The sequence below is a fragment of the Hirundo rustica genome, chromosome 1 (assembly GCF_015227805.2).
Source record: "Hirundo rustica isolate bHirRus1 chromosome 1, bHirRus1.pri.v3, whole genome shotgun sequence".
Taxonomy (NCBI): domain Eukaryota; kingdom Metazoa; phylum Chordata; class Aves; order Passeriformes; family Hirundinidae; genus Hirundo; species Hirundo rustica.
The window spans coordinates 87,629,663-87,701,751 of NC_053450.1; the positions used below are offsets into that span (position 1 = coordinate 87,629,663).

Genomic DNA, 72,089 nt, shown 5'->3' on the forward strand with positions numbered 1-72,089 from the left:
TGTTAGGAAAAGCTCCAATGGCAGCAAGACACATCCAGAAAAAGTGTTAAGGGGAAACTTTCGATCTGCTTCCTTCACCCCTGGCGTGCGAGTCTCTTACGTCTTGTTATTTCCATTGCTGTCAGCTGTGTGTATCCTAGCTCTAACCACATGGTTTAATCGACTCCTTAACAGGCCTCCAGGCATCCAGAGCACCCGTCTGAGCATGGTACAAGGCTTAATTCCCTCCCTTAGCTTCTTCAATTTTTGAGGGCACTGGCAAATCGATGTTTTCACCTTGAAAACGATTCCTGGTGTACAACCCCCCTTTGGGGCACTGCTAGCATCCACCTCCCCCCACCTGAACAGGGAAGGAGGAGGATGCCTCCTTCAGCCTCAGGCAGGAGCCCTTTCACCAAAGACTGCCCTTAAGTAACTTGGCTCTTTCAGCCTATTTGCTGCCTTTTCCTGCTGCTCACGTATTTGGTCAGAGCAAAGTGGGAGCAGAAGCCGTTCCCACTAACTAACCAGAGCAGCTTCCATCCCCTGAGAGTCGCAGAGCAGATGTAACCCCAACACACATACAGACAACAGATTCAGCTTCTACAATCCAGACCTCGGCCATTTCACAAACTATGCTCTCAGACTCCTGCTTGTCACCTTTACCTATCCCCCGAAAGAAAGGAGAGCACTGGATAAGACAATCTGAAGGAAAGCAAAATGCTGTTGCGCCCTCAGTGCTGCCATGACTGCAGCCCTACCCACTCTATTTCCACGATTACCAGGGGAGGGACCTATGCCATCAGTCTCAGTTGCTTTTCTCATACCTGGATTTTAAAAGATTTTTCTTCAGGTTCTTCTCCACTTCAGTGAATAGTTAGATATTTCTAATTGTCTCCTAGCAGAACCAAGGTAATTTAAATATAAATGTATGTAAAGAATATGTTTAGTTGTCTGTATATTTATTTGCTTATACATACATGTCTTATATAAGCAAATATATGTATGCCTTACATTTATATAAGATACAGAAATCAGTAGGGACATACGCACATGCACAGTCACATTCACAAACCTAATGGAAAATTATTCAAGTGTGGTTACTCAGTTCCTCTAGGAAACACCTCAGTTCACAGTTTCAGCCTTGAGTGTCCACAGTTAGATCTTACAGCAACAGCTCTGAAAATCAGGACCTTCCATTGTTATGTTTGTGTTTATGCATACAGAAGGACTGATTTACATATCTAATTTCAGGCCTCTAATTTTCAAAAACTTGCAGCCTGAGGAGACAATCCAGTGTTTCCAGTTACACTGCCCCCAGGGACACTTCTGTACCAAGCACATCATCCAGTCACCTTGAAGGGATGTCAAAGCATTGCAAGTTGTTGACAGCCCATCTCAAAAACTTCTGCCTTCTGTAATAAAGAGACCTCCCAATTCCCAAATATGCTCAATGCAATAAAATTTTTGAACATCCCATATAAAGTTGATAATAGAGCACCTATCACAAAAGACAAAAAAAGAAGAGGGAATGAGATTATATTTCCCATCATGGCATCTGCATTAAGCTCAATAGCTGCTTATTTCTACTATAATTGTGCCAAAGTCATTTTGAATTTCATTTTCTTTATGCACCTTGCTCTGAAGCTGAGATATTTTGGGAAAAACAATGCACAAGACAGTACTTAAATGGAACAGCAACATCTCACCAGTTGCAACAAATGATGTCAGAGGAGGTCAGGTGGGCACAGAAGTATGAATTGTCCCTACATTTGTACACTTTTTGAGTGGCTAAATAGCACCCAGGAGAACTGAGGTCTTCCTAGGACAGTAGGAACATAAGGAACACTAAGACAAAGGGATGTCTTTTTTCCTGCCACCTTAATTCTCTTTGCTTTCAAGCTCTTCCTCAGCCCTTGCCTTTTCTTTTTCTGTAAAAGGAGAATGCAGTGCTAGGGAAAGCTTGCAGAAGCATTGGATCATGGGAGAGCCTGCACAAGCCACCTCCAGGCACTTCTATAAGTACCTCTTTTCTGCACTGGGCTGTCAGTTGTGCTGCTCTATTCTTGTAGAGCCATGGAGCAAGATACTTGGGGTGGATTTGTTGGCAGATCAGCAGGGAATCATAATATTCCTGCCAAATTCATTTTCTCATGTGACCTGAGCTTGACTTAGAACATGGATTTCCAACAGAGACAAGTTTGAGCAGTGCCAGGAATTTGAAAGCCAGGTGGTCTGCAAAGCTTCTCCCCAGGCTCTGAGATCCTATTTCCTCGCGTCATTCTTTCCAGACAGCATAGAGTGCGGGCTGGGGTGCTCACAGCAAACTGAGTCCTCAAAACCAATGCAATTGCTCCTTCCCACCACCATAATCCTCTGCAATGAGACTGTTACAGAAGTGGGAGGAAAGATGAGCACGTTTTCTGCTAGGAAACAGATTCAGACAGGCTTTGACCAAGAATGCTAATGAAACTTTTCTCTGCCAGAGGAAACTCTTAAAAAAAAATTAAAAAAAAAAAAAAAAAAAAAATCCCACTTTTTCATCTCAGCAGCATCCAAATCTGGTTTAGCTAGTCCAAACTGTCATGTCCTTGCTAACTTAGAACGCCTATATTTGCCTATTTGGAAAGGAAAGCTACCACACAAAGGCAGTAGACTTTTCTGAAGAAAGCTATCCATAGGCTCACTGATCTCTTGGGACAAGAAGGTCCATACATTAATTTTAGATGTCTGGCAATCTGCATACCATATGGCTCTGATCCATACTGACTTCTATTAAGGCAACAAAAGCTAGAATGAGCTGGAAACACTCCCAGATGATGATCTCTGGATATCCATTGAGAAAAAGCAGCCTGCCCTAATATATTACTTGCCCCATCCCTAAGGAACTCTCATTAAAGAAAATACATTTGGCTCCCCGAGGAGGCACAATAGCGGTGTTAACATTGTTGTGGGATATCAGACCAGGACCTGGTCCAAATCTCATAGTCACAGGATGGTTAAGGCTGGAAGGCACCACTGGAGGTCGTCTAGTCCAACCTGCCTGGTCAAGCACGACTCCCTACAGCACATTACTCAGGATTCCATCCAGATTCTGTCCAGATGGCTTTTGGGTGTCTGCAGAGAAAGAGACTCCTCAGCTTCTCTGTTCAAATACCCAATCACTCAAAAAGTAAAGAAGTTTTTACTCGTGCTCAGATGAAACTTCCTGTACATCAGTTTCTGCCCATTGCCTCTGTCCCACTGCTTGACACCGCTGAGAGAAGCTGCTTTTCCCACTGTTTTGTCTCAGCATGAACCAGGAGTAATGCACAGATTACAGCTATCTGCTTCTGGACCTCTTAATCTTCTTGTACAGCTACAGAAGGATCCCTGACACAGAGCAGGGAGTCGCAGCTTCATCCTAAAATGGTTCCTATCATTCTCTCCAGAAACATTACAGAAGTGGCAATGGTCCACCACACATGTAATCCCATATCTATAATTGCTGCCTTGTTGGCAAATTCCCGTCACAGATTGCACTCAGTTCTATCCCACCCTCACATCAGATGCAATCCACACCAATCTGTGCCTGCTGTAGTGCCTGGCTGAGGTGGCAGGATGGAGGATAGCTCGCTGCACTGGCACTCTTGGGAGACAGAGAGCTCAGACCTTGGCAAGTCTGAACCCTGCACCTCAGCTGAAGCCACCCGGGAACCACCTCTGTTTCCTGAGGACCCAAGGAAGGGATGTATGTGGCATGTCCTTCTCCTCCACTCACTCCCACTCCTTTCTGTCCGCCTTAGATGCAGTTGCAGCAGCCAAGCTCTCTGTGCACAATTACAAAAATGCTCAGCATGGAGTGTGTGGTGTCTTCCACTGAAGCAGCATTTGAAACAGCACAAGTCACTGAGAAAGCAATGTCCCTGTTATGCTGGTGGCTAGGGGACAGTCAGAAAACCTGTGTTTGTACAGTCAGAGAACAGCTGGATAAACTCAGGAATAGCTTTGCTGAGAGCAACTGCAAAATCCCTTAGTACACTTCAGGAAGAATATAGATGGGAGAGTGTCAACAGAAATGAAATTCATTTGCATCAGACTCACAACTTTCTGGCAGTAGCCTGACCAGTCTGAAATTCACTCCTTAAATCCATGAGAATCTAGTTTAAACTGAGTTTTTCCTCAGCTGCTGTTCCCCTGCCTCCATTTTTAGCATGCGTCCAAACAAATCCAACATTCCCCACCACCCATCAGTCAGAAAGGAGAGGAGAAACACAGGTTTGGGAACACTCAGGTACCAAAATGGAATGAATTGCATAGTAGGTTGATAAAATCCCAAATTATTGCCTAATTTAAGCCCTGCTTTCTTGCCTGGAAAAGGCTGAGCTGCTTGTTCACAATGTCTGTTGCTGGTAAGAGAATTCCACTTTCAATTGCTCTCCTTTTTACAGTTCTCTCTCTGAACTGATACTTCTTTACATATCTCCCAGCACATGATTATGAAACAATTTTTAAGGATTTCACATCAGGCCTCTGTGGAAATGAATTGGATCATTTTAGAGAAGGAAGACTATTAATGCCAGGTGATCCAGAAGCACAGGAGCAGCTATTTTGGACATTTATCCCTGCTTTCAGATAACTGTTCAATCCAAAACCCTGTTGAGTTGCCAGGTTCCCCAACATAATACTTGTGCAACTACGAAATTCCGTACCACTGCACTGTGTGCATTGGCTGTAGATACTTGCTACCCTTAGATATCGCTTCCTGCCCTGTTGAGTCACCTGCAAACAGAATTTGTCTGAAGAGCCAGGAACTCTGCTCCTTAGATCAAACATTAACTAGTCCTTGGCTGAGTCTGCTCTGTCACAAGATCCCAGGGCTTATTGTGAAAGGAGTGTCTGGACACTGATGAGCATTTCCTAGGCAGGAGACTGAGCTTATCCTACAGAGTCACTTCCCCATGAACACAGAGGAAACTGCATTAGCCAAGATGGAGAAGCACCTCCACCAGGAATGGAGAAACATTTCCACCAGAGTTGCAAAAATGGACTGATACCACATGACTCAATGCAACTGTCCTGATGTGCCGTTCCTTACTGCCTAACGTGCACTGATCTGCATTGATCCAGAATTACACTCCAGCACCTCAGTGTTGGCAAACAAATACGGTCTGTCCAGGAGGGCCACTGGGTTTTAGCAGAGGCCATTGATCCACTGTGATCCTGATTCAACTACAATTTAAACATATATTGCCTGGCTGAAGACCTGCTCACGAGCACGGTCATGAGGTAACACAGGAGACACTGACTTCTGACATAATGACACCTGCTGAGTTCATGCTAAACCAAAGGATGTTTCCATAACTAATTGAAGGTGCCTCACCAAAGCCATGCATTGAGAGGCAGCTCACAGAGGGGAGAATACAACAGTGTGAGACATCTTTTCTCACTCCTTTGGAGTTGAGGTTTCAAAGATTCTCCCATTCTGAGCTTCATCTGAACAGGATGCCACCTCCAAGGCAGGTCAGAGCTCTTAGCCCAGAAATCTCCACATTTTGAGCTCCATCTTCAAGAAGTAAAAAAGTCCCGTAACCTATACAGGCTGTTCTGGAAGTGGAGCTTTCTTCTAGTTGCAGTGCTTGGTCCTGGTGCTGAGAAAATTCCTCTTCTGATAAGGCACATTTCCACAGTATTGTACCAGCACTTTGATAAGAAGCTTTGAATTCAGTGAAGTGGTATTTTCTAAGGAGAATGGTATCCACTAGAAAATTCCCACCCACTTCAAAACCCAACCGCCGCAGCAGTAATTCTGTACGGCTTCTGAGACTGGTTGGTGGAACTGAGAAGATGAGAGGCAGAAAAAAGTGAATACTTTTTTCTTTGCAGCAAAGCTGTTTTTTGCCACTTTCATCCTGACTATGATTTCGGAGCCCACATGACTCCAAGGCCAGAATTCCTTTTTGGCCCTAGACCACGTACATTTGCATCATGAACATGAGATGTAAACCCCAAATAAATGTGTGCATGTGTCATGTCTCTGCTCTGTGTTACTAAGTCTGCTTTCCTCCCTCCTATTCCCTTATGCGAAGGTGCCCACTGAGGACAAGTTGACAAGCATGACAACACTAGTCCAAGAATAACATCCAAAGCTCTCAGTCAATCCCACTTTTCATGGACATATGTCACCTTAGGTGCATCACAAGCATGGCTGTCCTCTCCAGACAGCACCTGAACAAACTTATCCTACATTTTCTCCTTTCACACAAAAAAATGGCAGAGGGATACTGTATAAAACTTACCTTCCTGATCTAGGATCTCAGAATGGTTTGGGGAAAGCTTAAAGTCATCCAGGTACTGGATGTACCCCTTGCAATAAGCAGGTACATCTTCAACAGGTTGCTCAGAGCCAGATCTAACCTGGCCTTAAATGTTTCCAGGCTCTTTGGGCTACCTGCTCCAGTGTTTCACCAACCTCATCATAAAAAACTTCTTCCTTATACTTAATCTAAATTTACTCTTCCAGTTTCAAAGCAATAATTCTCATTCCTATAGACATAATTAAAAACCTTGCCCCCATATTTCTTGTAAGCCCTCTTTAACTGTTGATAAGATTCTGCAATAAAATGTTCCTGGAACTTTTTCCTCTCCAGGCTGAACAATCCCAACTCTGTCAGCCTTTCCTCACAGGAGGGGTGTTCTATCCCTTTGATCATTTCTGTAGCCCTCCTCTGAGCACGAGGAACATAGCTGCTTTATGACAGCAGCCTAATTTCACCCTTTTTTCCATGACTGACCACTAGTTTATTCCAGGAAAGACTAGTTTTTATTGAGAGGGAAAGGTTTTACACAGCACACATCTATCGCAGCTGCACAGCCTAAGGTGCGTATGTTGGTGCAAGCACACACCCTCTCCGTTTGGCAGCGGATGAGCCAGGAAACTTTACTCTCTCTCACAGGCTGTAGACTCCAGATGGAGTCCTGAAAAATTGTAACAACACACAAACTTAGTTTTCTGAGCGTTTAATGTAAATAATAAAGAGAAGAAAGTTCTTTCCTTTTCTCCACACTACTCACTACTCCTTTTTCCTTAAAGCTTTAATTTTAAAATGAGCTGTTAAAATTAAAAAGGTAGCTAACAGAGTAGTCTGCTACTATATAAGGCATCAAAGTGAAATTAAAACCTGACCTGTATAAAACCATGTAGACTTATGCTATATATTTGAAACAGAACCAGAGTTCCATGAAGAGCAGACAATTCTAAAACGCAGTTCAGCCCCAGGCAACCACCAAGGGCTTGTGCTGAGAGCATGCCAGGACTCAGCAAAGCTCAGCTTTACAGTGGTTACAAAAATCACAGAACATCACCCCCCTCTGAAAACCCTGCTTGCATCAAATTTTGTCACTCTGCAACACTCTCTGTCCAAGGTTTGGTCTTGGAGCACTTGAAAAGACAAGGGGGGATTGGAGCAGCTGGGTTCCCACCCCAGGTGCTGGGTTGGCAGCTAAGGGCTGGTGGATCCCAGAAACTTTCATGCCCTATGGAAGAAAGAAGCCTTCACGGCCTCAGGCTCCACTGGTCTCTGCTTCTGGCAGGGCTCAGAAGGTGCATGAGCCCCATCAAGCACGCTGCTGAGGGCATAGCACCTCAAACATCCCCAGCACCGGAAATCTCAGAAAACAAAACTCATCTTCTCTCAGGTACACCTGGAAAGGGGGTGACGCATTAGCTTGTATTGTATTTCTGGGTCCCAGATTTTTTCAACTTAAATATTAAATACACTATTACAGGCACAGTAGGAAAACTTTACTTTTACGGAGAGAAAAAGTATCACCTTTGGAAAGTCTTGTCTGTTTGCTGAGAAATTTTCACTCATTGTCTTTGACTAGAAGGAGATCCATGCTGAGAAATATGAGGCAGAAAGCTTCTGTTCAGAGCAAATTGCAAGAGGAAGGAAGATATATCAGTGAAGTTTTTAATATGAAGCTTTCCCTCTGGCAACATTTCATTGTATGATACAGGCATACACAGTTGTCAATGGCAAGAACAAAAGATTTTGGCTTGAAAGAACAAACTTAAACTTTGGTTAGGACCCACCTGATACTGCACTTGTTCAAAACAGAAAAAAAAAAAAAAAATCCTTAAATAAAACACACTCCTGAGAGGAAAACCCATGGCTGAGGTGAAGCACTATCCAGGTCTACATTTGAAAAAGTTTTGCAAAAACAAGTACTTGGGTGGGAGGATAGGAAAAACAACACACCTATAACTACCTTGGCAAAAGTCACAGAGTAGGTGCAGGTGTATGAGTGCAAGCAAGAGGCCCCCTATAGATCACCAAGCCCCATGACTAGCTAAGCCTCTGCAGGGAGCCCAGAGAGTAATTAAGCCATTCAAGGGCAAGGATGCTGTGTGAACACAAATCATCCATTTGAGGGTAGGGTTGGGGGGTGATTTGCTATATCAGCAGTCTTGTTTCAGACAACACAAGAAGTTAGAGACATCAATGTAACATTATCTGCTTACCAGTGTGCCTTGTATCTCTTTACTCTTCCCAATTACATTACAGATAAAATAATCTTCTTGATGGAACAAGAGATTTTTTCAGTCTTTAATATGTCAAAAAGATCTGATCGAGGTCAAGTGTCCTCTAGGTATTTGAAGCCACTGCCCCTCCAGGTAAATAACTTTCTTTGCAGACATTTTTGACCTGTTTATTTCTGTGGTCAAAACCTTCAGTCAGGAAGATAAAGAAATACACTTGTTGGCCAGATCAGCAATATGCCAAAACAGAATTCCCTCTGCCAGAACTGATACCACTTCATTTAGATGCAGTTTCTCATCACACAGGCTTCAGCTGTTTGAAGGGAAAGCAGTTCTCAGAACATATGGAGTTGGTAATAAAGCTCTTTCTAGGAGATATAAGGATTACACAGGGAACGAAACAGCGAAACAGTGTCTGCAGTACACACTGTAAAACTTGAACCACTCCAAGTAAAATTCCCTTCCCACTGAGAAAGAACAACATGGTGGGACAAAGTGGACGTGGCAGCATGGCTTTCCAAAACATTATGGCTGTCTCCCCTCAGAACACTGGCTACCCAAAACCTGCTTAAGACACACATTCCAACCTCGCACTCACAAAAAAATCTTGTGACTTGTCATTTTGAGTCAGTGTCAGGACTACTGCCAAAAAAAAAGGGATGAAAGAGCTGTCTTAAAAGAGCAAGAGAGAGTCTATGCACCAGACGGGGAAACAGTGCCTGTGTATATCAGAGCTCCCAAGCTCAGCTACAAAGTCGTACTTTGTTTCTGCTAGATCTACCCCTGGCATCCTACTTCCAGTGAAGCAGGAAGACTTGCAACCCACAAGTCCAGTGTTGTTCCATGTTCCCAGGCTGTCTACTTGTTCTTAGACTAAAATCTCTACAAGGCAAGGCAAAGACACTGAGATATCTGCAGAGAAGCTGCCTTCAGCCAAGAGGACTGCTTGGAGTCAGACTTCAAAAGCCACAACCAATGGCAGCACTGTTCCAATTGGATTAGGTCAGGCAGAGGCAAGGCTGGTAAAGAAAAGCCCATTGTTCAGGAAACCCATTCTAATCCAGATCAAAGTTCCATTTAACCCAGTAACTTGTTCCTAGAGGTGTGGACAAGCAGGCATGCAGAGAAGAGTAAAAGCAGGCCAAGAAAGTTTGTTTTCTTCTGTGTATTTTTGCAACTTCCAATGTTTTCGTCTCGTCCCAGGAAAAGTCCTGATCCTGATTTGGTTTGTTTATTGATTGATCCCCAGTGGTTCTCTCTTTGAAGCATTTATCCTATCTTTTCATTTGTTTTGTTCATTGCTATTGAGCATTAGCCTAACATTTTAAGAGAAAGACCATACTGATGTCTTTCCTGGAAAACAAACTGGAAGTTACGTTCCCAAGGTCCTGATCTGAAGTACTTTGTGTTTTGTAATATATTGCTATATACAATTTTCGCTATCTTTGTAGAGCTTTGTGGGAAGAGGCTTTTATTTTATGCGATTTTAGTTTAAACGTATTACGGTAATCATAGGCAATATCTCTCCCTACTCTTCCCTTTTCAATTGCTTTTGCTTTTGTCAATTGTCTGCAGGGTAGTCCAGTCAAACCAGATCAGTAATTGAGATCTCATTATGTGACTCATATATGTTCCAGGCGTAAGGATGGTTGCCTGGGTTTTCACTCTGGCCCTGCACATAAAATTTACCATTATGATATCATCCAAAAATATGAAGCAAGCCTGAGCCTCATTATTTAAAACAAGGTCTCTTGGATTGCACTGAACTGGCTTTTAAATTTAATACATCGTGGTTGAAATCCTGGCTGCCTCTTTAATCTGTGGGGTTACTTTTACTACCTTCATTGAGGCCAGGATTTTGCCTGAAGAATAGCTCTACCATTTACCATTATTATCTCTACCATTTATCACAATTATCTGGTTAGGTGCTTTCCTGTTTACTTCACAACATAAGTTTTCCCCTGTTCAGCTTTACTCAGTGGCAGAGCAAATGATACTTGCAGCCTTCAGAGCAAGGAAGACTGAGGTGGCCAAAGGGATCTTTTACCCAACTCTGTTATGGTACAGAGCCAATTTCTCCTTGTCTTGAGCTCAGAGAAGACTATTGCAGACATTTGCTTTAGGGTTGAATTCAGCTTGTAGCATTTTTCCAGTTGGTGCTCTGTCCAGAAAAAGGCCTTTCTGGCAACTGCAGCTTGAAATTCTATTCCAGCCCTGGATCTTAAACTGAATCAGAGAATTTTACTGGAGATGAAGGAACGCTCCCTCCTTCCCTTACTGATAAATCCCTGACATCTGCACCAGCCACTAATTTCTGCATAAAGCACAGCTTTAAAAGAGCTTGTGCAAATAACAAATGCACATTTTCACTAGAGGGCCATTAAGTAACCAGGAAGACAGGAGGAAAAAAATTAAGTCTAGGTTTACCCGACTGGGTATACTGCTAAATTGTATATTCCCAAAAACCACTGAACAAAATCAATGTAAATGAAGGATTTAGCATAGTCAAGCAGAAAGGATTCGTTCCCAAAAAGTTTCAAGACTTGCTTATGTGGTGTCAGCTTTATCAGACACACCTCCTTTCCCTCCAGACGACAGATTTGTTACTAGGAAAAACACAGAGACCAAACTGTTCATCTTCCAAAATTTGGGCTGACTTTGTGTGATTAAGATGGGGCAATTTGGATTGCAACTTTTTTTTCAGCCAGAAGGCTGCAAAATAAGCCTGCCTGAAGCCTTGTCCCAAATGCTTTGACTTCAAGAGAAGAAACTGGCAGCAAGAGGAGAAATAAACACATTGCTGCATTGTTCCAGCAGGCACCAAGGCAGGGCTACGCCTGAGTAGGTGTGATTAACTCACTTGTCGTTAGTTTAACACCAAGCAGAAAGCAGAAGTCTGAGTACACGGAAATAGCACCCTCCAATTCTGATTAGCCTCTTGTTTATACCACATTGTGGGAAGCTGAGGCTGCACTGGTTCACTGAACCCTTTTGCAGGCACGAATGTTCTAAGTCCGGTGTCCCTCGATAAAAGGAAGGAACACCTCCCTCCAGAGGGTTAGCAAGAGACAGAAGTGATCCTGCAAACTACCACCACCACCATGAAGACATCAAATGCTCTTCTTTTCATCTTAGTCCTGCTTTACATCAAAGCCAGCACAGAATGGCCTACACACACAGTCTGCAAAGAGGACAACTTGGAAATACATTACAAAAGCTGTGGTGAGATTTTCTTACATTTCCATTTTCCTTTTAGCGGCTCAACAGAGTTGTTCTTGTACAGTGAGTGATGCTTATAAGCCAGGCAGTGAATGGAAGGGTTACGCTCCCAAACCTGCACTGGGTTTCACATCTAAATTTTTTTTCGCGTTTCAAGTACAGCTGGTTTTGGTTCACACACACACACAAATTCATTTGTATTTGGAAGATAATAAAGAGGAAACAATGTAACTTAATTCAGAATAGTAAACCGCTGTGAAAAACCCAGTTCAGCATGAAAAAGATGACTACGATTTTTATCTTGAAGTTAGATTAAAAAAAAAAAAAAAAAAAAAAAAAAAAAAAAATTAGGAAGAACCTAGGTCTTTAACTTTTTTACCCCGTGGGATGAAAGAGGCTCTTCAATGCACTGATCTGCTGCTTTCCTAATGTGCGATGAGGATGTGGTGATGTACTTTTCTGTCCTCCCACTTGGAATGACAAGGGACCCAGAGTGACAGTGGGAAGGATGCATGTTCTCTGCCATTAACACCGTGCTTAGCGAGACTTCAGCAGCAGCCCTTACCAGAGGCATTTCCCAGGGATCACAGGGTTTTGTTTGTTCTTTAAATCTGTAGAGAAGAAAAGGAGCAAGCGACACTGGAATTAACTGAAAATGAATTCACTGAATGCTGCCCGCTTTCCACCTCTTGCCTTGCTGGCCGCGTGCCTCGCCTATTGTGCTGATCTGCTTTACAACTGGGACAAAGGGAATTAGATTCACAGACGCCTCATTCATTTTCTGCACGTGATTTGAAAAGCTATTCATGGCAAATGAGCACCCTAGAGTTTGTTTTTCCAATTCATCCAGTTACAAAAGGTTTTCCCGGGGGCTTTTCCTCGTCTGTAGCTTTCATGCGTTTTTGCACACCCATTAAAATAAAGCCAGTGAGGGACAAGAGAAGTAAATAAATATTTGTAGTAGTATTCTTTACTGGCCTGCTCCCAGGGGACTAAAGTCAGGTTTCACATTCTGTAAATAGGTATAATGCATTAAGAAAATATTTAATTAGATATTGAATACAGACTTCGGTATTGCCTTCATTTTAGTAAGAATTTATTGCATAAGTGGATTCTGTTCCCTCAACAGGTCTCAGTCAGCATGAGATGCCTTGACACAGAGGCACCGGTTACAGTCTGAGCGAATTCAAAGTATGATGAATTTGTCTGCTGGCATGTGCAGGTTTAATGTTGCTTCTTACTGTGCACGTCACTGGCCTAGCTAACAATACGCATTTCTTTAGAGTCATTTATTTCTGCCACTTCCTTTGGTTTGCCATGAACAGAAAGATAAGAAGTATATTCATTCAGGGGGAATTCACATCTTGAGAAGCACAAGCCAGAGATCATTAAGGTCAGGTCCCACCTCTTAGAGTGGTCTTCTGTTCTCCTGGGCACAGCTATGGGAGATGAAAAGATTACACAGATGTGGAACAATGCAAGAATTAAATAAGAGTCCTTTTTTGAAGTCAGGTTCCTTTCTCCCTTACTGCTCTGTCAGATTAAAGCTGAGGCAATTCACAACTGCCACCACAATATCCTGCATTGCCTTTTTCCAGAGGTTACCACGAGTAGCATCAGACCAGGACACACCATCTGCATTGCTGCTGATGCAGTTCACAATCCAGCAGTTTGCAAAAAGGAGAAGAATAAAAGGTGTTTGGGGTGGAGCCCCAAAATCTATAGGTCAGGAGGATCAATCCAAGTACAGTAATCCACATCTGCTTCAGAGAAGACACTGTCCTTCTCACTGTCCTGGGCTCACTGGCAAGCTCACAGTGGTGCCCAAGGTGCTGATCATGCTTTCAGGAGAAGGGGAGCTTTGTCCCTACTTCGTTTCACTGTAAACCATAACTGGCTGGGCAGAACATAACTCTGTTTTTCATCTGTGTCCTGCCAACTGTTCTCATCCAGGAGGGCACAGACTTCTTAGTGTTTGACAAGAACCTTTCCCAACAAACCTTCTCATTACAAATTTATAATGGCAGCAAACTCAGAGCTGATATTAGGCAACTGCCCATACTCTTTAGCTGTTTCAGGGGAACACTGCCCCAGTATGTCCCTCCAGCCTGAGAAATCTTTTTGGTATTTCCTGCTCCACTGAAGATATCAGAGGATGTCCCATTTGGGGGAAAACAGGAGCCACAGTGAGGTGGCTCACTGTGAAGTACAAAATCCTGGGTAAAGGATTGCCTGTTGGCTTCAAGAGGATGAGGATTTTACTTCTAATGTTGTTACTATGGACTCTAGGATGTTATCAGTGAATTAGGATTGAATCAAGTAAAATATAAGGATGTTAAAAGAATTTTAACCAAGTACTTCACAACTTGTTTCTGGAGCTTAATGTCGCCTCTCAACAAATTATTAGAATTCAATTTGAGCATTTAAAGAGGAGCCAAGCACTTATTTTTTTCTTTGCTGTTTATCAGATCCTCTCCTATAATACAGTAAAAATCTGACTAAGGTCAAAAATATGGGCTAATATAACTGTGATTTATGCAACAGAGAAGTTTAGGTAGATAACTGAGAAAATGTAGCCATCTCTTGTACCCAGGAGTAAGTTGCAATTGCTGGTCACAAGTAATTGTTCTAGCTGCATCCTGCTCCTACAGCACGTAAGATACAGGCATGCATCAGGCCCTCAGCCCCAGCCCATGATCTGGATCCTATAGGAAGCATCCCCATTCCCACTCAGCCACATCAGACTAAACGTTCTGTAACCAGGACTCCGAGTCATGCATCAAAAGAAAGGGCTAGATAAGGTCCTAGTGATCACTACAATGCAGCTGTGAAAAATGTGATCTAAAAGAAATCAGACAAAAATTCTCAACAGCAAGTCCATGGTAAGAAAATCATGCTGAGAGACGGGTGGTCTAAAAGCAGAGTAAATAGACAGTGTGCTGCCTCCTCTATGCAACCGCAGGAGACATAACACCGAGACAGTCTATAAATAACAAGACGTTTCCTATTAGGGCCACTCTTTCTCCCAGGAGCCAGTGACAAAAATGAAGGAATACCTCAAATGACCACAAATCACTTTAGAAACCTGGGCAGAGATCCTGAGATAAAAGCAGCACAGGTTAACATCTCTGACTGAGAAAAGAGAACCATAATTGGCAAGTCTATGCACAGACATGAAAAGAACCTGCTACATAAATGGTCAATTTCTACCCCTTTTAATTTCACTCTAATAGTGCTTTTGATCTTTCCAACTACATTTTAAAAGGCAATTGTCTGGGAAGGGAAGGGCAGGTAGGCAACGGTAATAAAGTGCCCTGGGCAGATTCCAGTGTTATTTGAGTAATAGGCATTCACTTGGAAGGGCAAAATGCAATGCAGTCAGAGACTGGAGACCAAGATTCCCAAACACATGTCTACCAGCACCTGCTTCTAGATCATTCATGTAAAGCCTAATTGTCTTAATTAGCCATGGAAACATTCTTACTATGTAGTGTTCAAATGGGACCCCCTTCATAGGGGAAAGCAGGTGACTGTTCCTGCAGACACATGAAAAATGTTTTCCAACTATTTTTACAGCTCTCTCTTGAAATGTTAGGTGAGCCTGTATTAACACTTTAGTGCTTCAGAATGCCTGCTTTTGTTTTCACCAGCAAGCTTGGTGATTATTTAATTAAATTATTTAGATTAGGATCCGGGAGATTTCAGAGCTGCCCAAAGCCTGAAACTGGAGGTTTCTTTGCAGTGCAGAAACTAACATTGATAAGGCAGAAGGTTCTAGGAAAGGGTCCAGACCCTGTCAACTATTAAGGACTTCATTTTCTATGCACTAGAGTAAATAACAGGGAATTTCAGGGAGATCTTCAGAAGAGTCAGAGTAGTAGTATTCAAAGATGACAACTTCAGAAATACTCAAAAGACAATATAAAACACTGCTCAGACCACATGAGATTTTAAAATATAAACAAACATATTTTCCCAGTTCATATCTGATTTTTTTTCTTGTTTTTCATCTGAAGCAAGGTTAATAGCCATTAAAGTTTCAGGAGAAGGAGCCAACAATCAGTATTCATTTCAACCTTCTGAATTAAATATTAAATTGGCTGCACCCTTTGTAAGTTTTATATCTGTATATCTACAAATTTTAAAATAATAAAACATATATAGGGATATGGGTAAACATTTGCTATAATTCATGTCTTCTGCTAGACAAAGAACCAGGGTAATCTGGTCATCTAGAAAATTATTTTTACATGACAGTGCCTCTTCCAAAACAGAGAAAAGCCATGCTGAACAATGAGCTACATGTTTGCTTGTATAGTTCTATGTCGCACTTGAAGCAGAGTCACTTCTATAAACCTTTTTCCTGGCCTTCAGTAGCACAATAGGAGAGAGTAGCACTGCCCACTTCAGTATACACTTACATTAAATTACATTCTTAGACAGAGAAACTCTCATTTGAATGACTTTTCTTTAAATGTGTGAGCTCAGATTTGGATCTCTGTTAAAATGGCCCCTTGAACTCGACACAGTATAGAACCCACTCTGACAGATATTATTTTTCTTAAATTCCTCTTGTTTCTTTCTTTAAAAAAACACCTGTAACATGCAGCCCTGCTCAATCAGCAATACCAACTTGTAAACAGTACTGTTAAATTGGCGTCACTGCAGCACTAATTTTACAGCGTATCACCTTCTGTTCTCTCTGTCAACCAATGTAGTCCTTTTCCCTCCCTGACCACGCACTCATATTCTTTACTTAAAGGATATAAGTAATCTGATAGCTTCAGCTGTAAAAGAAAGGTCTGCGAAAAAGTTCTCATTCATGCCTCTTCAGGGCAAAAATTCTTCTAGACACTTGGTAAAAAGAGATTCTTTTTCCATTATTCTTTGGGTTTTTGGCAGACAGATTGAGCCAGATGCTTCTCTTGGACTTATTTATTTATTTCCCTCAAACAGTCTCCAGCAATTGCTTCTGCTTCTAAATTATTTAAGGCCACATGACACCAACTCCCCTCTGATCTTTTGTTGCATAGATTGCTAATGGGCAAACAATCAAAGAACTTAAAAATTCCACTTGAAAACATTTTTTTGTTTGTTTGTTTACTCTGTCCAAGCCATCTTACTGTCATAGCTTTGCTGTTGTACTCATCTGGTATAACTTACTTATTCCAAAGGGAAGACCAGATGTGTACATGTATATTTCTGGCACCAGATCCTAACAAACTGAAACCATCATCAGAATCAAGGTAGCATAGTTATGAGTGCACATGCAAATCTTCTTTTAAAATTTTGGTCCCACCATGAATTAAAACTACCCCATCTATTTCATTCTCCACATCTCATTTAAACTTTCTTTTTTTCTATGTGAACTCTTGAGGTGATTCTGAAGATTATTTAACCTTTCTTTCAAGGGGGGGAGAGTACTTAGCAAGTTTTAAAATGTAAATGGCATAGAGGAGCGGGAGAGGATGTCATACCTCCAAGGTACTCTGGCAGAAACATTAGATTCAGTACCTAGACTTTAATTCTTTCAGTAAAATCAATATTAATGTTTTCAGTGAGACTAGTACTGGAGAGAATTAACCTCAGCTGAACTTCTCCCACCAGGCTCTAAATTTTCCCATCTAATTTAGTTCTCAGTGGTTTCCTCACAGAGCCAAATTCTTCACCAAATCAATTAAGATCCTGCACCATGGACTGCAAAAGAGGATTGTTTATGTGTGACAGCTTCCCCTTGCTTATGTCCAGCTGATAAATCTAAACTGTTTGGCATGTTTTTCACCTACTCACTTTTGCCACTGAGTCACTAAGGTAAACGTAAGGACGAGTGGTAACAGTTCAGAAGGCAAGCCATAGAAAAATATGTTCTCCCCTTTGAAAACATACAGGAGAGATATACCTAAAAAATGGCATATTACACTAGAGTCAAACAGTACTGTGGGCAAGGCAATACTGTCATTTGCTGTTGGGTACTGAATCTGAGCCTATGAAGGGAGCACTCTAATACATAAACAGGCAAGTCACAGCCATTTTTGAAGTTTGAGATTAGCTCCTTTATTACATAAAGAAGGAATTATCAAAAGGCACATTAACTGCATAAAGTCAGGAGCAAGAACAAACCACAGTTGATGACAAGTGCTACTATGCAAAGCATTCTCTCTAAGCCTCTAAGCAATAAAGCATTGCTACACTTTCTTGACATTGCCACATCCTCTCATCTGGAGCTGTCATCCAGGCCTCAGAATATCTCTGGACCCTACTATGCTTACAGTTTAGCAAAGAAAATAGAGGCAGGAGATCAGATGCTCACAGGAAGTTAATGTCAATGGGAAATAGATTGAAAGTATTCTAAGAAAAATTAACCCCTCAAAATGAAAAAAACTACATCAGCATTATTGTATGTTGGTGTCGCTGAACCAACTTTAAGGGGGCAACCTAAAACTAGGGAGAAACAGTGGCCATCAGGAACAAGATGTCCAAATGTCCTCTACAGATTGACCACGTACTGAATCAAAACCCTCCGATCTGTTCCGGGTGTTGCTTTTAGACTCAAGAGAGCTTCTATTTGCCCAAAGCTAGCATTTTGAAAATTACCACAAATTAATTCAATGCTTCAGTTTCCTCTTCATCTGGAGATGGATGGCTCCTGTCAAATGATCCAGCGGTGATCAGGCAGGTGGGAACCCAGCTAGTTTCCTCAGCAGAGGGAGCATGCCATTCCAGCTGGAGCTTACTGCCACGCTCCTGTAGTGGATTTAAACCCATCCTGGGAAAATGGGAACATTTAGCCCATTTATATGCTGCTGATTACTGTTCTGTATAATCAGCAGTATAGCTGCTATCCCAGAGCATGGCATGTGTCTGACAGCAGGGCAGTTTCCAGCAACGTTTGGTTCTATTTCTGACACAAGTCTGAAAGTCTCTTGTGAATCCCCAGTCATTCTGGCAAGCACTGATGTCCAGAGATCTCAGTCTCAAGTAGGGCACTATGAAAAAATTATTAAAAAACTCCCCAGCACCTTGAAGATAGAAGAGAAAGCTCTGATTAGGAATACAAGCAGTTACTGTAAGCATCTTATTCATCCAGTGCATGGTGTTTTCTTACCAACAGAAGAACAAAGACTTTCTCTCTCTAATACAGTCCCTGCTGGGCCCAAATTAATGCAGTATTTTCTTGTTACACTGCTGTAGTTGAAGCCTGCCCTGTCTGCCTTTCTCTCTCAAGCTAACTAGGACAAATCAGGATTATCAAGTACACATCTATATGTGCTGTTTCTCAAAGCCTGCATATTTCAGTTTTGTCCTCTTAAACAGGCTTGGATAAAGCTGTCATACCACACAAAGCACAGAAACCCCCCTTTCCAAATACCACCTCTGGCAAAAGCAAGAAAAAAGAGTCCAAGAGCCTTCAGATACCGAGCCTCCCCTCAAGCCTAAGCCAACAGCTCTAACAAGCCTGCTCTCAGAAAATGTGGTTCAGGCAGGAAAAGGCAGGGAGACTCAGGGCAGGTCTCTGACAAGGCTGATTTATTCATGCTAGTGACACCCACCATCTCCCAATACAGCCCTGCAGCTGCAGAGAGCCCCTCACACCTTCTGTCTTCACAGGGGCTTCCCTCCACCTCATCACGTCAACCTGGTGCCAGAAAATCTCTTCCTCTCTTCTCCACCTGACATTTGGAGAAGCCTTCTGAATTACTGTTTCTTAATATTTGCACATTTGGACATCAGTTATACCCTGCAAGGAGTTCTATTTGAAATAACGAGAGACAAAATTTTTGTCTTTCATTTAAACTGATTTGTAAGACACTGAAATCACCTTGCTCCAAAACTAAGGCCATAAGTGCCAGCCAGTAATGCATGCGCCTTAATTTAACCAAGAAATGTATAACTGCTCTATGTACTACCAGTGTTCAGTATTCTTGGGAGAGAACTGGAAATTCTTTAACTTGCATAAACCGTTTTGTTTTGTTTTGATCATGTTTTAAGTTTCTTTTGCTAGTGTCCTGGGCTTTTTAGTTTATAGATTACACTGAAATCAAATCTTCAGGCTTCCCTCGACAACTGTGTACATTTTATCAGAAAGAAAGCAGAGTTATTCACTTAATTGGACATCTCCAAAAGCTTTGGAGGTTTGGGTTTAAGCAGACTCACAGACCACAAGTTGACTGCACTGTTTGCAAAGGGGAACTCCCACAGTCTGTAACCCCAGCATATTAAGGATACACAAACTCTTATCTTCCCTATTCTTTCTCCTCTATGTTGCCTAAGCAAGCCAGAAAAGTTTGGGTGATAAAACATACAGTGACTTCTGCAAATGAGGCCAGAGTTCCAGCCTGGATTAGGCGAAGGCCTGGAGCTGGTCATGACTCAGGCAAATGTCTTGGGATGAAGCATTCTCATGATAAAGCAGACAACAGTCACTGTGAGTCTCACAATTGATTCTGCTCTCCTCTGAAGAGAGGGTCACTCTGCCCCTCCCAGACACGTCTGGATGTGGCAGCGGCATTCTGTGAAGGGAGGCCCAAAGGGAAGTTCATTAAACTGAAGGTGCTCAGGGAAATGCAGATGCATAAACGGAGAGCTGCTAATTCACCTGATGCTTCTTCCTCATCAGCTTATAAGTAGATTCTAGTGTCAAATATAACCTTGAGCGTTCAGGTTAATTTATTTAAATAGACATTAAAGGGAAATTGTTGAACCAATACATAAAGTCTGAAATCCTAAACAGTTTCTCACTCTTTCCCTCTCCTTTTATCACCTTGAATGTTGTAAAGACTAATGATTTAATTTTATTAAGAGCTTTGAAGGTGAGGAGTATTGGGTAATAGCTAAATGTTTCTTCCTTGTATTAATTTCCATCTCCTCTAGCACCAGCTTGTCCTTATACAACCCTAACCAAGTGCAGTTGGGTCATTTCATTCCATTCTGTGGCTTATTTGCTCCTGAAAGTATTATTTTGAAACATCCAAAGCTTGCCAGTTTGGAGGGCCTTCTTACCACTCCAAGGCTTACAGATGGGGACTTTTACAAGCAAAGCTCATCTGCTTACTGCTGCTACTCACTCATACCACTGATTTTCATGCTCATATGGAAACAATGTGATTTTAGAGCAGATTCAGAAGAGAGGGAAGCCAGTAGAGGATAGTTAAAAAGATGGGGGCGGGGGGGTGGGGAAGGGAAGAGAGAGAGAAGGGGGAGGGAAGAATAAAAGACAGAGGCTGTTGTACACCAGTGCAGCAAAATTCCTAGAACAGGTGCTTCCCATCTGGTCATGCAGTTTCTGTAATGCCCAGTTAGTCATCTAGCAGCTCAGGCTCTGAGGGACGTTGCCACAGTGGGTTAGCACATTATCATTCCCAGCTGTCCACTTCATCCTGTGCTCTAGGGATCCCCTCCCAAGAGGCTGTAAAGGCAGCCCCAGGTCGCAGCCCTGCGCCTTTGGGCACACCCACGTTCAGCAGGGGCAGGAGCCACCGGCCCCACAACTGCACTAACCAGGGCACAAAAGGGAGCTCCCATTTGCTGTCCTCATCACTGAGGTTACACTGCTGTAAATATGCCTGACCTAATTTACCTATGACCCTTCTGCCAAGAGCAAAAGCAGGGAAAAAAACTCCAGAAAGAAAAGTTCAGAAACTCATCTGAGCCTCTAGGCTGTACTACACACACCTGCTCAGTGTTCTAAGAAAAGCCAGCCAAACCTGTCACTGCGAGCGCCTCGAAGTAGTAAGTCAGGCTGAAATCTTGCACTGTGGCACCAGTGCACATGGAAAACCACACCCCAAGTCAATACAGGAACAAATCTCCACCAGGGTACTTGGGTAAGGGTGAAGTGGGCAGTAGGATGCATGAGCTCAGCTGAGACGGAGCGATGTAAGGGGTGATTGGTAGCAAGATTCCAGGTACATCCCAAATTCACCCCTCACAAAGCAGGATTCTACTACACAAGTCAGTCTTCAGCAAAAGTTGGACATTCAGTGCTAGATACAGTTGGGAGCTCAGCATCAGCCACATCAGTTCAAATAACAGGTCAGAAAGATCTTGGAGTGCATTGACTGTTTACCAAAGCCAAAGACTTTCCCATTTCCCAGAGCAGTTGCCCAAAATTTAGTGCTGCTAGAGAGAAACTTGAGTCAAAATTCTGCTTCCAGACACCTTTCACGCTAGCTGCAAATATGTTACAGCCCAAGTCCTTCTCACTAGACACACAAATAATGCCCTTTTCCCCCTCAGTAAGCAGATTCTCACTGATAAACCTCAATGTGTTTGCAAAATTTCCAACAACATTATGAGTGTTAGTGATATATCAAAGCTGAACTGGAAAAGCAAAATTCTGCAACCAGTTAAAGAGTTTCTAGGTTTAATTATGGGAGACGGAGCAGATTGAAGGGAGTAGGTGGAGGGAAGTCTGGGAACATACAGTACTATGCACCACGAAATGTTGCAGGGAAGTGGAAGGCTGAAGGGCAGCCCCACGTATTTTAGAGCTCTAACAGTAAATGTTATTGCTCTGCACATGTGAAAGACATAACATGTATTTTTTTCAGTCTAACCAGCTCACTTCAGATTGAGGCAAACAAGGAAGAATAAGTATTAAACCTCCATGGGAGACATACAGTGACTCAGAGTTGTACATCTGAGATGAAAAACAAAAATGGCAATTGCCTTGAGTTGCCTTGGCCACAGGAGGGACTCCTCACTATTTAAGGCAAGAGGGGTATGGCACAATCCCTTAGAGCATAAAGCCCAGCTGAATTTACAGACTATTTCACTTCTCCTGTGGCTAAACCCCACTAGTTCCATTAATTCTGTTATAGCAGCAACATTTCTTCCTGGCATGTTTGGGAATCCAGACTCCCTGGCTCCATAGCTTGAGCAACACAGCCATTCTTTTAATTGATTTCAGCAGGAGGCCCCCATATATGCCACAGTATCTAAGACTGCAAAGTTGGATTGCTAAATCTGAGTAGGAGTTTCCAGAAGGATGGTCAGAAAATTAATTTGGGCTCTTTTGGCAGTGGAAAATTTCAAATTGCCCAGCAAGAGCGTAACAACACAAAATCCAGGTGCTCCAATTCGCTTTTTTTTTTTTTTTTCCCTGGAATTTCTCATGTAAGTGCTTCCACACTCTCCTCTTCTCTGAGGACCAAGCAACACCTCCTGGATATGTCAGGATCCTATGCTGCATCACTAGCACTAGCAGGGCAATAAAAGACATCCATGGCTACAATGCACTAGGAAATGTGTCATCTGTCAAAGGAGCTCAACCCATAGAAATGAACAGGCATCCAAACAAAAAAAAAAAAACCTGTGAGATCAGGGTTTTGTTAGAAGCCCAAGCTTTCCAAAAAGGCTTGGTGTCATGAACATACCCTTTCCACTCAGTTACGGATGAGAAATTTCAAACTAAAAGTTCAAATTCTAGCCCTAATGCCACAATTTAATTTGTTCATTAAAGACTAGTCTCTTTGAAAAGCGCATAATATATGTGCTACTGCCATGTTTGACCGTAAATCCCTCTTGAAAATGCTGAACCAACAATTTCAGTAACTTGACAACCAGCAGTATTTGTAGGCATCAATGCCCAAATTGCTCTGAATCTGAGCAGCTGCCTTCTGAACCTTATCATCACACCATACCCAAAACAGAAACAAGAGGGTCTCTAGCAGAAGTCCAGAGGAAAGCGGAAACCAAGCCCTGAGAGATGGTAGAAGCCAGAGGGGAAGCAGGAGTAACGGTTCTGGAGAAAAGAGAAGTTTGACATGCTTTCCAGTTGGAGCAGGAAATTGCTCTCCTAACCGATTCCAACAGCTTCTGAAGCTGCAAAAAACAAAGCTGGAACTGACAGGAATAAGAAAAAAGAGGAAAGACAACTCTCTGGTTGTGGTCACACTTGATAAACAACTCCAGGCACTAACTTTTTGTCCCAAACAGATTACACAACTGTGGGGAGTGCTTTAGTGGTGTGGAGGTGTCCTGGTTTAGGGCAGATTTGGGAGGAAACTTCCAAAGGGCTCCCTCTAGAAAGCAGATTCAAGAAGCCCTTACCCCAACAGGTTCAGGAAAATATTTCCTTGGGGAAAAGCAGACAAAATCCAGCACAGGGACACAGAGCTTTGGAAATACCAGTGCTTTTTATCTCCCTCCTTTGAACAGTCATTTTAATTGACCAGAATTTAGGGCTGGGGTACTCCTGTTAGGCCACACTGATAATCTGTGGGCTCATGAAGCCTGGCTTAGTTAAAGCCCTCCAGGTACTCTCAATACTTTTATTCATTCTGTGATCCCTACTAAGCAATCAGTTTTGGTCACGCAGGCTTGCTGAATGCCAGCTGCTACAGCTGTGGGGCACTTCTGCAAAAACAGGGTTAGACTTTGGGTATGCTGTCTCAGCCTCACAGAGGACACTTGTGACTCAAGTTTCACCACAGCATCAAAGGAAACTTCTCCCAGCCTATTATTTTCAACTCAGTGAGAAGATTAGCTCAAGCAACAACAACTTAGAAACAGAACTCTGTTCCCAAGTCTATATTTGTCACTACCAGATCTGTGTAAACCAAGGAACCTATGGCTGCTTCTGCAGTGGCCACAGAGAACAATGTTGGATGTACAGGCTGGCAGGAAAACCATAATGAGGGACAAAACTATGCCTAAAGCAAGTTTGAGGCTCAAGGTATTTTTCCAAATTGGCCAAATCTTTCCCTTCCTGCCACAGCTTTGGAAAATAAATGCACATTCTATTGGTTGTGGCAGCTGAGCTGTCAGAGGTTGCTGCTGCCTGTCACCAGAGAGTGACATGTCAGCAAGCCTTCAGGAAAAGCACCAAGTCTCATGGAGGCTAGCAAGGAAGAAGGTAGAAGTGGTAGGAAAACAATTGTGTTTTTACAAGAGTTTTAGAGCTTTTTCCAGAGAAAGGGATTCTGCTGGAATTGCGAAGAATCATGTTCGTGACAATTATCAGTCAAAGGGCTCCCTTTGCCCCACCGGTCTGCTAAAGTATCCCAGAAAAAGAGAAATGTAGAATATTTTCTGGCTTAGAAACATCACAGGATAGTGGACCCAGAAAAAAAGTGCTGCAGTATCTCAGCAATACTTTTTGTTTTTTCCAGTTTTGGACTTTCCATCCTACTCCAGAATTCAGTTTCCTAATCAGCTTCAGCAAGCCATCCTGTGATACAAATTAATTGATAAACGTCTTCACAAACCAATGGCTCATCAGTGCTGAGGAAAGAAAAGCAATGTGCAGAGCCTGGGAAGAGCAGTTGTGCTGAGACTTCATTATTGAATAGCTATTGGCTACTCACCAAGTTTGGGAAACTTGCTTTCTTTGAACTTGGTTAATTTTCCTACACTGTAGAGTCCAGCCTCACACAGGTTATCATCTGAGTGCACTTCAGACTGCAGGGGCAGGAAGGACAGAAGTAGCTGTGCAATGCAGGGTATGGGAGCTTTGAGCACTTCTTGGAGAAATTTTAAGGACTATGTAATTTGGTTTTTATAACACTTCTGTATTTTATTTTCTTCTATAGAGTCAGTATCTAACCACTGCTTTGTGTCTTCAAACAGACCCCCAGCAAGATTTTGCTCTCAGCATCGACCATTGTTCTGATATTGTAACCCACACCTTTAACATCAGAGCTGCAATGGTCCTAAGTAAGTGAATTTCTATTTTCTCACGCTGTAAGCAGGTAATTCATGTGTGAGTTGCTGGTATTAAGAAGTAAGCAAGGGTGACAATCTCCTATAAAATATGAATGGGCTTCATTTCTTAGAAATTTCCAAACCTGTGCAGGGTTACAAAAATGTCACGTCTGTTACCAGCCCGGCCTCAGACTACATATGTCACCCTAAACCGGTCACATCAGCCTTCAGCCCCTATTCTGCTCCTGCTCTTCATTTGCACACATGGAGAGCCAAGGGGGAGCTACTCTAAAGCTCATCATCTTCATAGCTGAGTCTTCTGAGGAGTCTTGTTGAATGAGACAGCTACAGCACCCACACTCTTGTATCAGTACCTCACCAAATTTCCAAGGCTGTGACCCTTGCAGGTAGTGGACTGAATGAATTCCTGGAGAGCAGGGTGGGGACACCCCTCTGTCCCTCCTGGGCATACAGAGAAGCGTGCTGGGAAAGTGCTGGCCTGAGGTAACACTCACACCATCAGTTTGCCACCTGCACTAGCTGAAATAATACCCTCTAGCATTTGACTGATCAGCAATAAAAGGTAAAAACTGGGTGCAGAATTTAATATTAGCCATAGCTTGCTTTGTGATTCTTCCACAGGGAAGCCACCTCTTGCAAACCTGAGCCCCAAGCTCATCTATATCCTGTACTACCAGAGCATAAATATGGAAGTGCGGGTGTATGCTCTTGGTGCTGAAAATAAATTTGTGTGCCAAGCATCATTCAGCACCTGGGAATGCTTCCTTGCATGCAAAAGGTCTCACTTCCTGTGAGACATGCAGCCTATTTGTCTAGGGAGCATCTCTTTTCAGGTGGCTGCATAGGTAAACAAGCCTGAAAAAAATCACACTGCAGACACTTGCAAATAATTTTTCCACAAGTCAGAGTACAGGACCTCTGTCTAAATCCAGTAGCCTCACTGGCTCTGCCTGTGTCAACAAACCAGGCATAAGCAGGCAACCTCCTAGCACTGCTAAGCTGCTGTGCTGGTCCCTGGCACATGTTTGGCTCAGGCCAGTTACTGTTTTCCCGGGCAGCAATTACAGGTCACAGGCTGCTCCCAGGGGCCCATTGGATATCCCCCTGCTAAGAACACAAGAAAAGCTTAGATGTAAGGACATGAGATTTGCTACACCATTAGACCTCGGAGTCAAAAAACAGCCATGGGCAGAGTTTATTTAACAATCAAGATAACTGCTGTTATGTCCCCTGTCATATACCTTGAGGGGCCTAGAGACCTGTTCCTGAAGCATGGATTTCTATGTATCAGGAGTCCTCCCTGAAGAGAAAATGTCTAATGACTCAAACAGCAGGGAGGAAAAAATAGAAAAGTTTATTATTTTTATTACTTTAAAAATAAAGTAATAAACCTGTTTATCCTTGCACTTTCTCTGAGCTCTCTTTCTGCTTTGTGTGCAGGACACAGCATCACGGAACTCTATATCAAGCTGGACATGATCATAAATGGAAAGACGGTCTTAACCTACTCAGAGACGCTTTGTGGGGCGGGTCATTCTAAGCTTATTTTCTGTGGAAAGAAGAAAGGAGGTAATTTAGGTAGCACTCTAAGTGTTTGATGGCTACTGAATACTCCAAGCAGGATGCACCTGCTGTGCTGTTGACTGCACCAATACATCGTAATGTTCTGTTTACTTCACCAGCATGTTAATGGGTGACAGGAACACAGTAGGACAAAGACATTTTAATTTAAGGGCCTGTTTTTCCCCCCAACCTGTTTGTTTGCTTTACTTTTAATCACAGATCATTGCACACACATGGGATTTCAAGTCCATTAAAAATAACTGTGGTTATGTGACCCCCATCCACCAGCAGAGTGGTTCATAAGCCCTATTGAGAGGCACGTGCTTGTCATGTGAGCAAGAAGTATGACAAAAATAAAGGCTAGTTCTGTAAAAGAAATGGCTAAGCAAACAAACAACCATTCTGAACATGTTCTTCACTAGCAAGTCACACTTCCTGTCCTTAAAGGCAATTCTTTAATCACCTAATGACGAAATACACTTGAATAAGGGTATCTGGAACAAGAAACTATTTGCTACGATCTATGGTTTGCATCTTGTTTCTGTTCAACATGTGCTTATGGAGCAGTCAGATGAATTCAGCTCATGCCAGTCACACTGCCAGCTGGTGAAGACTTGATCTAGCTGGTTTAGAGTGCTATTAGTTGCCTCCAGAAAGCAGGCATCTTTGGGCCCAGGTGAGCCTGGGCACCTCAAGGCCCCTTCCGCCACCACACAGGCCAGGTAGTGTCAAATTAGCTGCGCCATATCTGGAAGTGCTATGGCCGTGCTTCTGGACTGCACTAGCCACAATATCCAGTAATTTTTTAATCCCTCTTACATCACGATCATCTATTTGGGCTGATTTTGTAAAAAACAGGTAGAGCCACAGAGAAGTTTGAGCTGTCAGAGCACCAGTTTGTTACAGAAGCTCTGCTTTCCTTCCATTCACTCACATCTTCAAGCTGATAGCACTGCAATAATTCATGTGCAAGGGCCATGAGTTTAAAGACCATTCACAGCACTGCTGCAAAGAAAGCCCCTGGAAAACTACTAAGACATTTCCCACTGCACAAAACTATCACAAAGAATAATAGAGAAATGCTGCATAAGCAACCAATTATGTAAATCCTGTAAGCCAGATAGACAAAAAAATTAAATTCAGAAGTTTCTTCAATTGTGTACTGAATTACAAGAGGAGAAAACCCACCCACAGACCCACTGAAAAACTATCTTATTCTGATGAAGTACTTAATAACATCCTTTAGTGAATACATTCAAGAGACGTAGAGTCACTCTTGAGCTGAGTACAAACTGCTATTCACACATTAAGCTACAAAGCCAAAACCTGCTGGTTTTCCAAGTTTCTTAATCTCAAACTGACAGGCGATTGTTTCTGCTAATTGAAGTACATTATGATATAAACACATAGTTTGTTGCTTAAATAATACTATATATCTTCATTTAGAAGTATCCCTACTTTAGAGCAAAGACGTCTGCCGTGCACTTTTTGATACACACCCTCTCATTCAGTAGCGGTTTTACTTAGTAATTAAGTCACAGCGGGAAAGAAAGTGAACTTTCTCAGACAGGTTCAAACTAAAAATGGGGTATTTCTTAATTAGTTGGCAGTTGAATCTACCCCATGTTTTAGGACAGAGAATTGAGCTGAAGACCAATTTAAGGCAGTTCAGGCATAATGTACCATATTAGCACAGCTGTGAATCTGACCTAATGCCTGTGCAAGGAGTACGATTTGTGAATGTCCAAGTATGCAGACTATTAAGACACAGGAGAGCGGAGAGCCCTTTCAGCTGGAGCTTTTCATGGAGAGCCTTTTTTTCCCTGTTTTATGGGCAGCATTTCCAACATCTGGCCAGACATGACCTGAGTTTAAATATAGTTTCACACAGAATTTGCTTGCCTTTCACAAGGAGGCCAAAAATTGCCTGCTCCTCCCTCTCCCAAAATTAGATAGAACATCATCCTTCTACAGGTTTTGTTGATCCACTTACTTGTGGGGAAAAGCAGAGCAGAAGTTACAAGAAAAAGAGACTTTTAAGAGCTGGATGTGGCAGTTTTAGTTATTTCAGGGAAGCCTTTTTTCTTAATTTATATTTGCTCTCTTATAATACTACAGTTTTTTCATGACTGGAAATACTCTCTATGCTGGAAAGACTTAATATAGCTGGAGATTTCATGTTGATCATAATAATATAGTATTTACTATATTTGTTAACCAAAGGTCATGTCTGGCACTGCTCACTTGGACTCATAAATAGGATTCCAAGACCTTTTTCTTTGAGCTGTATGTCTGTTGTGGAGCTGTTAGCAAGGAAAGTTTGCAAGGAAATTTGCCAATGTCTATTTAGGAACAATAGCAACAAAACTGCTAAATTCTTGGTTGCATAACATGAACTCAGGCCTTCCTCTTTTTTAGTAGAAAGTGCTGGTTATTCCCCATTTCCTCCAAAGAAAGCAGTTACATAAGATTTAACAGATTTCCCAATGCAATCACTAAAATCAGAGTGGAAGATCTACCAAGGTAATATTAAGCAATGTGCCAACCACAACTTGCAGGCTTAAGCAAAGCTGCCTGACAAAAAGATAGCTGCATCCTCTGCAAGTTTTCTTTCAGGCTCAACTGACAGAGGCACCATCAGAGCACTTGCACAATTCCTTGGGCACGCTCCCCAAACCGTAGAGAAACCCCCACCTTGCTGCAGACCTCCATTCTTTTACATTATTGCCCTTTCAGTAGGGGTTACAGAGAGCAAGTTTCTAAAATAGTATTTGTGAATAGAAGTAGAGAACATAACGTGAAATAAAAGACTGGCTATCACATTGAGAATGTAGGTAGCTGGTTCTGAGAAAGCAGCTATACCACAAAGCTAGGTCTTTGTTCTGACACACAATCATCTTGCTTAGATGATTTAAGCCATCTTGCTTAGCCCCTTCATCTCCCCTTTTCCTCACCTGTAAGTAGCGTGAATCTTTCTCACCTGGCCATGTATTTACATATGTTTTTTTCCCATTCAGCTATACATCTATAGTTAGCAGTTATTCACATCATTCCTACATCCATAGCACCCACGGAAGCTGTATGTCAGTTGCAAGATTGTGTCCTAGAAGAACTCCAACATGGAGCATTGAAGATCTAAAAATATTTAAAACATAGAAAAAGGAAGAGGTGGGTGCAGATGTACAGGGCCCTTATATAGTACAAGAGTGTGAGAAACACATAAAGATTTTCAGTGAAAGGAAGATTTGAGAAAGAGGAGTGAGAATTTCGTTATAGGTGTTTAGTCAGGAAGGAGAGGCATCTTCATGACAAATGATAACTAGTAATTTGAAGTAATCCTCAAGAAGTTCTTACTTACACATTAGAAAGCTCTGCCTCAGACTGGAAGCTACTAAAGGCACGTTCACTAGCAGTGAAAAGGACTAAGTCACTTTTGGTAGAAACAACAGTGAAAAGCTGCTACAAAAACACAGTAGTATCACCTTGATTCAGTGGTACATTAGAAATATTTTCTAGGAGCTCTACAGAAATCACTTTCAGATAAATCTATAAGAAAAAGGGCTGAAAGCACCTCACTGATGACAGCATGCTTGACAGGTACCATAGATTACCAGCAGAGCAAAAAAAGAAAAAGGGGAGTATTTAGTTGGAAGAATGCACTCATGGTTTATGCTCTTCGAAATGCATGAGCATTTTCTGCAACCACGTTTGGGCTTTTCTCTAGGAAGACCACAGAATTCTTTCAATGAGCTAGGCTCAGTGTTTGTGACAGCTACGCTTACTGCAGCAGATGTGTTCATCCTCTTTCAATGGAGGAATGTAAAAATGTATGAATATGTGGAGAAAAAATGTCATATTAAGGATGCTGTGATAAACTGCAGTCCTTCAAGCCTTGGAGGATGTTTACACTTCTGGAAATGTAGCAGAAATCCCCATGCAACTGGAACACTGAATGGTCTTTGAAAAGCCTGATCCACTGAGGAGGTTTCCATGGTCCAAAGTGAATATGAATGATAAAATTCAGCAAATTTATGAGTCCATAGTATTTCCTGACAGGTCTCAACTAGCTGAAAAGAAAAACTGCCCTTGCTTTCCTATAGGGACATACTTTCAGAGCAGCATTTTTTCTGTCTCCCCATTGAAGCAAGGAAGGCCACAGGAGTTTTCCAAAGGATGGGTTACAGAACCACAGAATTGTTGAGGTTGGAAAGGGCATTTAAAGGTCATTTTATTCAGTTCCACCTGCTTCAGACAGGGCCATTTTACAGCCAGTTGCCCAGGACTGTGTCCAGGGAAAGATTTTTAGATATATGCAAGGATAGATGCTTTACAACATCTCCAGGCAACCTCTGCCCAGAGTCAGCACTCAGTCATCTTCACAGTAAAAAGGTCTTCTTTCCTGATGTTCAGAGGAAACCTACTAGTTTGTGTCCACTGCCTCTTTACCCTGTCACTAGGCACCAGTAGAGAGAACCTGGCACCCTCCTCTTCTACGACCCCACTTCAGATATTTGTACATATTGATGTACTCTCCCCTAATGCTTTTGTTCTCTTGGATAAACAGTCCCAGCTCCTTCAGTCTCTTCATCGGAAAGTTGTTCCTGTCCCTTAATTATATCAGTGACATTTCACTGGACTCTCTTCAATAGCTCCATATAATTCAGCTGTGAACCACTGCAAAACCCCTGGTTAAAAAGAGCTAAATAAGGGTAAAGCTGAAGCATAAAGCAGCAAATGTGGACCTCAGGCTGGACAAGCAGCACCTGATGCTGTGCATTTGAAGGCTCCCTAAAAGATAATACACCCATGACAGTGATTTCTTTAATAACTGAGCAAAGGCATAGCTACAACACATCAGAGCAATCAAGGAAAACTTCTCAGAGTGGGCTGAGGCAGAGCCCCGAGACTGCATTCATCTAGTTACTTTATCACAGTGAAGTGTGTGGGGGAAAATAGCTTCTACCTACACTAGATGAGAGATTAGCATTGCCATAATTTCAGAGGCAAATTTATGGCCTGATGACACCTACTTCGTTTTAAAATACAGGCTTTGCAGAGCCTGAATGCTGCATCTATGTTTTTAGATTCTGGATGGCTTTCTGAGAGCCTAGATGAGATCCTAGCAAGGCACATGATCCAAGTGAAGCATTCATGTCTGTGTGCAGAAGGACTTTGGGTGACTGTTCACAGCCCAGTTTCCTCTCCACTCTCCTCTGCTGTCATCCAAGATTTGCTAGGCTGTGAGTTGACTGAAGGAAAGGTAGTCCTACAAGGCTCTCTACTGAACAAAAGGGCACGCAAAGCACGAGCCCCACCACCGCATGGGCCACATGCCCCTCCGTGGGGGCAGCTCCCAGTATGTCTTAGATCACATCGACACACACAGCGCAAGGCCCAGGGGAGTCACTCATCACCTACGTTATGCAGTCTTCAGTGCCTTTAATTCCCATTTAGAGTCTATTAAAGCTGTGAACTGCGAGGTGGGCTGTACTGTATTTTTAAAATTTTTGAGTCACTGCTCTCTGCAGTGGAGATGTGTCAGACTCCTGGGCTCTTGCTTCATGCACAGAAGAGAGTGGCAATGATGACTGTTCTCTGAAAACAACAAGATTTCTTGCTGTCTGCATGAATTAGCCAGGGATGCAGAAGGGAATTAGTACAGTACAATTGTTGCAGCATAGTTGATCAGTTTGAGAGTGACAAACCAAGACATACTTATTCTGTTCTCTGTTTTGGGATTAGGTTTTTCAGGGTAATGCTGAGTTGTTTTGCATCTTCTCCGCCTCCCAGGATCATCAAGGCATTACTTTAAACAAACTTTTCATTAATGCAAATGTGTAGAACATTGGTGAATATCTCAGGTTTCTACTTTTCCTAGTTTATTTTATTGTCACTATTCTTTCATATCATTTTGTTACAAGAATAACATTTCAAATTGTGCAAGGGAAGAACTCCTGTGGACTGTTTTCCAGGTCCATGCATGGTGGGATGGACCATACAATCTAAAGATGTTACAAAGGTTTTATCCAACATTTCACAAGAAACAGTTTAAACCAACAGCGAGACTAGACTAAAACAACTCTCTAGAAGTGACAAGCATCAAAATGCCAGCACATACTCATATAAACATGATGAAACACTTACTCCTCTGTCACTGTCAAAGTAAGGAATATTTCATGACACCTACAAAAAAGAATCTTTAAACAGTTCTTAGACTTTTCCATGACTTGTGTGGGGCAAGTTGTGCAAGAAATTCTGAAATACTGAAACATCTACAAGTTTTATTCTCAGTCAAGTCTGCACAGTTTGGCCCAGTAAGCTATGAAAAAGTAGGAGGAACTGCAGAACAGCTTGCTAATTCTCTCCATTAATGCCAAAGTTGCCCTTTCTTCAGCAGCCAAGAGCAGGCATGCCTCATACAACTAGGGAGATGAGGATTGGAAGGTGGAACTGCCAGTCGCCAACACAGTTGTGATGACTTTAAACCCTCATGTAACTTCTTGATGAGCGCTCTCTCAGCAGACAGACATGTTCTTATTACTTTAAAGTCATGTTCAGCAAGCAGTCAGAAGTCCACACCTACACAAACACTCAGCTCAGATTGATTTTTCTGAAAGTTGCCAAAACAGTGCAGTTCGACCATTGCAGCTGCAGGTGTTTAATAGTCCATGCTGAAGGACTTGAGTCTGGCAGTCCCCCCATCCCCTTTCATTTTCAGGATGTGTGATGACACAGGGACACCCACCTGGTTGTGCAGACGTGCTCCCGTTTTCCATTCACATGGGCTGCAGATGCTCCTTGAGCCCAAGCTCTGCTTTCCCCATAAGGCAGTATACATTCTGATATTTCCCTCAAGAGAGGTGTTGCAGGACTGTGTATGGAGCAGTCTGCAGTTCCACAATAATTGTCACTGGAGTCTTTGAAATGCCATTACAAAAAAAAAAGCACCTATGATCAGCTGAGTTTTTCCTTCATGTGCTGCATGTCTAACCATCCATCACCACTGTTGCTTTCCAGAACATCTCTATTATGAGGGACCAGTCACACTTGGAATCAAAGAAATCCCCCAGGTAAGTTGGTCACAGCTGTGTTCCCAAGCAGAAGGGCTTTCTGGATGAGGTATGCTCAGAGGACTACCAGCAACCACACTGGCACATTCCATGCTTCCCCAGCTGACACCCTGGATCTGATAGTGTTTTATATAAATAATCCTTTTCAAAATGAAATTGAGTGGCTTTGCTTATAAAGAGTCACAGAGGCACTACTATCCAGAGACAAAGGTTTTTTTCAGGATAGTAGATCTCTGTACCAGCATTGTCAGACAGCCACAGAGTTTAGTAGACTCCCCATCTCTTACTCTGAAAACAGCAAGAAAAGAAGTAGTTCCAGGGGATTCCCAAGAGACCAAGGCTGCAATTTTCTCAGTCCTTAGTGAACTGAACAATTTGGAGAAGCTCATTCATCCTCTCTGGCTATAAAGGCAATTTAGATAGCTATTGCAATTGAACGTGTTCCACTGTATATACATGGTGTCAGGCAGAGACCAAGGTCTTCTAGGTGGCAACTGAAGGTACAAGTTATTAGGTCAAGAACTCTTTCTCTGGATTTACAGAGCCTTAAAATAAGAAAATAATTTCTTAGGAAGGTGAGAAAACAGGCAGCACTCTAGGCATTGCTCTGAATTTCCTGGTCATCAACACAGATGCTTTTTACTGGCAGCCTTCTCCACACACAGTTAAGTCTCTTCTAGAAGTTCAACCAAACCACATTGCAAAAAAAGATAGATCTTAAATGCTGAATGCAACAGTCTCTTAACTGGACACAGCACGAAGATATATTTGATCAGTACATAACAAAGGAATTTTTAGAGACATACAATGAAGAGATTGGATTGAAGGGAAGAAGGCAGAGTCTTTGATTATCAAGGCATCTTGTTGAGAATGCTGCAAAGAAAGGATCATAGTCACCACTGCAAAAGCATAGAGTTCAGGTGGTCAGTCAAATACTCCTTAGATTTACTCAGAGAGGCACAGCATGAGCTCCCAGCTCTTCAGCAGCAGACATAAAACGTATGTCAGAGGCTCAAAGATGAGGTCTGGGATCAGCTCAGCACTGGATTGCTCCACGCAGGAAAAGAAAACAGGATCAGAACAGGGGTACAGAACAAAGACATGAGTCCGAAAGAACTGGGCTTGCCAAGACCTGCAGAGGTGATAACAAGGATATCTGGCTTCTGGGAGGATTGAGCCTCCGTAAGTGCTACCATCTCACAGGTCTCAATCTTCCTTTGGTGATAGCAGCAACCAAGACCTTCATTTTCCCAAGGCTTTCACACCGGGAGCTGGCCCCTCTTTACGCAGGCTGTTATCCTGCCCTAACCAGCCTGCTTCCCTAAAGGCTGTACCTACAGAGGCTGTGTTGAGTATTGCCTTTTGATGTCTCACACAGGAGTGCTTGAGCTCACAACAATCAGCATCCTGCTCCAGGAGTAGCTTTACTAACATACTAGTAAAAACATATAGCAAAGCCCCAAGACAAACTGAAGAATAGGTATTTAAACCAAGAAGAAGCCATAGAATCATGCACACAGACCAGCAAAACTCCAGTTCTGGGCAAATTAGCTGAATTCTCAGCTAGTTTCTGGGGCCAGAAACTCCAAGACTGATCACAAGCCTCTTTTAATAACATTTTTTCACCACAAGCAAAAAATTATTCAGAAGGAGAAAAAATAAATCTAATCACTAAGAAGCAATAGAAATTAGTTATTATGAAGTCTCTTCCATGAATTAAACTATAAGCTTTTAGAGAGTTAATGTGCTTATGAAAAAAAGGAATAGGAAGCCTCTTTTGTTAATTAATCAATCAGGCAAATAGCATCATCCTCCTATGCTGACAAAAAGGAATGATTCCATGCAGCAATCGTCTTCTGCTCATTGCAAAGTAGAGCCTCCCCTGAGCAACCCGAGGGATGTTTGCATGCTCCACACAGGAATTAGAACCAGGCTCTTTTTTCAAGAGCATGTTGCCATTGGGCCTCTCTCTAAATTTAGATTTTACTCTTAGCTTGAACCTCCCTGTGAGGACGCAGGCCAGATATTGCTTTAAAAATCCCATTGCAAAAGGGAAATGCCAAGAAGCCTGACTCATTCTAGCCATGCCTCCTTCTACTCCACAACCAGAAGGGCTCTAAACAGGACAAGAGCATTCTGTGGTTCAAAGAGAGGGGGTCACTGCTGCCAACCTCTCCTACTCCACATTTTGCTCCCCTGTGTGCTCCAGAAAAAAGAAAAAAAAAAAAAAAAAGAAAAAAAAAAAAAATTACTCCAATGCCAACTATATAAGTGAATAAAATCTAGTTCACCTCTTCTTCCAAATCTGTTAAAGTCACCTTGTTCACCTGCCTGTACAGTGCTTCTCCAAGTGTCTGGAAAGAGCCATTTTGACCAATACAAGATAGCCTTCTTGTATGGCTTCTTTAAGGTTCAGATTTTTTTTGCACTATAATGATATAAGTTCTCCCCAAAGCCTGAATTCGTCATTTCAAGTACACAATTGGAAATTAGACCACTTCTTGTTTTGTTATATAGAATTTGTTAGCGATTGAGTCATCTATACACACACTTTGCTCGGTCTGCTCCCTTATAAAAATTCATATCAATAACAGTGAACAACAAGATCCATGTAAGAGAAATGCCACAGAACTGAGAGCCTCCTTTTCCAGTTACTAAACAGCACAGGCCATATTGTGCTTGCTTATAAGAATCATGAGAATCTACACAGATTTGAGGGGGGGTTTTTTTGCAGCAAAACATTTCATTCCCCTTGCAGTGTTTAATTTTCAGTTGTGCTGTCAGCATTGATATCCCTGAGGAGATTTTTTTGGCAGAAAATATGGGTATGTCCTTTACCACCTCTGAAACATTTGGACCAGACAGGTTTTGGAGGAACTTGATGGGAAAAGCATTGTTCTGTTTCTAGAATGAGGAGTCAGAAACTTAAGCAGTTATATAGTACTGATGGGCTAATCTCTTGCTTTGCATTTGTTTCATACAGGGAGATTACACTCTTTCAGCAAAGCTGACTAATCAAGATCACGTCACTGTTGCTTGTGCTGATTTTACTGTGAAAAATTATTTAGACTATTATTAGCAACAAACCAATTTCATGAAAGCTGCAGACTACCAACACTATTCAAGTCAAGTAGGCTGCTTGCATGCTACAACGATTCTGAAGAAAATAATCCTCACATGGTGATTCTGATGCTGTTCCTCCTTATAATTTGCTATTTTCAAAAAGTTACTAGATCCTCTAGTGGTAATTTTATCTCCGAACGCAGACTGTAGCCTACTTTTTTCTTCTAATATATACAGCTGTAAGAGGAAAGTATCCAATGCCAACACTCTCATTTTAGGATGAAAATAGCGTGAGGAAGAACGGGCGAGAGCCTAAACACTTTTTTTGCAGTAAGTTACGGAGGTATCCATTTCTAACACAGGCTAGAGAAGATGACTTTCACATGTATCACATACTATGCAGTTACAGAACTCAACATCTTAAATCTTCTCTGGAGCCCGTCTAGAGATTCCACTAGTATACCTTTTGTTATAACCACAGAACAAAAGCAAATAGGATGAACGTGCCTTTTTCCAGTGAACAATGTCCTGTCACCGGATTCATATCATTCTAATCTTCTGGAGTCTGCCTGGAACTTTTTGTTCTGTAATGTCTTTTAAGTGATGTGTGAATCATTCTGTACCTAGGCTATGTGCTCTTCTTGCTTCTTAATAAATTCATAATGAAAGACTGTTTTTTTCTCATTTTTTGTCATGATTCTAGGATCTCTGCAAAGTTTGAGGGGGGAAGGGGAAGGTGATGATGAGGGAAAGAAGTTCAAAGAGCACATTTTAAATATGAAGTATCAGTCATGTTTACACATGTTTTACATTCTCAGAGGACAAACTGTCCCTTGCTTTGAAGCCCTAGGAGAAGTAATACAAATTATATTCCAAGTGCAGCACATCCCCAAACCATCTCATTCCAGGAGCCTTTGTAGCTGGCATAGCTGATGGATAGATAGATAACCAAGCATAGGGCAGTACACAGGATTAGGAACTTGGGTTGGAGAGTGTAGGGACCTGTTTGGGATCCTGCCCCAGAGTAGGGTTGAGTTATGATTTGAAAAGGTATGGGCAGGAATCAGAGACACAGGAGGCTCCTGGAGCTGAGCACAAGTTCACAAAGGCTGGTCACAAGCATTGGGCTGCACGCCTCATGTTGGAGAGGTTCAGCATGTACAGCTAGGGCAGCTGTGGCTCACATCTGGCCACCCAGGAGCTCTGACATATGGCCTGCATCCTACACACCCACATTCTGCAGCTCAAACAAATTCCTGAGCAGTGAAAAAAAATCCTGGTGCACAGATGACCCACACCTCAGAGCTGTCAAGAGCTAGCAGCAAGGGAGAGTCTCTTGTTTTATTCCAGTGCAGCAAAACTCTCACCTGCTATCCCAGCAACAGAGAGCAAGTCTGAGACCTGCTCACACAGGGAGGCTTACCACAGCTGAACATGAACCAGCAAGCACACAAGACGGGACAGAGCACATTAAATACACTGCACTTTCAGCATATTTCTGTTGCACCCTGGTTTGGAGAGGGGGAAATAAAGAAGAAAAGAGAGAAGACCTAGGTGTTCATCACAGCTTTGACCGCTGCTCCCCAAATCAAGTTTTAAATTATGCTGTTTTGGAAACAGTTCATCCAAGACACCACCATTGCTGCATTTTAGGCCCACATAAACAATAAAATAGTACCACTATACAGACACAGGAACTTTTTTTTCTCCTCATGCCAGCAGCTCTTCAAATTCACCTGATCCCCAAGATTCCCATGAGATATCAGAAGAGCCATATCTTGAGGAGAAGCTAACAAAACTCCATTCAGCAGCAGCATTCACAAAAGAGTCCACTTGCTCAGCTCTGCTTCACTGCAATCACACAAAAAAAGCATGACTAAAATGCAAAGTCCTGCCACCAAGCTTCTTTGTCTGTTATCTGATGAAAGACTCAGCAGATTAAAAACAGACCCAGTGCTAGTTCAAGCACTTGTATTTGAAACTGATCTCATAATAGCCAAGATCCTCTTAGCCAGGTTAAATTCACCAGGCTCCTTATAGCCTTGGGCACACCTGAAGGGGCTCCCAGGCCCACCACAGCAAACAAGCCAGCCTTTGCCTCCACATAGTACAGAGGCTCCCCCAAAGCATCTGTAGCAGAATCTGCTGTAAGAGGTCCAAAAAAGAGGAATTCAATCTCTAAAGCATTGGACTTCTGGCCCTTGAGATCTTCTGACCCTTCACTGTCCACCTCACACACAAACCTTTCAGAGCCTCACTCCCTGCACAAACTGAACAGCATTTGGCTTCCTATCACAAAAACTGCTTGCCCTTTTTCTATGGGAATTAAACCGAAAAAAACAAGTCTACATCTTAAGCCCACATTCCACCACTTAACCTGGAGCTTTCTCCATAGCAGGAGAAAGGTATGTTTGTCATACCATAGCGACAGGGAGATTTGTTTTCTAAAGATCATTCAGGGGTTGGCAGCTCAAGATCTCTGCTGTCCTCTAAATTAAAAAGGGCTTTACTCCTTCAGCTTAAGAATTGCCTTAGCTTCTTTCTTGAATTCCTGTTTCTAATCAGACACCATTTTGGTGTAGTCAAGCAACAAAACCAGAGTTTATGTTCACTGATCCCAGCACAGCAAAAGAATCCCTCGCTGTCCCAGAAGACCTGTGGTACATCCACGCTATCACACCTGAATTCTAGTACATCTGGCAGCTAGTGCAGTTATCTTTCTGAAGGAGCCTCAAAAAGCTTAGTAAGGGCTCTCTAGCCATAGCCAGGCTCTGAACACAGCTCAGCTGTGCACAGGTGAGAGCAATATCCTTAAGGGATGTGCAGCCTAAGCAAGAAGGTGGTGAGGTTTTGCTAAAACAAAGATCTGCACATTTCCACAGAGATCTCCTTGAAGTGAGGGGTATGAGGCACAAGTGAACTCCATGGTCACATTCTGGCCAGATTCTCAGTGCCTTCTGGCAAGATTGCCTGATTTGGAAGTGTCTTTATACTGTTACTTCCATTATGTTGAAAGATGCTACTCTTTCAATAAAGATCCATTGCTTTACATTCTCATATACCATCTCCTATGCTCTCCAGAGCAGCCCTAAGATAATCCCAGTGTGGCAGCATTTTGTTATTTTGATGGTGTTCTGCAGCATGAGAAAAGAGAGTAGGGGGAGCAGGAACATCTAAAGGGTGTTATTCCAACTGAAATCAAGCTTTTCTCCCAAAAAACTCATGTAAGGTAAAGTATGAACTTATCTTTACCCTCAACTCTCACGTAATGGACCATGATGAAGAATCCACCTAGAGCACAAACTCCAATCTCTTTCATGGATCATTCTGAAGTAACCTTCCCAGGACTGACAAATGCTTCAGTGAGACAGATGGGATGGGATTCTGCTCCCCAGGAGCTCCCACAGGGCTCAGGAAAACATGATGATCAGTGTGCTACAAATACACTCACTGATCAGCTAAAGCTGAGATAAAACAGCTACTACAATGTTTGTACCAAGTCATGCACACCCCAGTCACAGGGACTTCTCTGTCCCAGCAGGCAAAGTCCCAGACTGCCAGACATGAACAGATCTCTCACCACTCCTTCATAGCAGCACATCCCTGGTTCAGTGTGAAGGTCCACCCACAAAGGCAGCTCTCACCCAGCCTCCTTACAGGGCTGTGACTGCTGAGACCTTCATTTCTGTGCAGCAGCAGGATGGGGCAGATGCTGCAGGGATCAACCAGCAAGAACAGGAAAGACTTCCAAACCTCACATATGGATGCAGGACCTTCTTCATGCAGTGCAAGAATGCTGACTGTGGCAGACATGAGGGCAGAAAGTCACACATTTTACCCTGGGAGAGCAAGGGGGAAGTTTTACTTGAATTGCTCTCTCAGCCTTACAGATTGCTTCCATTTGCCCTCAACATCCACACCTCCAGGAGGCCTCAAAAACAAGTACTGTGGCCTGGCATTGGCTGGATAATGTGGAGCTATTTAAAAATAAGAATTATTTAAAAATGCATTATGAAGCAAACCTTTGCAGTCTAACACCCACAGGGTTAACTTCTGGCTGCCTGCCCTCCTCCCTTGCTGCTCAGCCCAGTCTCCTCTTGGAGGCAGGGACTCTTTCTGGTGCTTCAGCACTGCGTTGACCCAGGAAGGAGAGCTGTTCATGTCACGAGAGCTACGTTTGGACCCAGCTTCCCTTTTGCCTCTCTAGTGCAAACACATGAGTTGGCCTTAAAATGAATCTGAACTCAAGCATGCAGGTATCTACAACAATCTCCCCAACAGAGTATAAAATAAATAAAAGAAATTCAGAATGGGCAAAACAGGTACAGAGAAGGAAAAAAAAAAAAAATGGAAAGAAGTAAAGCTGCTTTGTTCTGCCCTTAACACAAAGTGAGATGCAAGAGGTTTGCTTAGAAAGGTCCCATTCCTGAAGAGTTAAAACTTCTCCTCTGTTTCTCTCATGAGACTACTCTGTTTCTCACCCATGTACCTCCTTGCAGAAGCTCTTCATGTATTTCTCCAGCCAGCAAGACTGAACAAGAACACCACATTCACCAAGCGAGTCCCTGCCACTAGACATCCACCATGGAGCCTGAAAGGACCAGAGGGGAGATGTTTGTTTCAGCCAAGTGACTCACTGCCGAGAGGGAGTCAAGCTGCTCTTGTTGGAGGAGAAAGGGGGAACCCTGAACAAAGAGATCAGTCAGAGAAGAGGCTCTGGAAGGGAAGTGCCTGGGGCTCAAGGTGATTTCTGCCAGAGGGCTGTTTTGTTGATAAGGATTACACAGCTATTCAGTCTGCCAGACATGAGCCTGCAAATGGTAAAGCATTCCCTGTTGGCCCTGTGATAATGCCTATGCCATCTTGTTATACAATAAGCCTAAGGTTGTTTTCCTAAACCAGGCGGTTGCTGGCAAAGCTAAAATAAGATACTGCTGCCTCACACTGCAGTAAAGCAGCCTCACACAATTTCCCTCTCCCTCCTGATACTTTCCTTCTTCCGCGCAGCTGCACAGATGATACTGAAGCCATCAATGCAAGAATAGGGCACTCCCAGTCCAAGCAAGGAACAACTTAAAAGAGGTTCAAACTCCAACTGCTTTGATCAGGGGAGTGGCTCCACCAGAGCCAAAATAAATGTTTGCTGATAATCCCATGTCCTCTGTTTGCTTGTGTGGTTCCCATTTTATTAGCCTTCCTATGGTAAATTTTACAGCTGGGGTTACCAGAGTGATAAAATGCAAAGATTATATTCTTCATTGTTGCTGGCCTGCTTCTCTGCAATTTAATGCAGCTTTAACTCAAAAGAAAAAAAAACAAAAAAAACCACCCCAGTTTGATCCAGATGCTCTCTTGCCCCTTGCAAACCTTCACCTCCTTCTACTACTTGACAGTCATCAGTTCAGAGAACAACAGCCTGCTCTAGGGTGGGAGAAGGGCAAGTCACAATCAGATTTCCCCACTGAATGTTTGAGATGCTCTTTACAAGAGGACTCAAATCAGAGATCCGCCTCAATCACTGCACCACTAACAGCAATTTACCCCTTCCTTCCTGCAATGTTCTGCCTGGGCTCCAACAGGACCCCTCAGATGTCAAAAAACAAATAAACACAGGATCCAGACCACAGAAACATATTAGTGTCCTATGATTTGATTTCTCACACCGTCATCACTGAAGCAGAAACTTCAGTGTCTACACAGTAAGTTTTGATTCAGCCCCAAACACAATATCATAACTTTCATCTCCTCCCTCTTCTTGATTTATTCAAGTTATGCCCCAGCTATTTCTCATTCTGAAAGCCAAGAGGGAAGCCAGCAGAAGAAAGGGACTTGCTTTGCCTTTATTTTCACAAGTTCAGACTCCTCAGATTGAAAACTACACTAATCTGCATCACTTAGCTGGAGACACCTTTGTTCTATCTACATAAAAATCAAGTATGAACCAATTTATTAACTGTGACACAGCAAAAGCTGAAGAAGCTGTCAGTAGCTCTCTAGTCCCAACATGGATTTCTTATTGTTTGGCAACAGGCTAAGAAATTACTGTTCAGTCTTTAATGTTGAATTTTATGAATGGAAAACGGTTTTGCCCCAGAGCTTGTATTTATTATTCATAGCTTGGTCTGGTCTGTAAAATCAGGAAAACAACATCAAATTCAAGGCCTCCCTAGATTCCTGTGGAACTACAGACCCAGATCAGGAACACACAATATTTTTACATTCCCAACTCTCTTGTCAGCATCTCCAAGGGTAAACACATAACAAGTATAAGAGTTCAGAAAAACATTGGTACCTTGTGGATGATAAGTACAAACAAACAGGCCTAGAGCCACTACTACAATGAGCTTTGCTACTGCAGTTGCAGAAGGTGGGAAGCATATAACACTACAGGATTCTTTCACATCCAAGTCACTGCTGCTTGCTCACACAGTCTTCTTCTATAGTGTTGTCTACAATCGCAGACTGCTCCCACTGGCCAACAAAAAAAAAGCAATATAAACCAAAATCCCAAGTACAGCCAAGCTAAGAAAAAGACTCAAGTAGGCTCTTGGGTATCTCTGGATTTAACCACATCAGAGTATTCTGTTGGGGAAAAAGAAATTTCAAAAAGATCACTCTTAGTCCAACTGTGGTAACAATTCAGGGGAATTTTTCTATGTCAGCTTGATTGAAATAAACTCTCTGTGCAGACCTTCATATAACTGATATCAGCCTTAGAATTGAGAAGTATTTTCTCTGCTAATTTTCTTGGGTTTATCTTCCCCTAAGGATGAAACCCCAAACGCAGGTGAAACTGAGCTAACAGACAAATATTAAATTTTGAAGACTTTCTGCTTGAAGTCAGGAGGTGCAGCCAGATCGAGCAAAGCACTTCTGTCTGGAAAGAGCAGTGGCTAAACAATGGATTAAATGGAGGAACCTTCCAGACACAGACTGGGACCACACAGCAGAGAGGACTGGTAAGACAAAGACTCACCACGAGCTATTTGAAAGAAAGTCCAAACTACAAAGTTGTACCTTGACACTATGGGGACTTCAGCAGCAAAACTGGCTGAAGGAATTCCTGGGTGTGTCAAGACACTGGACTTGTGCTATAGTTTTCTTTACTTATTTTAGGTTCAGAAAATTCTCTGGCCTGGCTCATTCCACAAAACCTTCAGTCCAGCTGAAGGATCGAGGTCCCCGGGTGCAGCATTGCTCACATCAAAATCACTGCTAAAGTTTTTGCATTGCCCCACCACAGTGCTGCTCAGGAGGCGCTACTACACTACCAGGTTTTTCCACCACAGTGATTTCAAGATGTTCCTACCTCCTCTCCTTCTTCAACAGTAACTACACCCACAGGAAACACCATAGACTCAGATGAAAGAGAGGAGGATGGGGAACACCGTGAAATACAGATATAAACCCAAAGAACTTGCCAAAGTGGTATATCAGAGGGAAGAGTAGAAAGCCAGTCTGCCGTATTGCATAAGTGATTACATTTTGTACCATCTAGAGAAAATAAAATGCAACACCCATGCTGTTACTGGAATGTCTGCAAAGACAAATTGTTTGCTTAAACAGGGAAATGCTGCCTGTACCTATAAGGTACTGCACATCTTTAAGTGCTCTTGAGACCATGTTGAAGCAGCTGATGTGCCTCTGGAAGTGCACCCTGCTTATGAAGGCTTGCCCCAGCTGTACTGGGAGCCATCACAAACACAGCATTCACACACAGAATCACTAGGTTGGAAGAGACCTTCAAGATCATTGAGTCCAAGCCAACCTCAGTAGACCACGGCACCAAGTGCCACATCCAGTCTTTTTTTAAATGCATGATGGTGACTCTACCACCTCCCCAGGCAGAAAATTCCAGTACTTTACCAACCTTTCTGTAAAAATTTTCCTAATATCTAACCTATATTTTCCTTGGCACAACTTAAGACTTGTGTCCTCTCGTTCTGTCAGTTGCTGCCTGGAGAAAGAGACCAACCCCCAGCTGTCTACAACCACCCTTCAGGGAGCTGTAGAGAGTCATAAGGTCACCTCTGAGTCTCCTTTTCTCCAGGCTAAACAACCCCAGCTCCCTCAGCTGTTCCTCACAGGGCTTGTGAGTTCCAAGCCCCTCACCAGCCTCCTCTGGATGCACTCAAGCATCTCAACGTCCTTCCTAAACTGAGGGGCCAGAACTGGACACAGCACTCAAGGTGTGGCCTCACCAGTGCCAAGTACAGGGGGAGAATGACCTCCCTGCTCCTGCTGGCCACACCATTCCTGATCTAGGCCAGGATGCCATTGGCCCTCTTGGCCACCTGGGCACACTGCTGGCTCATGTTCAGCTGCTGTCACCAGTACCCCCAGGTCCCTTTCCTCCTGGGCACTGTCCAGCCACACCGCCCCCAGCCTATAATGCTGCAGGGAGTTATTGTGGCCAAAATGCAGGACTTGGCACTTGGACTTACTAAACACCATCCTATTGGATTCTGCCCATCCATCCAACCATTCCAGGTCTCTCTGCAGAGCCCTCCTACCTTCCAACAGATTGACACACGCTCCCAGCTTAGCGTCATCTGCAAATCTACTAATGAAAGACTCAATTCCCTCATCTATGTCATCAGTAAAAATGTTGAACAGAAGTGGCCCCAGCACAGACCCCTGAGGGACACCACTGGTGACTGACCCCAGCTGGATGCAGCACCGTTCACCACCACCCTCTGGGCCAGTTCCTAACCCAGCAAAGGGTGCTCTTGTCCAAGCCACGGGCTGCCAGCTTTTCAGGAGTGTGCTGTGGGAGACAGTGTCAAAGGCCGTCTGAAGTCCAAATAGACAACATCCACAGCCCTTCCTGCATCCACCAGGCGGGTCACCTGGTCATAAAAGGAGATCAGATTGGTCAAACATGACCTGCAATTACCAGGACCCTCATTCCCACCCTTTTTGTGAATGGACATCACATCTTCCAGATGACTGGAATCTGACCACCCACTGGTGAGCCAAGACTGATGGTAAATGATGGAAAGTGGCTTCAAAAGCCCATCATCCAGCTCCCTCATCACTCTGGGATGGATCCCATCTGGGTCCATAGATTTATGAATATCCAAGCATCTCAGCAGTTCTCTGCCTCTTCTTGGATAACAGGGGGGGACCATTCTGTTCCCTGACACCATCAACCAACCCAAGAGAACAGCTGTCCTGAGGACAAGCCATCTTCACACTAAAGACTGAGGTAAGGAAGGCATTAAGCACTTCTGCCTTCTCTTCATCTGCAGTTACTATGTCTCCTTCTGCATCCAGTAGAGAACAAAGGTTGGTCTCACCCTTCCTTTTGCCATTAATATATTTCTAAAAACATTTTTTTATTATCCTTTACAAAAGTTGTCAAATTAATTTCGAACTGAGCTTTGGACTCTCTAATTTTTTCCCTACATGCTCTAGCAGTCCCTTTAAATACCTCCTGAGAAACTTGACTCTTCTTCCAAAGATGATACACCCTCTTTTTATTCTGAAGTTCCTTCAAAATCTCGTTGCCCATCCAGACTGGACGTTTACCTTGTCGACTCATCTTTCGGCACACAGGGACAGTCTGTTCCTGTGCCCTCAAAATCTCTGTTTTGAAGCACGCCCAGCTTTCCTGAACTCCTTTGTTTTTAAGGGCTGCTTCCCAAGGAACTCTCTGAATAAGTCTCCTAAATAGGCCCAAGTCTGCCCTCCAGAAGACTAATGTAGAATTCTTATGTAAAAATCTGCCCTCCGAAAGTCCTATTATTCCTCCTGATTCCACCAAATATTGAGAATTCTATAATTTCATTACCACTGTGCCCCAAGCGGCCTCCAACCACCACATCTCCCACCAGCCCATCTCTATTTGCAAACAGGTCTAACATAGTCCCTCCCCTGATGGGCTCACCCACCAGCTATGACAAAAAGTTGTCCTCCATGCACTCTAAAAACTTCCTGGATTGCCTCTTTTCTGCAGATGTCTTGTAGTTAAAGTCACTTACAAGAACAAGGTGATCCTGAAACATTCTCTATCTGCTTATAGAGCTTCTTCTTCCTGGTTGGGTGGACGATAACAGACTCCCAGTTGGATGTCAGCCTTGTTGGCTTTCCCCTTAATTCTTACCCATAGGCGTTCAATTCCATCTTCATTAGTTTCAATACCCATGGCATCCCTAATATAAAGGCCCACCCCTCCACCTTTTCTCCTTTTCCTGTCTCTTCTGAAGAGCTTGTAGCCATCCAGTGCAGTGCTCCAGATAACACGACTCATCCCACCACGTTTCCATGATGGCAACTACATCATAGTTTGCTGTTCTACCGTGGCTTCCATCTCCTCTTGTGTCACAGCAGAGCAGAGCACCAAGGCCCCGGACCTGTGCTCATGCCCGTGCCATCTCAGCTGTGCACTCCCTCTCCCTCCCTTGCACCCACACAAGGTTCATTCTGCTCTGCTGCACACCTGCTCTCAAACCACAACCAGCAGAAAGCTGCTCACCTCTGCATTGGGCTTTCTTCTTGGACTGGCTCTACAAGGGACATAGAAGTTCTGCAGCCACCAGTGGGGAAACAAGGTGGGAAGTTAAGAGATGCCTAAACCGCTGTGGGACTGCTGCACACATGCAGGGCAATCCTGAATCCTGCTCAGCTTCATGGAAGCTCAAGAGCAACAGCAAAAATAATCTTGTGAACCCAGTCCTCTAGTGAAAACAAGATGCCCTCCAAAGCTGACACCCTGTTCTACTGGCATCCCTGAGGACACCTTTTTCCACAGTACCCCAAGCTACAGCTCATCAGTCCCAGGCAAATCCCAGCCATCCAGCTGATCCCCTCCCCATCTATGCCATCCTCACCTCATCCTGGCTGAGCAGGTATTTGCAGCAGTACCCAGTGCAGTCCCAGCAGGGCTGCCTGCCTACATCCATGCTACCTTGTGTGGCAGCCCAGGTCCTGTGCTAATAGATCAGATGCCAAGAGGATGGGACAATGGCTACCCCTTTAAACTGGGAAAATCCAGCCTGTTCTAAGGAGAAATCTTTACAAGAGTGCCATAGAAAAGGTGATTTCATTTCAAAGTACCTTTTTTTTTTTTTTTCCTTTAATTAACATGAAATTTAAATATCAGCATTTGGACAATTGATCTGACCTTACCAAAGAGGATCTGTCCAGTGATCCCCACTCCACTGTGAATCAAAACATTTTCTATTCTGAGCCCCCCCCAGCCCTGGGGGAGGAGACAAGATCGGGGGTTCTTTTCATTTAATGCAACAAAAAACCCCAAACCAACCAACCAAAACAAAACACCAAATTGAGGTGCTTTTATGAAGGGGAGAAATCCTGTTTGGGCCAGCCTTTGCACACCAAAGACCGTTCCTGGCTGCTGCACTGACCGGGCCTATAGCTGCGGGTGATTTTTTTCCCCTTTGCAGCTCCGCAGCGTCCATCACTTGGCGAGAAATCCGTGCGCGGGGCTCCACGGCTGCTGCCGGCAGCGAGTAGGTGTAGGACACGTCAGTGGGGAGTGGGACACCGCTCCCTGCCAGGGCCAGCCAGGAGGTGGCACTCTTAAACTGCTGCTGAGCCTTCCCACTACGCTGGATTTTTGTCTGGTTGGGGTTTTTTTTCCGCTCCTATCTCCCCCAGTAATCTATTTTCCTGCCTTGAGGATGGCGATACACCACAGCAAAAACCCGTCTGGAAAAAAAAAAAAAAAAAAAAAAAAAAGCTCGTTAAGCAGGCGATGGCTTTGTGATTTCACGACAGGTTCCCTCTCCCATAAAGGGCTGGCCGGCTGAGAGGAAGAGGTTTACACGGTGTAAGGGGATGTTATACAACTTTCTCCCTCTAGCAAGTGCCGGAACTGTTCTGGTTTAACCCTCTGACACCTTGACCCAGCCCATTCAAAGTCCCTTTTTAAATTTCTTTTAAGCTGCCTACACCCTTAACGCCCAGCAATGCAGAACACCTCCCGAGCCCTGACCCAGCAGGCAAACGACAAAAGCGCTTTATCTCGAGGGACGCCTTATCGCTCAGCTCCCGCTCCCTGAGCAAACAGCAGCGGTGGCCGGGGACAGCCAGGCTCCTCTGCCCAGTCCCCGGGCTGCTGGACACCGAAACAGCACTGACCTGCCCCCCCCAGCAGTTTGTACCACGATTTGCTGAGCTGGAGGGACAGTCTTCCCTCATGGGGCTCAACAAGTCCCTAATCCCCAGGGAGGAGGCGGCGGTGCCTCAAGGTTTTCCAGAACGCATGTCGGCACTTTCATGTCCCAGCAAGGCCCCGCGGGAGCATGGCTTGTTCTCTGAAGGGAGGTGACTGAACAAGCTGCTGCAGTTCACAGCAGTGCTTTGATTCTCTGTGAATCTGTAATAAAGTTCCAAGTGGGAAAAGCATTGTCAAAACATCCTGAAATTATCTCCACTCGCACTTTGATAAGGCAGACACCAGCTTTCCTCATAGACACCCCCTCCCCATCGGCAACTCACTACAGAGCGAACCCCCATCATCCAGGAATTATTGATATTCCTGCAACTATTTCATCATCTGTTTTCAAGGGAAAGATGAGAATGAGAACATACATGCTGGATTTTTGCTTCTCAAACTTGTTTAGCAGCAGTGGAAGCAACAGGTGGGAAGTAACCAGCCAGCTGTGACCTGCTAGCTCTCCCTGAACTGCATCTGGCCGTGGTTGGAGGGAAATCAGTGGTTGGAGGCTCAGCATGAGAACTGCTCACCTACATCATTTCTACTTTCAGGGCTTCAGAGAGTTCACAAATGAGTGCTGCTCCCTTGAGTAAGGAGGTCCTCACCTGCTCAGCCTGCCTTTTTCAAGTAACAGCCCAGATGAGTCATAGCAAAGATTGCAGTGTCTGTGTCTTTTTTTAGTGAGTTATAAGTTCTCATGGCCACTTTTTTCCTCCCTGAAACTTGGCCCTTCTCTACCATGACTGCAGAAACTACCAGCAAACATTGGCTTTGTGAGCCTGGTATTGTGGGACAGCAGCGCCCCAGTTGCTGGCTAGACAGGCCACAGGTTCTTCTCACCGCATGAGTACCACACACCTCACCCTTCCTGAGTGTCACATGTGACACACTGATGGAAGAGCCAACCCGCGTACGTGCAGACAGCCCGACACCTCTCAGAAACACTGCCTCTGTTGTAGGCACTTAGGCAAGCCTCTGCCCACCCTGCTTTCCACTAAGGCTATCAGAAAGATGACGCTGAGCTGGTGGTACCAGAGAAAATAATTTTCCAGGAGCTCCTGGGATTCATTATAGAAACTACCCACAAGCATTGATTTTTCTGGAAACCAAGCCAACTGCCAGCTTTCCTGAGGGCCTGGCAGCCTCTCCTCTCCCACTGAGAGAACTCACACCTGGCCTCCTGATACAGAAAAGACCATCATGAAACACAGATGCCGCTGCAGTGCCTCAGCTGCAAGAACACTGACAGAACCAACATTGAAGAGTAGCCCACTGCCTGCTTTGAAGGGCTCTTTAAACAGGCGACAAGGACCAAGCCAGAAGCTTTAGAAATTGCCCCTCCGGGACCTGACTTGTCAGAGCAAATCTAGTGTGATACACTAACACAGTCTAAGTGCCTTGAAAATAGAAAGTTTCCAGTTAGACAATCATCTTGATTTTTATCAAAGCCACTTTTCTAGGACTTCACCACACGAGGAGATATTTATCACTGAAGTGTTAATGGCTTAAGTATCATTTGTGTCCATAGTAAGAGATTATTTCAGCCTACATTGACAAGACAAAGATTCCTCCTTAGAACTAGAGCAACAGTAACCCCAGCATGGCACTACTGTCACCCCTTCTGACCTCTGCAGCCAGCCAAAAATGTAGGGAGTGGTAAGCTTCCATTACAAGCAGATTTGGTAGCTGAATGGGGTGTTCCCTCCGTTCCTTGCAAAGAATGCACGAATTCCTTTTTTCTACTCCCCCCACCCCCAACGATGAACACAGAAGAGATCAAACAAGCGATGTATTTGCCCACATTCTCATGTCACCTTTTGGAATTCATTTAAACTCTGTTTAAAAACCTCTTCAAACTTTGACAGTGGCCCTGGCTATTCCTGCTGCAGGACTCAAGGACACTGCCAGCTGTGGGCCACTCACCCTTTCTGTGCCAGAAATTACTGCCCTGCAGACTGGACAGAGGAGCACAGCATATATTGCTCCCGAGCCACCTCCAGTAACAGGCTGGTGTGCTAGCAAGCCTGACAATACCAGGCATTACTAGATCTGCTCAGTTCCTGTAGCAGATACACAGCCCCTTCATTAACAGCTCTTCAGCTGCTGTACACGAGAGTCAGCAGATTTTGCTTTCCTGAGAATCACCCTCAGATTACTGGCTCCTCATAACCCCTGTCTGCAGCTGAGCTTCTCCCTCAGGCCAGCATGACCATCCCTGCCATCCCACTGCAAGCTGATGCTACCAGGAATAAAAATGAAATAATAATAATAATTTAAAAAAAAAAAAAAAAGGAAATACAGAGACAGGCAAAAGGGGGAAGGAGGGGAGAAGGAAGGCAAAAAAAAAGAAAAAAGGGGAGGAAAAGGAGGAAAAATAAGGAAAAAGAGGGGAAAGGGATCATTGTCAGAGGAGATGAAGGATACTGGGTTTGTGTCTCCTTAGGCAGCTCACTTCATAGTCAGGAAGGAGGAGCAGAGAAAAGGGGAGAGCTGGAAAGTGTGTCCAGTAGCAGTTAGCAATTAGGACAGACTTTCTTGATCATTACAAGAACACCATCATTTCTCCTTCCTCAATCCTTTCACATTTGAAAAGTCAATAGCCAGCTGAAGGCCCTGCTGCCCATCATTTGTGAAGGAGGGGTCCCAGTATTTCCACCTTCAGGTAGCATTAGAGGTCTTAAATCTTTCCTACCCCTGCCACTAAAGGGGAGCAGTGTGTGCAGATTCTCCCTCCACTACTAGTTTCAGTGAGGTTTAGTCTGTTTGCAGCTTGATCTCAGTCTATTCGTGTCTGCAGCAGCCCTTTCTGAAACTGATAGAAAATATCCGCAGTTAAGGTGGGATTTAAATTCCTTCTCTTTCCAAGCAGACTTGAAATATTTCTTCCTGTTCTTCAACACTGCTGCATCCTTCATGCAAGGAGAGAGCTGAAATGGCCCCTTCTACTCAACTTTCACCAAAGTGAAAATCCGAGGAGGAGGAGCCTGATCTGAAAATTGTACTCCAATTTGTGTTGCCCCAAATTAGGCCAAGAGGTGTTTTCAAGAGGTTTAATTCTGTCTTCTTTTGTTGGGATTGTAAGGCTGCTCACAAAAGTATCATTATTTAATCGAGTTTCTGGGTTTTTATAGGATAGATGCTTGTGGCTTGAGAAATACTTGATCTTTTCCCATGAAGGGGAGAAATCAGGTGTGCTTCCTTCAGGTATGGGATAGGATTTCCCTCCCTGCCGCCCTAGCTCTAGGAATACAAAATAAACATGGCCTTATCTGGTTTTGCAGAGATCAAGATGTTTTCAAGGCTAAGTACCATGTGCTCTCATGACTTTTGTGAAAAAGAAAAGTACTGAATGCTTAGGAAAGCAGTGCTCCTAAATACTCCTAAACACTTGGGCACTAAAAGTACTTGCTGCATTAGTTTCTTCATTATCATGATGCCTTTCTGGTTGGTCAAAACTTCTGCGTTAAGATACAATAATAAGGACTTGTTTAGTGCATTCTAACAAAAAAGAGAACTCCCTCTTCTTTTTTTCCTACATTACAGTGCTTTTTAAAAATCTTATGCTTGCTTTCACACTGCACTAACAGCTGACTCAGAAGACCCTGAACTGTTTTGCTTGTTGACTGGGCTCAGTAAAGGAAAAAGGAAACAGCTACGTAATGAAGAGTCTGTTAGATACCCAGATTATTCTCATTTTTGCCAGTGTTGCTAATAAAAACACAAAAGCGATAGGCCCATGAATACTCCCTTAAGTAATGTTCAATATTTCAGAGCCTGAAATCCATGACAGAGTAATTATTATCTCTGTTTTGTTTCCCAGGGAAGCTGAGGCCAGTAGCACAGCTGGGAATCTCCTACGCTTCCAGACTGCCAGTCCAGCATCCTCACTAGAAACTGTCCCTTTCCTGTCTCCGACATGCCTCTGGATCCTCAAGCAAGAGGCTGCCCCAAGAGGAAGCAAGGAGCCAGCCCATGACTCACCTGCTCCCGGACTAGTTTCAGCCATCTCTCTCCTCCAGCAGGGAGGGAGAGGAGCTGTGCCAGCCCCCCACCCGCACAGGCTAGGGCCGTGCGAGACCTCAAAGCCACACGGCTGTGCACAGGGCTGGTTCGCCTGCAGCCGGGGTCAGCCACAGGCACGGTGTCGAGGGGCCGTGCCAGCACACACCGGTGCCTTTCCCAACCCCTGCTGAGGCGGGCAGCACCAGGTGTGCCGCTGAACCAGACCGGGCGCGGCTCTCACCCATTACATTCAGTCTCCACGATCCTTCACCTTGAGTCAGCCGCTGGCAGGGCTCCCGGAGAGGCAGTCTGCTTTGCATCTTCATCCCAGGGCAGCCCTGGCAGCTGGGAGAGGATGGGCACACAGTGCTGTACCTCTGTTCTAGGACAGCGTTACAAATCCTTTTGGCTAGCGTACACTTCTATAGGAGGGAATAAACAGTGTCTAGACGCCATCGAATCAAAACAGGGTTTAAACTGCTGGGATAAACACGCACCGACCCATATGAATGCACTGCTATGAGCTGACAACCGGTTTTTATCTGGTTAGCGCTGCGCTCTTCAATTAATTACAGACCAGCATGGCAACACCATGGGTTCTCTGTTATTTAGTTAAGTCAATTTTCCAAAACGCTTTTAACTAAACCAGTCACAACCAAATATGTAGAAAGATATTTCGTGATCAGGAACAGCAGAGTACAGTCAGGACTCTCAGGCACACAGAGCACATAAACCTTTCCAAATGCATTACAGAAACTTGCTGGGGCTGCTTACACTACCCATGCCCACTCCAACCCTCTTGTAGGGGCTGCTACACACACCCCCCCCTCCCCCCCCCCCCCAGTGATGCTGGGGGAAAGGGGTACATGCCTGGGTCTCATTTGCTTTATGTTAGAAAGGGTAAAATTAAGTCTAAACTGCTAAGGGAGTTTTGTGTTTAGCCCCCAGCCTGCAGAATGAAGGTAACAAACAGCTGAGGAGCAGTAGCATCTTAAACAGCTGCAGCTGTTTCCCCAGTGAACGTGATTCAGAGCCACAGTGTTCAAGAGCTGAAGCTCAGAACATAGCAACAATTCTTGCAAAATATTTTGCTTCTTGTCTTTTTTTTTTTTTTTTTTCTTGTCCCCCACACAGCTTTTTAACCTCTTGGTGCCTATGCTGAGTTCTTCCCAAAAATAGGTTTCAGGGTGGAACATACTTGCCACTTGATCCATGGCTTGCTAAATTTAGCCAAACACAGACTGCCTGTATAAGATGGGTCTCTTGAAATGTCAGGAGCCACAAGTAAAGTTGCCAATGTCATCCAGGAAGTGGGAGACCACGGCAGTTATACTTTTTACTTAAAATAATAATAAAAAGAAACTTTCATACTCTGTGGAGATGCAACCATAAATTTTATTCCAAAAAGCAGAGAGAGTAAAGAAAAGACAGACTCCAACAAAACAGCACTTAAGCCAGAAGAAAGCCTTTGTTTTAACATATGTAGAAGAGATTAACTCTTTGCAGTTGACTAGAATCACTAAAAGCCGAAAAAGAGAACAACCCATCTCAACTGGCTTTTGGGGTTACAGAGTTAAAGTAGAAAACACACTGATAGTCTAGAGGAAGGAAGGACTTGGAAGGAAAAAAATACACCAACATAATACCTAATTCCACCTTCTTAAGGTATTGAGTGTTTGATGCCAACCTCTAACTTTATAAATACATGACTTCTGAAAAAATGTCAAATACCCAAATGGTCCTTCATTTAACAAGGCACTGTGATCCACAAAAACAGTTTTCCCGGGAGAAACATGGAAAACTTAGCAGGGGTGGCACCACAGGCTGCTAAAGAGCCTTTCTTTTGCAGTCCCTAGGCAGTTTTCTCCCTCTGCTCCTTGCAGCATCTCAAAGAGCCAAGTTCTGACACTCAGCATTAGCCTAACTGTAAGTATTCCCAAAGTAGCTTTAAAAATATACACATATAAAAGGACAGTTATCTATGAACTTAAGCCCATGTTTAAAGAATTAAAAATAAACAATATACTTCTTTAAAAATTATCTGGCATCAGTACCTTTAAAACCAGAGAAGCTCCTGTAGATGGAGTGTCAGATTAGTTTACTTCTCCATGAAGGAGAAGGCAGAGACCTGAACTAGGAATAATGTTTCCAGCCTCTTCTTCTCCCACTTCCATCTTTCCTAAAGGGAAAGTAAGATCTGCTAGTGAGGTCAAGTCAGTTAGAGGTCAGACCTTAAGCCAAGCAAGTTCTGAATGAACTCCCTCAGCTCCATTTGCAAATTCCCCCCTGCATCCACAGACAATCCTGCCTAGACTCTATTAGGTCTGACAGATTAGAGACTACCCCAGTTGTAAATAAGCCCCTCTGTATGAGTATGTAACTCTGGTCACCTGCTACATATTCAGAAACATGAACCACTTGCTGCAGCTCAGCTCAGCTCAGCAGGAATCTAAACATGGGTGCAATTAAGGACTTCTTAGCATGCAAAATCATCATGCACTCAAAGAATATAGAAAACCTAAGCAAAGGCAGAGCTCAGCCAGCCCGGGGTTGCTGAGGGTCCCGTCCCAGGATGTACCAACAAATGAGGTCCTAAAACCTGGAGGAGGTTAGGAAGTATGTCTGAATGTGAGGCTCTGAGATGAGGTTGGGGTATGGGTACAGCCAGGCTCAAGAACTGTCTTGTGTTGGCAGAAGTGATGTCTCATATGTCAGCCAGTGAAATGTGATAATGCACTCTCCTGGCAAACAGAGACCCTAGCCTTTAAGATGTCTTTGGGGAATAACCTGTTGCATCTCAAATTTAGCTTACTGGCTGGGTGACACAGAGCTATGAAGATGCCTGAACTTATCCTCCCAAAGACTGAGGCAAAGAAACGAGAGATTAACTGTGAAAAATGTATGTATGTGGACAAATAGAGCTGCTATTCAATATCATGCAACATTTTCCCATTTGAAGAGCTGCCTGACTCTTCACATAGATAAGCTTCTGGCTGTGAGGGGATAGTTGTGGGAAGGGATAATGCAGGGTTCCAGACAGCTGTGGGACAAGAAAGTGTTCACTATGCAACCAGTGGTAAGATGCTACAGTGTTTTGTCATCAGTATTTTGCAGAACTCTCCATAAACTGTTGACCTACTTGCCCAAAGTCACAGGCGATTATCTTCATATCCAATATAAATTTGTAAGACGTGGGTGTCACTGATACTGAGACAGTGTAACTTGCACTCTTTCTGGCATTCAGTGATCAGTAAAATAATCCTAACTATGTGCAGAGAATGATTATGGCAGGAAAAAGGGGAAGATGCATGATTAAAACTGGTGAGTGGAGCCAACAGCATCAAAATTGCGCTGATTCATCTTCCCCATATTTTATATTTTAAATTTAAGTTCTTTTCCTCCCTCTGCTAAATATCTCTAGGGTCAACTGAAGATCCAGCAGGTATATAGTTTCACAGTCCCCAAGGCAGAAACATAAAAATATTCACCTTTTTTTTTTTTTCAGCTTGCTTAGAACTTTTGGAGTCCTGATGACTGCAGCACAAATCAGAAAACTCAACACAATTCCTTGGAGATGTTCACCAGCATAGAAGCTGCAAGCTAAAAGGGAAGCAGGGCCTTTACTCTTAAATAATTCTTATTTAATTCTAATATCTAGCAATCAGTTGGATGAAAATCTCTCTTTGTTTAACATTCAACAGCTGCTGTTCTATTAATGCCTCCATAAGCTACTAATCTGTGTTCCCCAAGGAAGACTTCCAGCAAGAAAACTCTGAAAGAAATATCAGATCTTAAAAACTTTTTTTTTTTTTAGGTCTTTTTTTCTGTAAGAGGTGGGAGGGAGGGAGGGATGGAGCAGAGGGTTCAGAAGCACTTTCCAAAGTTTTCAGAGGCTTTGTGCAGTTGCACACTCTCTTCAGTTTCAGAGTAGATTGCACTTTACACAGTTAACTGCAGCTACAAGCTCTGCAGGTGCATAAACCCTCCAAGCAGCAAGAGCAGGACAAGCCCAGCAGGGAAATGCAGGGCATAGTCTGAGCAGATACTGTCAGATTTGTACACCTCCAGATTCGTACACCTCCAATCATAAGAAGCAGACCTGAAGCATCATAGGAGCTCTAGAGCTCCTCTGGGTGCTGATAGCTTCAGAACCTGAGGCAGAGCCTTTGACTGTAAAGGTTCTTCCTGTTTGTGGTATAAATGTCACTGTCTGTTAGGAAGAGAGAGAACTGCACAATCCATGGCAGCATCACTCAGGTTACACTACTGTCTTGGCCAGCAGTGGGGTAAAACAACCATCATTTAGTCCAGTGCAAATGTTATTCTCATTAAGCTTGTGCCAAGTGATTTGCTAGTTCAGCTAATCTGAATTGGCTGTGGGTCCCCGAATGCCAAATAAGCACTTTCCCCTCTTTAATTATAGTCTTCATGTTTCATGATTTAGGTTGCTCCTGTCATTGTTTTCAAGGAGGATGGGGTTGCATAACAGTGTGTAACACGATACAGCTGCAGACGGGGCTGCTCAACCAGCACAATCCCAAATAGAGAACAGCTTCTTCTGTTAACCAGCAGCTGAACAACAGCAGGGAAATCTCACCCATCCCTTTTCCACTGGTAGGGGAAATGGAAGGCCTGTGGGCTGTCGCTTTAGTCTGTTTATGTCCAGCTCATTACAGCCACCAGCATATCAGTGAGATTCAATATCATTCTCTCTAGTGAGTCCTGCCTAGAAGAAAAACCCAAACTGGTTCTGTGTGGAGAGTTGCTTTTGATGAGAATTTTACCATCTTTATTTGAAGAAAATGGGAAAGTCACCCAAACAATTTCACTTTTCACTCAGCAAGTGTCAAAGCTAGCAGGTCTCCCTCAGGCAAAAATCCAACCTGTGTCAGCAGGACTGTTGGGTTTGTTTTGGTTTTTTTTTTTTTTGTTTTGCACAAGGCCTGTAGGATCCAGTCCAGCAACTCTTCAGCCATCAGAAGTTTGGGTCCAGGATTAGTCTTAACTTGACCAGATCTTTGTACTTCTGAGGGAAATTCTGTGGGAAGAAGGGACAGTATTACTTTACATATTTCTGTGGCCTACAGGAGGATCTGAGGTCAGAGCCTGGGACCAAATTTTTTCCTTGCATTCTTCAACGTAGTCTCTCTGAAGTCACTGTGACCAGATAAGCTATGGAGCATAGCACAGCCTTATGTGGACGCTTGGACAGAGCGACTTATTTTTAGCTCAAAGCTCTACCTTAAGGGTTGTCTGTTTTAACAATCCAGAATAGTCCTTGCTGGTACCTGAGAAAATAAATAATTGAGTTTTATATCATACAACCATTTTAGAGTGTTGCAGATGCATGAGGATGTTCATGTTAGTTGCTAAGGCATCTTGCATCCTAGTGTTTTAACAAAGGAAGTTGCACAGATGTTGCCGCTTTAAAATCAGTGCAGTTTCTGCGGTAAAAACTACACTGCAACTTAGTGGTTGCACTGTTCTACCCAAAATAGAAATTTTAAGTATGTTCACTGTGATTCTAGAACCTGAGGTGTAGGATTTGTCAAATGAAATGAACAGCTGCACATGCTCTTTGCTGTACAGACACAGACTGAGGAATTTAGAAGCTGATGAGTGCTACTAGATATAGAAAGACCACCTGAAAACCCACGGGTGCAAATGCTCAGCAACAGAGATGTGACCTAGAAATCCTTTTCACACATGGCTCCTAGTTCAGTGTGTTGTACTGACCTATAATGGCAGCTTAGGAAAAGCAACCCGTGTAACAGAGCCATTTTTTAACTTGGTGCATGCCCAAACCTGATTCAAGCACATCCCATAGCACTTTGGCTACCGAGTGCAGATTGCTATTAAACAGACTGCTGCCTACATTAGTCAGGAACATTGCTTACTAAGTATGTTCAGACTTCTGGTTGTCTTGCACCAGCCTATTATCTGATCTTAAAAAGCTACCCGGCATTCCCCTGCTGGTGAAGGCTTTGCAGATGGCTACGTGTCAGAACTGCAGCCATCTGCAGATCAGGTTGGTCTGCAGCTCATCATTCGCAGTTCAGGCAGAGAGAGAGGAGATGGAGAGCACAACAAAAGCATCCAAAACACAGCCAGCTAAACATGACTTCTATGCCAGTTCAATTTCCTTGGGACTTTCCCAGCATTCTTACCCCAACTGTTCGCAGCAGTGTTAAGATTCAAGATTTCTTTTTCTGGCCCAGGCATCCTAAGAGTTCTTCAGCCTGGCTGCAAAACTGTATAAACAAGGATGAAATTCTGGCCCATGTAAATCATGGCAAAACTCCCACAGATTTGAATGAAGCCAGGCTTTCTCCCCACTACCCCCCTCCACCTTCCAAAATGCACAAACTCAGATTTTAAATATATTTTATAAATAGAACACTAAAACTGCACTTTCCAGGCTGAATAGAAAAGGGAGTATCAAAGATGGTAGCCTTGCTGTTTTCATTAAACTTTCACTGAGCCTGATTAACAGTGGTGGAACAACTGTTGTGATCCTGTGTTCTCACTGAGACTGTTATCAAAATTAGCAAAAGTAGCTAACTCAAAAGAGGGAGAATGCTGTGAACAAAGTCAGGCCCCAGCTCCTGGAACTTTTTTCCAAGTGTTCTCAGAGATTCTGTTTGTGTGCTTAACTGCAATTCATCTTTCATTCTCCCCTGTTGCTTATGGACTCCAGTCCTCAGTAGGATGCTAAGATTCTTTGGCAGAGATACAGGCTGTGTCGGTACCATTCTTCAAACTTCACTGATCATTAACTCTTCTGCAAAATTCCTTCCAGATATCTTACTGCTTCCCCAGTGCTGCTGCAATCAGCGTACCTACAGGCAGTCTTAAAGATTTTGGTTCTGGGGAAAACACCAGAACTCCACAACACTCAATGAGCACCAGTCTTTTCAGGGAGCCTGTGTTGTTTCAGGGAATGCTCCCAAGGGAACAACATGCTGTACCTTGCCCACTGATAAGCAGCAGCAAGCCATTCAGCAGGGAACTGGATGGTCCCACTTCCCAAGAAATGTAATCCCTCTAAGTCAACAAGGCAGGCAGGGCACCGATAATTTTCTCCAAACAGAGCAGACATTATTACAGGTCTGGTAGTGAGCAAGCAGAAGTTGACACTATGTGTATTTGTTACTACAGAAAAACTTTTCACAACCAGAGCTGCCTGAACTCTCTCCAACTGTTTGGGCAAGTCCAGAGCAGCATCTTTTTGATGGGTCTTCTGTGGTCTGCAGAAAGTTGATGGAGTTCAAAGGCTACACTTTGTTGCTATTCTTTGTCCACACTCTAAATCACATCTAAAGCTGTTAGCATGAATTTCCCTAACAGTGATCAAAGGAGGATGAGATGTGGCAGAAGCAAGAAGCAAATGACAGGGTTTGCACTGAGTGCAGGGAAGAGGTGCATTAAACCATGAAGAGTAGCGAAGAGATCTCACCAAACTTTCTCTCCAGTGATTTATATGTTATAAAAACACCGGGTAAAGTTCTGAGCTAAGCAGATTTCTCTCACTAAATACACACAAATTCGTGCTATCCCGAGGTTTGCAGGGACCGACAGCCATTAGAGGGCAGCAGGTATCTAACACGCATTGATGGAGCCCTTTTTGATACAGGATGTCCCGGCCTGCAGAACTCACTGGGCAAAACAAGACAGAAGTTATTTACTTAGGAAAGAAAAAAAAGAAAAACAACAAAACAACCCACCACCACCTCCTTAAAGAAGTACTGTCAGCCAAGCACCTTGCCACAGGCAGTACAGCCACATGCCAGGAATAAAAGTGTTGTAATGTCTCATCCTGAATGAGCCATCCACCATCCTACCCAGCTATTATCCTGGAGATATAATAAAGAATTGCACTTCTGGCAAACATCCTGATTTAACAGCTGAATGGAAGTCTGCAGTGAAATATTCATCCCATGGGCTGCCCTCAGCTTCCAGCAATGAAAATAGAATGGGGAAGAGGGGGAAAGCCCTGAAACAAAAGGCCTGAAATACTTGAACTGGGATACTTGTGAGTTGAGCTGAGATACTTGTGACTTGGACATTATCTGTTTTGCAAGGAGCAATAAAAGCTGACCCTGCCAACTAAGTACAATCCCCATTGTTTTATGTCACCTGGTCCTCAGGTGAGTGGCCTGGCCACCGAAGGCGGGATGTGCTCAGAAGACTCTGCCAGCAGAGCATCCCGAGAGCAAGCAGCATTATCTGCCTGGGGAGGAGAGGCGGGCTCGGCCCCTTGCTGAGCACCCTTCAGCAGGAGGCACGGTTCCGCTCGCACCTCCTCTCCCATCCCACTGATCCAAAGGTGAAGCCTCTCAGCAAGCATATGGCGTAGCGTGGAAATAAAACTGGCCTGGCAAGCCAGCAGCCACTCAGCTCCCATCACTGAGAGCAACTCACTCATCTGCTCGCATTGCCAACGCTGAGGCAGTGAGAGCCTAAGCCCAAGTCAGAGACTTGAAGCACAACATGATGCCAGTGATTTCAAGTGACAGACACACCCAGAGAGCTCCTCCGCCGTGGACGAACTCCAGCAGCCAGCCACGCACAGGCACAAAATGTCTGCAGGCCCCTGGGGAGGCCGCGAGCGGCTGCAGCACCGCCCTGGGGAGCTGACAGCACTGCCGGGCCCCAGCCCCACGCCAGCAGCCAGCCGGGGAACTGCCTCCTTCCGTACCCCGAGACTGCCCTGCTTTTAACAGGGGAAACTTCTCCTCCCCTGGCCACGAAACAAACTGTGTGCCCTGTCTCAGTGGCGCTTCCTTGCTCTCCAGGAGGACAATCTGAGACTGCCATGGCTGCTGTAACCTGCGGGCTGGTGAGAGCTCTGCGTAGAGATCAGCACAGCCCTGCCAGCAGGGCTAACGTGGCTCGTGTGAGTCTGCCCACGACAGCTGTGCCAGCCCCAGGCATCTCCCGTCGGGCAGGCAGGGCAGGGCAGGGCAGGGCAGGGCCGTGGGGAGATGGAGGTGGGCCCTGCTGCCACGTTGTTTGGGCCAGAGCCGATGGTTCTGCGGGCTGACATGGTGTGCCGGCTGCGAGGGGGCCCTGGTCGGCCAGGCAGGACCTCAGGGCTGGCGCTGCCCTCAGGGTCCGAACGGAGCTTTGGATCTGCTGGGCCTCCTGCCCAGCACAGCACGAAACAGGCTTGGGCGGATGTCTCCTGCAGGACCTGGCAAGCCCACGGCTGCTGTGCCCAGTCTGCTTGCGCAGGCAGTGACAGCCATGCACCCTTCTCACGAGCTGCCCGAGCCCCCTGCACTCAGCCTGCCAGCAGCAAAGCTTGACATAGACCTCACTTCCCATCTCGGCTTCTGCGTGCCAGGTTTATGATGGCCACTTGCTTTTGTGTCAGCATTGTCCTTTAACTGAAATAGCTCCTCTTCCTCCTTAGCATTAACCTCCAGGATGTATTTATAGAGAGCAATCATATCCCTCTCTCAGCCTTTGTGGTGCTGAACTAAATAAGCCAAGCTCTTTTAGTCTACTTTTATAACCTCAGCTCTCCAACACCCTAATCCCCCCACTGCCTTTCTTTGCACCTGTTCCAGCATGAATCAATCTTTTTGAACATGAATGACCATAACTACCCCTCATTGTGCACATGGCATGTCACATTGCCTTCTACAACAGAATTAGTATTTCCCTCTCTTGAACACTGGAGCTCTGCATCAGGCAGCTGGGGACGTTGTCTGCCTTCCTTCCTCATGAATGCAGAGTCATCCTGAATAACAAACTAAGTTCTGAGAAGACCACGGTATGCTGAGGAAAAATACCTCTGTGTAACAATGGTATGGAGAAGCACATGGTATAAACCCAGGAGCATCATATTTTGACAGCTAGGAAAAAATACTTTGGAGCAATGCTGCGGACAAGATTTTTTATAAGTTCAGGAGGTGGAAAAATACAAAACTCATTCTGTGACACTCTCACACTTTAAAAACCTACCAATTTTAATATGGAACAAAGTATTTTGAAAGGGCTGTGTGGAACAGGGCTGTCATAAAAACCATTCACAGGTGGTAAAATTATCCTTACAACATAAGAATGTGTCCTATATAGAGCAAATGATGGCCACTGTCCCATGTTTCTTTTGCAGCATCTCTGAGTGCCTGTATTACTGTTTCTGTGTGGCTGCTGCACTCCTTTATCTTCCAGCATCCCTTTTGACACCAATGACAATCAATCCCAGTATTTCTGTCTTTAATCCTTCCACCTTCTGATTGGTGTAAGGAGACATTTTGATCTCTGTATGTGCAGGATTCTGAAAATCCAATAATTAGTGCAACTCCAGGGCTTTTCTGTACTCCAGTCTCCTTTGGTGATCAGCTAGGGATCCCAGTCACAGCCCAGATACACCACACTGGAGCCCATATCACATCTGACCACACAGCTCCGTTCCTTTCTGAGCCTCCCAAACACCAGATGCCTGTACTGATAAAGGAGGATGACCGTTCCATGTGCTTTCAGCTGCTGTCTTTATGCCATCCATCAGGATGTTTTCAAAGTCATGCAACACATGGACTCTGTTCTCCAGCAGTGCTGGGGAGGAAATGGGGCAAGGGAACTTCTGCCCAGCCTCCTGGAGACCTCCCTGCACCAGGAAATGGTCTTAGTGCCACCAAAACATTTAAAGGTAAAGCAAAAAAGCCACAAATCTTCAGGCTCTTTATTTGAATAATCGACCCTAGTGTTTCACTTCTCCTATTTGGTTTCTGTGCTAGATGGGCCTCCTCCGTTTGCAGAAGGCGACCCCAGGGCGTGGGTGCTCGGGCGGTGTCCTGCCGTGTGGCCCCCAGTGCCCAACGTGCTCTGCTGCTGGGCACTAGGGGCCACTCTCAGAGCTGCTGAGCGCAGCCAGCAGCTGGGTCTTGTCACTGTCCTCCCCTCCCGCCCCTGCCTGCTGCCCTGCTCACTGGAGCTTAGCTGGGAACCGGAGGGGAGAGCTGGGAGGGAGGCAGAGACAACTGGCAGGAATGAGGTGCCGGGCTGGTACTGGCTGGGAGCAGTGGGAGGGGGGAAAGGAGATGAGCTGAGCCTGGGAGAGGAAGAAGAAAAACATGCTGCTGCAAGTCCTTCCCCCGTGGAGTCTGAAGAGAAGAAAGCTGATTGCTGACAGAGAAGATTAGGAAGCCCTCCCTTGCTCATGCCAGACCATCCCTACAAAAAGCTAACACTTGGGTCCTGTCCTGGGACTTGGTGTCAAAGCTCAGAGCTGGACCAGAGTGTGGGAATAGAGGGACCTCCAGCTTGCTTGCGACAGATGAGGCACAAGCTTCATATACCCAGGATTCATCTTCCCCCAGATTCCAGCTGGAGGTAGCACCCCTTGGGCCTTGCATCACCCCACAGCTTCCTCAGTGAGGAGGGACCTGTGAGGGAGATAAGGGCAGAAGAAGAGGAGGTGCTGGGTAAGGCAGGGAGCAAGTGAGGCCAAGACGGACCCTTGTGCCTGGAGAATCCCAGCAGACAGTTCTGTGATGCTCTCCCCTTAATATAGCACCATCTGCCCAGCTATTTTCTCCTCTGGCTCACTCACAGGGATCTCCACATTGCGATCAGTGTGTCGGGCATGCTTGAGCTAGCTGCAGCCCAGCAGGGTCAGGCAGAGAGTGATCGCAGCAGGGACACAGCAGCCAGCCCTTCAGCCTGGTCTCACAAAGGCAGCCAGCTCTCTGCGTCCCTGAACTGGTTTTTGCTGAAGGCCATGCTGCTCCCTCTCCCCTGCTTTGACCTGCACTGACTAGATCAGCCAGCATGTGCTGCCCTGCAACAATTTCAGAGCAGCCTGGTCCCTGGGGAGCATGGCTCCATGCAGAGGGGCTGGTGTGGTGGATAAAGAAGGAGAACAGCTATACCTGGGTGCTGGTCTGAGAAACAGTTTGGCAGGTCTCATGATTTTGTCACAAGTCACGTTATTCCATATTTTTTCATCACACCTCAGAGACAAGAGCTTCATTCTTCAACACAAACCTGACCTTGCATAAGAAGCCAGTAAGAATACCACTTTTGTACTTGCTGCCTATTTTCTTCTCTGAGCCTTGCAGTTTGGAAGGTAAATTCATTTTTCTCTGGTTCTGAATGGTGGTAGAAGGAATTTTAAGAGACTACACATTTGTTCTCAAATGTTGTGCTTGCCTATGTGCTTTTTCCTCTTTTTGTGGTTTTTATCTATGCAGGCTTTGTGGTCTCTGATGCAGAACCAGGGCTTCACCTGATTCCATTTTTCACAAAGTTTGGGGTGCCATGCAAAGAATAACTACAATCATTTATATGGCTGAGCAAAAGCCTTATTTTTTCTTTTCCCTGAAATGGGTGTGACACAGGGACAGACTGGGCAAAGTTTGTGAAACATTTTGTACTGTATGCTGATTGCTCCATCTTTTAGACCAAGTTACGGCTCCCAAGTAGAGAGAGAATTTGCCAGGGAAGATCCAGCAAGGACCAGTGACTCGCCTGGCACAGTAGAGACCTGTGCTTTCCCTGCAAAGATAGCATGATGTCCATCTATATACCCTGAAACCAAACCCGATGATAAACTTCCTCCCCTATGAAGCAATCCTACAGCACAAATCAAGATTAATTGACATCCTCATGCCTTCCACAGCTGCACAAATGGTTGGTACAGCACAAGTGGGGCCTGTTCGCTAATCGTGAAGTAGCTAAGAGCAGACCTTGGATTACTGTGGTCTATAGCAATATATCACTTTCCATAAAAAGAAAAGAACATTGTGCTCTCTTTCCCAACACTCTTTCACCCCAACTCATCAGTTGCCCAGCAATCACCCTCCTCTCCCAACACTTGCATAGCAGACAGTGGCTTTTAATCCTGGTGAAGTTCTGCTGTGCTGAACTAAAGCAAAAGGAGCAGAGAGAAGCAACTGGGTGCAGGGGGAGGAGGTTTTTTTTGACAAGAGCAGAAAGAATGCAGTACTAGGGGAGTTTCCAGGTTAACAGAAGTCTAAAGGCCACCCTGTATTTCCTAATGGCTCCAAAGTGCTTAACTGCTACAGGAGAGGGAGAATATCTGATGGAGGGAGCAGACTCCTCTCTCTTCAGACTAATTCCATCTCTCACTGCACACTCAAATGTGCTGTTGAGTTATGCTGTTTCAGTTGAAGGAGCGTTCTAAGGCACATACATTATGTTTTCTGTTGTGAAACCTGTCATTTCACAAACTGGCTCAAGTTTTCAGTCATTTTGCAAAATGCCAGGAGATGATAGGTATGCACATGAAATCCTCACCCTCTGGGTATTACTAACTCCCTAACTCAAAGAATAATGCAAAACTACTCTTATGTTCATTTCTACAAACAGGCAATATTTTGTAATTACTTTTAAAGACAGTCAGCAACACCCATCCCCTGACAAAGCTCACTAGTATTTTCACAACTGAGCATTGTAACATCAGCCATTATATTTCAGTCCTGACAACAGCATCAGCCTCTGACTCCCAGTGCCCTGGCCCATCACAACTCCATCACTCAAGGTAGCCTCTCTCAAATGAATATTGATCTACTACCTGAGTTCAATAATAAAAGTTTCTTTCTATTAACCAAAGGGAAAATAAAGAAATGGTCACAGATGGAACTTCAAGTGGCACAGCACTATATGCTATGGGAAATACATCAGTTTCCAGATGCAGAATTGAGACACCACTGTCTCAGTACAAATTCTCAGAGGAAGATCAGGGTCATGTGCAGAAAGTCAGTCCACAGGGAACACCATTAAGAAAAAGGCAAACAACATGCTGGATGTATAAACAGAAGAAAACCCCTCAGGATAAGGAAAAAATCCTTCTGTCCAGGACTATCCAGGCTGGAGCTGGACTGCTCTCTGGTTTTGGAAACAATTCTTCAACACCAACCGACTAGAAAAAGTCCAGAAGAGAGGTGTGAGATAGAGGCCTAGAAATCATGATCAGTGACAAAGGACCAGAAGAATTTTGTCTCTCTGAGAGCATCCTGGTCAACGAAAAGTTCATGCAAGCACAGCTGCGCATAGACTAACCTGTTTCTGATATCTGTAATAGCTGTAGTGCACCAGGGTGCCCAGGATGCCAAATTTAGCAAAGCAGTGCAACAGCAGTGCCAGGCAGCTTGCAAATGATTCCAACTTTCCATCACTTGGCATGTTGATGGAGAAGAGAAAATGTCTGCAATTCCTATTCCAAAAAGACTAAACTTTTAGTCAACTTGTGAAAAAAAAAACATGTGGCAAAATAAAATAAAATAAAATAAAATAAAATAAAATAAAATAAAATAAAATAAAATAAAATAAAATAAACACAAAACAAAACAAACAAACAAAAAACCCCTGGAGTCATTCCATGAAATTATTTTGCAGGATGAGTAACTCACATATGAAAATATTTTTAAAAATCATTCTAACCAATTGGGCCACACTGTCATAATACCTGAACAGTGTAGTCTCAGGTCCCTACACAGACTAAAAAGGGCTGCTCACCTCTTTTGAAAAAGGGCAAAAGGCTCCAAAAACGGTTTACATTATTTGACCACAGAAACCACAGGAGTCTTTGGCTGAATCAGGATTCAAAACAAGATCTTATAAGTCCAAGGCCATACCCCTGTCTGTGCATTCCCCATTTTTCATGCTAGTTGTGCTCTTGGTCACACATTAGTACAAATAGAGCTTTAACTATGTATTACCTAGCGCAGCAAACTACCTGAATCCTATGGGAAGTCACACAGCTTATTCTTCCAAAATAGGGCTAAACCTAGTTGCTTTTGATCTTTCAGGGAAATTCAGATTCAGAATCCAGGCTCGTGGCTGAAATCACCTCCCAACCTAGGCCCTGTAAGGCTGAAGTCGCCTCCCACTCCATACAGTCTGCATCAGACCATGGAAAGCCTTTTCCCTCTGTTAACAGATAGGCAGCATGGAAATGTCAAGAAATATCAAGAAAAATAATTTTAAAAAAATACCAGTTATCACAGTCCTTGTACAGGGCAGAGAAGGCCTGGCTGCTTTATGTTAAAATCCTTGTTTGGCTCAAGACCTGTGTGTACACAACTTTCATTTCCTCTCATCCATCTTTGTGTTCACCCAAGCTCACATTTCCCTGGAACAGGTCTGCCAGGCACTCCTTGTAGTTGTTTTATGATTACCACAAGCAGCCTCTCCTATATGAAAAGGATAGGACTGGAGTCAGACTTTTCCTAGTAGCCCTCCTCTGGTGCCAGCTGGACCCTCTGATCAGAAGTGCTTCTCTGTGGCTGCTGGCGCTGCACTGCGGTCGGGGGTGAGAGGTGCCAGGGAGGTGTCGCTGCAGTGGCACAGGGCAGCAAGAGCCGCAAAACCCTGTCTGGAAAGTCAGGTGAATGCCCTGGCAGCAGGTGCTCACCCCAGTGCTGTGCTGCCCTGGCTGTGCTGGCAGGTGAGCGTGTTTTGGGGAGGATGAGGTTAACTCCGCTCCCTCGGCACAGCCTGCGACGTAGATTGATTGCAGTGCAAACGCGGCCCAAATTTCTAGGCCTGCTGGTCAGCCTCAGGACTCGGCACTGATGCATCCCCAGAGAAATCGGAAAAAATAACTGATTCCATAAAAGTAGCCTATCAGTGTTAACTTCTCAAAGGCTTTTTCCTCCAGTTTCTTCCATTTGCTGACAAATCTGAAGATTCTTCCCCCTCAGCTATTGCAACGGTCTTGTGCAGTCAGGACCCTCGGCTGCTGAGGCAGAGGTGTGGATTTATAGCACTGCCTTTTGCATAGTATAATGCTGAGCCTCAGGGATCAAGGGTTATGACATTTTTATGGCTTCTCTTCTCCTCCCTCATATGAATATGAAGCAACTGTAAGGAAAAACATCTGGTTTCACTTTTCTTTTCTCCACCACTGTTCCCATCTGACAAAACCTTAAAAACTTGCCAGTGTTCTAGCAAGCTGTGTGTGCCAGCAGCCTGAAAGGAGCCAAGGATTTTTTGGTGTCATCACAAGCGAGAGTACAGTGGTCTGGAGTACTGGCTCCATCGTTGCTAGAAGGCAAGACTACCCAGATCTTGTCCCACTGACAGATGCACTGGCAGTCCTCCTCCTTTGCTAGAGCAGGCTGAAGGGCTGCTAAAAGACTGTCCCTCCATCTTGATCTCATTACAGGCAGCATCTCCAGGGGGAAATGTGGGCCACTGTGGAGAACACTGTGAGAGGAGCCAACCCCTGCTAAGGGCAGGGAAAACGAGATGCAAGGAGAAGTTCTGCTTCACCTCAGTGTCTTCAGAGGGATTCTTCTGGGGTAGAAGAACAGCCTTGCTCTATTTCTGAACAGTGGTGTGCTGAGAAGGACTTGTGCCTGGCTCTGTGCTCAGGGCTAGTCTGCACCAGAAAAGAAAGTTTAGCCCAAAAATCCCAGAAGCTCCTAGGTCCAGGTGAGATGCACACTGTCAGTCAGGAGAAGAAGAACAAAATACTACAAACTCTGAGGCCAGTCTGGCAAGGGTGGCCAATAGCTGGCCAATAGCCCGTTTCCATTGCTGGACACAAAGAAATATAACCAGTTCCCTCATGTTATCTTATTTATCCAAGGAAAGACAAAATTAAACTGTTTCCAGGAACCTGAAAGCATTTCTCCTTTATCTATAGGGCAGAAAGGCATCTCTGCAGCATGCAGTGTTGTGGCTCTGGAGATCATCCAAAAATAATTTCTTCTCAAGATCCCCCATCTTCAAACACCCAGAGGAAACCAAGTGGACTCTTTGGACACATCTTACAGAAGGACAACTGCTGGCCCCAGGGACATGCTGCTGAGTACTACTGCCATGGAGGCCACGAGATGTGAAGGTGCTTCACAGGGATGAAGTCTCAGGACTCTGTGGCAAACAGGGTCATATGTTCAGCATCCTAAGAATGAAGCACCCAAATAAACAACACTGACCTCCAAGAAAGGCCTCTGAGGGACAGGAACCAAAAGTGCTCATGGCAAAGGATATTGAACATGAAGGCACACAAAGAAAATGTTCTGTGCTGTGGGCTGCAAGAGAAGACCCACGGTATTGTTTCCCAGTTTCTTCCTCTCTTTTTGACTGTCCTTCTTGACTATGCCAATAAAAAAACACCACTCCCTCCTCTTATTCTTTTTCTTTGTTTACTTAACTTCTTTTCCTCATAGCAACTGCATAAAGCTGAAGCCATCTGATATTTCCAAGTAACCAAGACCATTATTCACTGAAGGCACTGGCCTGGATCCTAATTGCTGCTGGTTTCATACTCAACACAAGCCTTGCAAACAGCTGTAAATATCTCTATAGAGTACTCCTCTCATGTCAAGCTGACCCTAATTCTTACAAGTCCCCTGGGATGCAAATAAAAGTGCTGCCAGAGAAAATAGGTGTGCTAGGTACACTTTGGAAGGACAAACAGCAGCAAAAGAGGAGACACTGTAGAAATACCATTTTACACCCTTTTCCAAGGCGTGCAAAGGGGAAGCAGGTGAAAGGAGTTGGTGGTGACCGGTATTTGCAGGCCATGTGACGGGATGAAGAGGCCTTACATCGGTGGGAAACTAGGACAATGAGAACTTTCTGGATCATGTCCCAGCACCCAGAGGATGTTTGAGAAGGAAGCTGAAGCATCCCCTTCCCACTTACTCTTCCAAGCCTTTGTTCCAGGCATGTTATTATTCTGGCATTACTCAATTTCTTCATCTTCTTTCCCTCTGTTCACACAAAAGGCCTGTGTTTCATGTGAACATTTGTTTAAGGTTAAAGAGCATCATAACTGCCAGGTAGCAACATTGAATTACATGGGTGACAAGGTCAGCGTAAAACCCCTGCTAAGGAAGAGGAGAAGCCTGTGCTTTGCACCTCCCCTTGCCAGAGTCACAGAGTCACAGAAAGGAGAAAAGGACAGGGCAGCAAAGCATGTGACAAAGTGCAAAATATGGTACTTTTGGTTTGGATTTAGTCTGCTTCACTCTTATAAGCAGAGGAATGAAAAAAAAAAAATCATAGTGCAACAACCTAACCATTTCACTACCACCCCCCCCCCCCAAAAAAAAAAAAAAACCACAAAAAAACCCACCAAACAAACAAAAAACCAAAACAACAACAAAAAACCCACTAAAATATCCTTTGGGTTTCTTTTCCTTTCAAAATACAGTTCAGCTCAGAGATGGGGATGGGAGGGACAGCCAGTCTTTTACAAGCTCCCCAAGAGTTTGGCACTTATAACACTCCCTCACCTTTTATTGCCCCTATTCCTAAAATCCTGCCCACCCTCTGTGTGATTTTATGCTGCCCTTCTGCTCTCCTTCCCATCTATCACACGGTATCTCCCATTTCCGCTCATTTCCTCCTCTTCTCTGATCCACTCATGCATTCCAGCTTCCCTCACTCATCCCAAAGTTTGCTGTAACATCAACAGTCCTCCAGTGCCTTCAGCCCCTCATCCTACGTGGCTGGTTGCATCCTGCCAAGGAGCTCCTCTCCTGACAGCAGGGCTGCAGGGGGCTAAATCCTCTGTTTCTTATAGTCAAGTAAGTTCCACCACAAAGAGCAAAAACTGTGGGGAGAAAACTGGGGGAGGCGAAGAAGGCACAGTGTGAAAGTCCACAGCTACATACCAGGAGATGGAAATCAGTACAGCTGGTACTGTGTGTTCAGCTCGCAGCCAAAGTCCTTTCTCTCAAGGTTGTGCTGACAGACTACAAAAACAACGGCTGAAAGCACAGCATGAAAGCAAGCGATGGGGAACTTGCCCCAGCAGAAAGAATCTCTGAAGAGGAAGGTTTAACATGTTTGTTTAGATGTCAAGCCCCTTGGCAGGCGCTTGTCAGGAGAGGTAAGG

The 72,089-nt window shown here is 44.1% G+C and overlaps 1 protein-coding gene and 1 long non-coding RNA gene across 2 annotated transcripts; both read left to right on the plus strand.

The window, feature by feature from the left end:
- The first annotated feature begins 11,466 nt into the window (after positions 1-11,466).
- LY86 (lymphocyte antigen 86) lies at positions 11,467-37,751 on the plus strand. Its single transcript, XM_040067855.2, has 5 exons — positions 11,467-11,722; positions 25,289-25,375; positions 26,825-26,953; positions 33,965-34,017; positions 37,001-37,751. The coding sequence occupies exons 1-5, from the start codon at positions 11,602-11,604 to the stop codon at positions 37,094-37,096; spliced, it is 486 nt and encodes a 161-aa protein (XP_039923789.1). The 5' UTR covers positions 11,467-11,601; the 3' UTR covers positions 37,097-37,751.
- Positions 37,752-55,823: 18,072 nt separating this feature from the next.
- LOC120752879 (uncharacterized) lies at positions 55,824-56,992 on the plus strand. Its single transcript, XR_005700873.2, has 3 exons — positions 55,824-55,882; positions 56,074-56,165; positions 56,772-56,992. It is a non-coding gene; the product is annotated as an uncharacterized LOC120752879 (long non-coding RNA).
- The last annotated feature ends 15,097 nt before the right edge of the window (positions 56,993-72,089 follow it).

Coding starts and splice junctions, on each gene's coding strand:
- LY86 (XM_040067855.2), top strand. CDS start 11,602: ATGAAGACATCAAATGCTCTTCTTTTCATCTTAGTCCTGCTTTACATC. Junction 25,376..26,824: donor CAGAGCTGCAATGGTCCTAA/GTAAGTGAATTT, acceptor CTTTGTGTGCAG/GACACAGCATCACGGAACTC. Junction 34,018..37,000: donor GAATCAAAGAAATCCCCCAG/GTAAGTTGGTCA, acceptor TGTTTCATACAG/GGAGATTACACTCTTTCAGC.